This window comes from Drosophila rhopaloa, unplaced genomic scaffold (assembly GCF_018152115.1).
Source record: "Drosophila rhopaloa isolate 14029-0021.01 unplaced genomic scaffold, ASM1815211v1 contig_1, whole genome shotgun sequence".
Classification (NCBI taxonomy): Eukaryota; Metazoa; Arthropoda; class Insecta; order Diptera; family Drosophilidae; genus Drosophila; species Drosophila rhopaloa.
The window spans coordinates 2,449-74,537 of record NW_025334972.1 but is presented as its reverse complement, the minus strand read 5'-3'; the positions used below and the strand labels follow the sequence as shown (position 1 = coordinate 74,537).

At 38.3% G+C, this 72,089-nt stretch overlaps 1 protein-coding gene and 3 pseudogenes across 1 annotated transcript; 1 reads left to right on the top strand and 3 right to left on the bottom strand.

Moving 5' to 3' along the window:
* Window positions 1-1,237: 1,237 nt before the first annotated feature.
* On the bottom strand, window positions 1,238-1,932 carry LOC108039111 (annotated as a pseudogene).
* Window positions 1,933-3,212: 1,280 nt separating this feature from the next.
* Window positions 3,213-3,810, bottom strand: LOC123037153 (annotated as a pseudogene).
* A 98-nt stretch (window positions 3,811-3,908) lies between these two features.
* Window positions 3,909-4,266, top strand: LOC108049697 (annotated as a pseudogene).
* Window positions 4,267-45,627: 41,361 nt separating this feature from the next.
* On the bottom strand, window positions 45,628-61,858 carry LOC123036942 (trichohyalin-like). Its single transcript, XM_044457555.1, has 6 exons — window positions 61,646-61,858; window positions 58,837-59,349; window positions 53,933-54,577; window positions 51,123-51,635; window positions 46,220-46,864; window positions 45,628-45,687 (listed from the first exon to the last, which is right to left on the bottom strand). Exons 1-6 carry the CDS (start codon window positions 61,856-61,858, stop codon window positions 45,628-45,630), a joined length of 2,589 nt encoding a protein of 862 aa, XP_044313490.1.
* Window positions 61,859-72,089: the final 10,231 nt, after the last annotated feature.

Here is a 72,089-nt window from a genome sequence, read left to right as displayed (position 1 = left end):
CATATTAATTAACATTATTAAACCTAGAAAGTTTCAGTGGAATAGGTCTAATTGGAGATACCACATTAAAAAAAAACGCGCCAATTTCTCTACCTCAGGGGAGGTGTGGAAATAGGAAAGTCTTGACAACCGTACTCAAAACTAATTTTAAGCGAACAAAGTCGCGCCGGGTACAGCTAGTACAATATAAAATAATCAAAATAGTCCAGTTTGATCTTTGTATCTTTCAAAACTAAAGTGTTCTAAATGATAAATTTATTCGATTCTGAATGCTACATTATTTGCCGATTAAGCGCGGTTGCGTGCGTCAACAGAATTAAATAAAGTCGTTTCAAAGATATAATTCCGCTGCTACAGTTCTTTCAAAAAAACACAAACACTATATTCTTGCTTTATAAAATAATTTGAATGCTATTATATCGAAAAAAATCTTTCTCTTGTTAAGGGGGTCCTCTACTCTCCAAATTTTTAAAAATCGATTTTTTTTTTCTTTATTTTGATCTATATGTATCTAAGAATACTCCACAGAAAGGGTTTGGTACAAATCATATTTCTTGTCATGTTTCTGGGAACCGGAAGGTACCCATGTGCGGCCGTTTCCGATCATGTTTTACACTGTACTTTATCTTTAAACGCGATTTCCCGAAAGTTGTGTTTTTTTAACTTTCAGGTAAGCCTTTTCATAGAAGTTATAGTTCGATTTTAATAATGTACGATTTTCGAAATTTTGTTTAGTTCAATTTTCATAGCTTCTAATAGGTAAAAAAACAGTAAAAATCTACATTTTTCACAAATTGTTGCATAACTTTTATAAATTTTAAAATAAAAAAAATCGTACACTGGAAAACATAGTCAACGTAACTCCGATTACAAAAAATTTTTCTGATTTCAGATCATCCATGTGGAAAAATCGTTACCTAAAAGTCACAACTGCGTTCTTTAGATGGCGACATTTGATGGCACTCCAAGGTCGCGATATTCGTTTTTTTCGTACAACAGAAGAATTTTTTTAATGTTCAAAAATGTACCTTGCAAATAAAAAAAAAAAAATTCAAAATCGGTTCAGTAGTTTTTTTACAATCCATCCACGAAAACACCCTTCATTTTAGGGCCTCGAGAGTAGAGGACCCCCTTAACAAACATGGTAGCCCTGAAAAGGGCTTGTATAAATCAATTTCAGATTTCGAAATCTTAAATTGTGACAGTGAGCGTCCAGGTACAGGTACTTTTTCACGGTTTACTTCTTGGCAGCAGTAGTCTTTGCTTTCGGCTTCTTAGCTGTAGCAGGGGCAGCTGCTTTCTTTACCGCCTTAGCAAACGCCGCTGGCTTGGTTTTGGGTGCTTTAGCTGCCTTCGGCTTCGCTGCGGTCGATTTGGCCTTTGGTGCTGCTGGCTTTGCCTTCACGGTTGCAGTTTTCTTAGCATCCTTGGCCCTTGCCTTCTCGGTTTTGTTCTTCTCGGCGGTCTTTTTGGTGGCCACAGCCTTCTTGATCTTGGGCTTTTTGTCGGCAACTCCGGCAGCCTTCTTGGCGGTGGCTCCGGTCTTCTTAACGGCTACCTTCCTGCTTTTGACTTTTTTCTCAGCAGACGCAACCTTTGGCTTGGGATCCTTCGCGGCAGACGCCGACAGTTTAAATAAACCAGACGCGCCCTTTTCCTTTGTTTGGATCAGTTTCCCATTGACGACGGCAGATTTCAAATACTTGTTAATGAATGGAGCCAATTTCTGGGCATCGCATTTGTAGGTGGCTGTGATATTTTTCTTGATTGCCAGAAGCGATGAGCCGCCATGTTCCTTCAAATTCTTAATGGAAGCGTTCACCATTTGCTGAGTTGGCGGGTGCGATGGCGGTGCAGTGGGCTTCTTTGCCTTTGAGTCGCTGATGGGGCAGCCACTGGGGACGCGGCCGTTGCAACTGCAGATTCAGACATTTTTGATCACTTAAATACACTTTGTTGTTTAGAAAGTGGCGCGCGCGCTTGCTGCCGACCTCCTTCATACGGATGAGAATCGAGGAGGAGAGCACTTCTACTATGGGTCTGACATCAGTCATTTGCTGTGCTGATGTCTGCTTGAAGTGCAAACTTATTTTCTTGTTTTTAGTATTTAAGAAATTTAATCGAAACAATGTGGTTGATTCTATACGAACTTAAATGTTTCATGAACCACTTTGCATTTATGAAAATGTAACATCTTGTTTGGCCTTTTATCGCTGAATAAACTTGAACATTGTCATTTGTAACTTGAGCAATTTATTTAAAAACCTATTTTAAAATTAGAAATCTAACAAATATTTTTACGATTCTTAATACAAAATGAAATTTAAACTTTTTACTTTAGGAAATATTGAAAATTTAATCCGTTTTCATTAATTAAGATATTTTATTACTTGTTCCAAGTTGAGCCCAGTCGACATAAAAAGTTTGCTTTAAGGGCACATTCGGTCATAGTTTTCGAGATGAAAAAAATATAAAAGTTTCAAAATGTTATAGTTATTTAAGATTTTCTTAAACAAATCATTTGCATGCTTTGGCCGACTTAATTCTTTAGTAATGTTTATGATAGTTTGTCCAAAATAGGCAAATTTAGCTTGGCTATTCCCATAAGAAAAATATAAATTGTATTGTTTTTGACATATTTTTTATTTTGTTTAATAGTTATGGGATTCCCCAACACTGCTGACTTATTTTCAGAGTGCGTTTTATAGTTTTTCGATTTTTTAAAGAGATTTGAAGTCGCCATGTGGGTTGTGCTTGACCCATACAACCTTGTGCCTGATAAAAGTCCCACCAAATACCAATCGAAAAAAAATACGAATTCGAACTTTTTCGAGAAAGGTTTTAATAAGTAAGGGATTCGTTATCGTTGCTAAACTATTTTCAAGTTGAGTTTAATAGTTTTTCGATTTTTTAATGAGATTTTAATGGCTTGGCTATTTCCTTACAATCTTGCTCCTATTTAAAATCGTATCAAGTCCCAAGTTGAATGGTTAGTGCTATTCCCTTAAAACCTTGCACATTGTTCACATCCCAGTGCCACACCCCTAAAGCGAATTATTTATTAAAATAAAATACATATTTAAATATTTATTATAAGTAGAAGACGGCAAAAGAAAACTTAATATGTCATCAAAAGTATTTTGTGGTCCTGAAAAGGACCGATTTGTACAAAGTATGCTAGCGCATTGGTCGCGAGTTGAGACCGTCTCAGCTTAAGCACGCTCATTGCGAATGCGACGGGCCAACTGGATGTCCTTGGGCATGATTGTTACACGCTTGACATGAATGGTACACAAGTTGGTATCTTCAAAAAGGCCAACAAGATATGCTTCGCTAGCTTCCTGAAGAGCCATCACTGCCGAGCTCTGGAACCGCAAATCAGTCTTAAAGTCCTGAGCGATCTCACGCACCAGACGCTGGAAAGGCAGTTTGCGAATCATCAGCTCGGTACTCTTCTAATAGCGACGGATCTCACGCAGGGCCACAGTTCCGGGGCGATAGCGATCGGGCTGCTTCACGCCTCCGGTGGCTGGGGCGCTCTTACGAGCGGCCTTGGTGGCCAGTTGTTTGCGTGGCTCCTTGCCACCAGTCGACTTGCGAGCGGTTTGCTTGGTACGAGCCATTTTCGATTTCTATGTTGATATTTATATTCACTGATGTTCACTTCGCGTCTGAAAACACAATAAACGGTTGCCGCGTTCGCTGCCTGCTTATATAGCAAAATGTGGAGGGTTGGAAAGAGAAAGAGGCAGAGGCCATCTCGTTTGACGAGCGAAGAGCGAGACGAATATATCGCTCGGACTCGCTCGGGTATCTATGGGTTTAGGTATAAATAGGGGCACGCCGAAAAATCGGAATTGGTTCTTCAGTGACTTTCGTGCAGTGTGTTAATAGTAGAAAAGTGAAAAATGACTGGTCTCGGTAAAGGAGGCAAAGGCTTGGCAAAAGGTGGCGCCAAGCGTCATGGCAAAGTGCTGCGTGATAACATCCAGAGTATTACGAAGCCAGCCATACGCCGTTGGCTCGCCGTGGCGGTGTGAAGCGCATCTCCGGACTAATTTACGAGGAAACACGTGGTGTTCTGAAGGTGTTCCTGGAGAACGTTATCCGTGATGCCGTCACCTACACCGAACACGCCAAGAGGACGACTGTCACAGCCATGGATGACGTGTACGCCCTGAAGAGGTAAGGCCGCACCCTGTACGGTTTCGGCGGTAAAAAACAAGTACAGCTTGTACTTCATTCAGCAATCGGTCCTTTTCAGGACCACCATTACATCTTCAAAGCAGACAAATTTTCAAAACATTTTACGCTTTTTTGTTTTATTGGCTGGGAACTCCAAATTAGGAGTGAACCAAATCGAAACATTTAGTTTTCACCGCGAGCTGTAAAACAATCACTTGCAGACATGTATAAAAATGTTTTTGTTCAGACTGTACTGTTTCAGATGCAAAAGCAGTCCATCTGATAAAGTTATACAATAAAATTATTATTTAATTTCCCGAACATTTTTAAAACCCAAGATGCTGTGTTCACTAGATAAATATTTATACCCTTGCAGGGGTATTATAATTTTGGTCAAAAGTGTGCAACGCAGTGAAGGAGACATCTCCGATCCTATAAAGTATATATATTCTTGATCAGGATCATCTCCTGAGTTGATATAGCCATGTCCGTCTGTCCGTCTGTCTGTTTCGACGCAAACTAGTCTCTCATTTTTAAAGCTACCGAATTGAAACTTTGCACACACCCTTCTTTCTATCCGCCCGAAGTTAGCTTTCCTTTCTTGTTCGTCATATATTACTCCTAGGTATTTTAATTGTTTTTGATTTTGAAGAGGAATATTGTAATAAATGAACAATTTGGGACAACATTTTTTTGCACTCTTATAGAGGTTGCAAGTTGTTGGTCCTTTGAAAATGCTGCTTACACATTTGCTACTATTTAATTTAAGGTGCCATTTTGTAAAGTATTCACATAGTGTGTCTAAAAATTTGTTCATTTCTGATTCGGTTCGGTGAGCGGACGCACGAGACCCTAAGATAAGGATGTCATCAGCATAAATAAGTTTAATTATTCGGGTGGTCGAGTTTGGTTCGGGTGGTCCGTAAGACGGCATATCTGCTAAATATATATTATACAAAATGGGGGCCAGTATAGAGCCTTGAAGCACTCCTGCTGTTATAGATCTGGTCATAGAGTTTTCTGTGTTATCTAGGTTGGAAACGGCAAAGGTTCTGTCTGCTAGGTAGTTTTGTATTAATCTTGCGGTGTTGGGGTTGGGGTTTTCAAAAAAAAAGTTGTTTACCGATAGGAAAGCGTGGTTAAGGGTTACTCCCTCACGAAAGCCATATTGTTTGTTTCTCAATATGTCGTATTGCTTTATTTGCCTTATTTATTGTTTCATGATACAATAATTTTTTCGAACAACATACTAATTGCCGAGAGGATAGGTCTATAACTGCGGAGGTGGCTAGGGTTAGAGTTTGGTTTAAGGATCGGGATAATTTTGCAGTGTTTCCAGTAGGAGGGAAAGTAACTGCGATTGATGCAGTGGTTAAAAATAATACTTAGGTGTTTTAGCACAGGTGTGTTAAAACATTTTATGATGAAATTGCTGGTGTTATCGTCTCCAAGTCCTTTTTTATTATTTTTACATTTAAGAATGTTGAATAACTCGTCGGCATTGGTGAAGCCGAGTTCGTCAGATTCTTCCCATTCACCATCGGCTGTATTTTGGTTATTGAAAGTTATGATGCTATTGTGGGGTTCGGTGATCAGTTCATGTATTGTAGATTCCACCTGGGATCGGTGTTCTCTGTGTGATAAGTTATTAAGAGACATATCTTGGTTCTGTTTGTGTATTTGGTTGAAAGACCAGGTCAGAGCGTTTACGTTGGCAAAATCGGTGTTAAGTCTGGGGAAGGTCTTTTTGTCTATTTCTATATCAATTAAGTTCTTTTCATTGTCATTAAGTATTAGGTTATGATAAAAAATTCTCCTTTTTGGGGATCTGAGGGTTTAGGTTTTGGATTGTTTTGTAGCTGATTTTACTCGGGCTTATAGCTCTAAGCCTGCTGTCAATAATTTTAAGTTCGGTTAATTCTATGTGTTTTTTTATTTGTATATCAATTTCCTTGATTGCTCGTTTGATGATCATATTATGTTCTATTGTTAAAGAGAATGATTTTTGAAACATGGTGCGTCTTAAGTTGCGTTTCTGGCATATTAGCTTTAAGCATTGTTTGATTAAGTTGATGGTCGCGTACTTAGGTCTATTTGGTTTGATTTCCAGTTTTGTGATGGCTGCAGGATTTTGTATTGCTTACGTAATGGCGTTGGATAGGTACTGAATATGGTTATCTATTTCATGTTGACTTATGTTGGTTTCGTTTTGAATATTTGTCGTATTTTGTAGAATTATTCTATTAAAGAGAGTCGGATTAATTTTGTTGAAATTATGTATTGATTTGTTTTCATAAATTATTAGTCGGGATTTTCTTATGTTAATATTAATTTGGATGGAGAAATGGCCTGATGGAAAGTCCTTAATAACTTGGCACCCAAAATGTTGTGAATGAAAATCTAAGGAGGTTGTGGTTGACGTTATAAATAGGTCTATGGATGAATCTAGTCGTTGTCTTGCATTAACATAATTTAATGTTGTTCCTGACTGGTTTAAGTGTCGAGGGTTATAGTAGGGTTTGTTCAATGACGGATGTTTAGCATTAAGATCGCATCCAATGACAAATTCGGTGCAATTTGGAATTTGGTTGAAAGAGTTTATGATTTTATTAAGATCTTGAGTGTTGAGTTTATCTTGACGGCGATTGTAGAGGGATGCAAAAACAATATATTTATATCTATTTTGGCTATCCTTGTAAGATAGTTGAATTGCAACTGCTTCAATGGAGATCATGGGTTCTAAAGTTATTTGTTTGTATTTAATACCATTTTTTATGCATATTCCTACTGAGATTCCAGGTTATTGAGATGCAATATTGGGTCGTTTTGTGCCTGAGTTTTGTCTTAAAAACTTGTAGTTTTTTAACAAGGCTGCATTGTTTTGGTTAAGGTGATGCTCGGCAGTTAACCAGACATCTGGACGATGAGTATTTAGAAAATTATTAAATTCATTTCTTTTTCGCCTTTGCCTTATACCATTAACATTTAGAAATAAGACTTTTAGAGGCTTTATTGGGACATTTGAAGTATAAATTCAAGTAAGATGGTTTTCTTTGTGTTTTCCTCCTTGTTATTTGGGTATTTTAATATTGTTTTCTGCATTATGTCAATGCATTGTATTATATTTTTTCCAAATAGATTATGAGAGTCGATGTCGATTTCTTGCTTTTTTGTATTGTTCATGTGTTGCTTTATGACTGGATTTGTGGTTTTTATGTTGCTGGTAGGAGCTGCCTGGGAACTTTGTTTAAATAGGTACAATTTTGTGATTGATTTTGGTCGATTTGTTTATAGCTTCAGTTCGTTTACGGTTTATTTTTTCTAGTAATTCGATTCTTTTTGGGCATGTTTTAGCATTAGCTGTGTGCTGCCCCTTGCAGTTAATGCATCGGGCTTTGGATGTCTCATTCTCTACTTCGTTGTCACCTTTTTTGATTTTACATTGCCCTGGGGCGTGTGTATCTGTACATTTTACGCATCTATAGGGCATATTGCAATTGGAGGCGACATGTAGGAGTCTTTGGCATTTGTGGCATTGCTTAATCTCATTTGGATGTGGTTTGTAAGCTTCTTCTGTCTTCTTTGCTGACTTCTTGGCTGTCTTCATTGCTGTATTCTTCGATTGTAGCTTGCTGAACTTCTCGAGTTTAGGATAGTCCTTGTTGTTGTCGCCCGAGTTTTGCTTTGTGTCAGCCTCTTCTTCCCTTAGGTGCTGATTTTCTTCACGAAGGAGGGTTAATTCCTCTATTAAGCTATTCAGTTGATCTTTGGTGATGGGGGCATCATCTTCTTCTTCTTCTTCCCCTTCTGATTCAGAGGAGTCTTCTGTGTAATCATCACTATATTCAGTGGAGGAGTCGGTATTTCGTTGGCGCTTCCTTGAAGTTTCTTCGAAGTCCATCGTTTTTTTGACTCGGATGTTGATCCAATCGTGACATCCGTATTTGGATTTATGGACATGGTAATCGGTGTGTTGAAGGCACAATCGGTCTTGATGATATTGATATTTCGAGGATGAAGTTGCAGCAAGCTGCTTTTATTTTGTGATCTGTGACAGATCCACATTTTTTTTTCTTTTTTCAGTCACTATCTGAGTATGAAATTAGGATTCAGTCACTATCTGTGCATATATTTGGCTTTAATTCACTAACTGGGGTATTGCAATTGTGCTTTCGTAGAATTGTGTTTTTTTCTTGAAATTAACATTTCTGAGAATCACGATTTCTGCGAAGCTTTCTTAGCCCCTTTTCCACGACCAGACATTTTGCTTTATTTCACTTAGTTCACTTAACACACAAGAACGAATGCTCGAGAAAAATTGGTAGCCACATTTTTATACTTTTTGCCTGCCTACGCGTTCAGTTAGGGGTGGGTGCCTTATACCTGAAAAGGTTGCTCAAAAAAAGTATAAGGGTGAACGCGTTCCTGCTCCGTCATGATCATGAAATAATGCCGCCGAAAACTAGTGGAAAGGCAGCTTCTGTGAAAAGCTTGATTTCTTGGAATTCCGAAATTCTCAGTAATACAGATAGTGACTGAAAAATATAAAAGAAAAAAAAGAAGAGTGAATCAAACGGACAAAAACAATATAACACCGACGGTTGCATATGCAGCACAGGCGTCGGTCACCCAAAAATGAAAAACCAATAAAAAGCCCTCGTAAACTGAGAATCATGCCATATGACAAAAAAACAATTATCAGTGCCCTAATGGCAGAGAGTCCCGGTACATCAACCACTCAGTTAGTTCCTGAACCAACAGCGAACATATCAACAAATATTACCAAAACAATAACCGATCCAACGGTAAAGCAAATACCTAATACACCTGTAAGTAGCCTTAATTGCGATAGCAATGAAATGGATTTCGAAAGCACAAATACTAAGCGTAAATACACAAAATCATATACAGAAAAATCTGAATCCAGCTTCGACGAATCCAATGATGAAGAAGACGATGAAGATGAATCACCTTCGAAAACCACCAACGCAGAGCTCCATGGACTACTCCAGGAGCTACAGAAATTAAGAGAGCAGAACAAACTTCTCATGATACAACAAAACATCAAAACCGCCAAAACATCAATTGTCGACAACTTTCCGCGTCCAACGAATGGAAATAACAACAAAGACGTCATGTTTCCGCCCCTGGAAGAATCTACAACGATTAAGAAAAACAAAGCTGCAATTGCCAAGACGACTCCTACCCAAAAGACCGCAGGCTCAAAGGATTCGACTTCTGAACCAGACCTTAATATAAAGAACATACCGGTCATAGTACTCTACAACGAAAATTCTTTAAAACTAAAAAGCATATTTAACTATAAGTTCAATTTAATCATCTTAAATAATAATGTTACCCATATTAAAACTTTCTCCCTCGAAACTCTCGATAAAACCAAAACAATACTGTCAAAAAATAATATGAATTTCTTTACATACAAACCTAAACAACTAAAGCCACATAACGTAATAATAAAATAAATAAACTGATGAATTTAATATTAAAAATTAAAAACTACGATCAGATAATTATCGGATGCGACCTAAACGCCTAGCATCCTTCTTGGAACAAACCAAATCATAACAATCGCAATGTAAATCAGTCAGGAAAGGTTCTCGATCAATGGTTATCTGGTCAGCCTTCACTTACTATCATTCCCAGCCAAGAACCAACCCGCCCAAATTTAATACAAGACTCATCAATAGATTTTTTCATTACCTCAAACTCAATTAAAATAGACAATCACACTTTTATGTACGGGTGCAAAGTAATAAAAGATTTTTCCTCAGACCATCATGGAATCGAACTTATAATACACCAGAGGAGTAATCTCATCTACAACCAACCGAAAACAATATACAACTTCAATAAAATAAACAGCATTTACAGGAACACATTAATTCTACAAAATTTGAGAAATATACCAAACAAAGAAAACATAAACTCTAACGAAATAGACACCCATGTTCAAATCCTAACAAATGCCATATCAACAGCATTAAATTCTGAAAACGCCATTCCCAAAATAACAATAGACCCAACCAAACCTCACCAAAAAATTAATCTGCAATCAATGTATCAAATTAAATCAAATCAAAAGGAAACTAAGACGATCCCATTTCCGCCACCGCCATAGCTTAACACAAACTCAACTAATACAAATCCAAAATACCATTAAAGAACTAAACATCCAAATTTGATCCAGCATTTGCTGCAAAGAATTGGGGAAATCCAGTAAAACCCAATCAGATCAATCAAAACATTAATTAACAAGATTCGCTTATATAAATAGTAATGGTTATACTGGAAATTATTTTGGTTTGATTATTGTTAAATATATAAATAAGTGACGTATACGCAAACACCCTAGCTACCAAACCCAACATACAACCTGTATATCCAGAGATACCCATTATTCCAATTGTCAATAACATAAGTCCAGAGCCTACTATTGCAGTTATTCAAATCAATCCGACATAAACATTTAACAATTGTCAATAACATAAGTCCAGAGCCAACTATTGCAGTTTATTCAAATCAATCCGACATTTGTCCAATCAAAATTATCTAAATAAAGTCCACTTTCGATGCTCGCGCGCTGTCATCGGTAGAAGCCATAGTTATAAGAATAATGCATTTTGTTAAATCAGTTTAAGATTGGGATCTTACTTGAAAGAACTTTACCAATAAAAACTCCGTTATATATTGAAATAAAAATTTTAATATATCCCGAACCTAAAAACATAATTGGCGCAGCCGGTAGGATACAAGTAATATCCGCGCGAGTGATTACCTAAAGAGGACTTAAAAAATTACTTCGCGAAAATAAAACATTATTTGTATCCGCAAAACAAACTAAGTTGAAAAAAAAAATTTTAAATCAACATTAGTTAAATCACGAATGAGGATTTCTGGTGTCTAAACCAGTGAGAATAATCAAAATTATTTCGCCTAAATACAACAACTCAACTTAAACCATTTAAACTTACTTGGTCCACTGAGGATGGATCGAACGTCTTACTACCTATAGCACAGCATGATTTTATTGACGGCCTGCTTGACAAATCTCTATCTCAAGTAAGCCATGCAGGGCTGCCAATTTAGCTATTTAGTTGCTAGATCTAGCAACTTTTAAAAAAATTTGCAACTTTTTTTTTCGATTTGCTATTAGCAACAAATCTTGCAACTTCTCATTTTTTTTTTTGCAATTTTAGCAACTTTATTACAAAACTAAAAATTTTGTTATTTTTCTTCATTATTTTGAACTTTTTTATACCTATTCCAATTTACTGAACCAATTACGATCGAAAATGATCACAAAGATATCGGAATTATTTTTTAACTCAGTATGAACACATTTGGTCACTTTTGTGCTGTGTTGTGTCGGTAGAGATGCCAAAAATGTATTTAATTTTTAGCAATTTCTAGCAACTTTTTTTTTAATCTAGCAATTTCTGCTTGGGAGTTTCTGGCAGCACTGAAGCCATGTTCGAAATTCATTAGGTCGCCTACTTGATTTGTGTTTTGTATCAAATCCTGAAGGTGTGTTTCTGTCCAGAGTAGCACCACTCACACAACCTGAAGATCCATATCACCCTACAATCGAACTTTCATTTGATACGGGTTGAGTTATAGAAGAAAAATCAGAAAAATCCAATACATTGTTTTCGCAAGGCAGACTTTCTGAGGCTAAATAATTTTATTTCTGGCTTTAATTGGCCTGATCTTTACTTATGCAATAATGTGTCCGATGCAGTTAATGTTTTTTAGACTGCAATAAACTTATTTTTCAATTCCTTTGTTACGTGGTACTATCCGTCAATTTCCAATAAATCACCTTGGTTTAGCAAAGAGAAATACACACTTAAGAAATGTAAAGTCCAGACTTGTTAGGAAATATAAAAATACCGGTTCTCAATCTGTTTTTACTAGATATTTAAGTGCTCGGTCAAGATTTACCGTGCTTACATATTATTTCATATATTATTATGTACCTTCAAGAGCTTCTCAGATTACTATCACTAACCATACAACATATAGACTGGTTATTTCATACAACGAATTTGGTCACAAAATTTTTCAATCGGGAGGCCCCAGTGCTGGAATCAGCAGGCCCCAGTGCTGGAATCAGCAGGCCCCGGACACTTCGTGTGCCTTCGGGTTTTTTTCGCTTTCGTTCTAATTCTTATTTTGACGCTCGCGCTCGAGTTCGGTCGTTCAGTCGCAGAGACGCGCATTTTGAAGAAGGTTGGCCTGCGCTTGAATTGGGCTTTGTATGTATGCGTGTTCATGCATTCTCATACAGGGGTGCATGTGTGCGATCATTTCATTTCGATGCAGCAAGAATATTTTTTCTTTTCCCTGCAGTACCGTTCATCACCTTTTAATCGCTTTTTCATCACCAAAAATTCATCACTGCTGATTAATCGGCGATGAAACTTCATAGAAATTAGTGATGAATTTAACATTGGCATGTCCTAGGAGTTAATCAGTGAAAAATTCATCACTCTTTAATCAGTAATTCATCACTCTTTTTTCAGTTTTTCATCACTCTTTAATTAGTAATTCATCACTTTTTGAACAGCGTTTACTGATGAACATGCGATGAACGAGTGATTAAAATGCGATGAAATAGTGATTAACGAGTGATGAATTACTGATTAAAGAGTGATGAATTCATCACATTTCATCAGTAATTCATCATCTTTAATCAGTAATTCATCGCTTTTTCATCTCATTTTCATCGCTTTTTCATCGCATTTTCATCGCTTTTTTTTCATCAGTAAAATTCATTCAGTAAATTATTATTTCATTATTATTTCATTACATTATTTCATTATTATTTTATTTATTTAATTACATATAACTAATTAATTTAACTTAATTCAATCTACATACATGTATGTATGTACGTTTTCAGTTGACTCGAAGGTGTTGAGGATGTTTCGGTTTCGGTGCTCTTTTTTGACTTCGTGCTTTATGTACTGGCTCTTCCTGACCAAGTATATCTAAAAAAGAAAAATTATTATAAAATATATAAAAACTTACTGCGTTTCTTGTTTTGCCGCCGGCCAAGTCCAGCTTAGTTTATGCTGGCCCAACAGTTTTATTATAAGCTTCGCCTTAAATAATGTATAAATATATTAACAGTATATGTAGGTACAGTTCAAAATAATTAATAAAATAACACTTACCTAAATTTCTGATAAATTTAGTTATACAATTTTACAAAAAATCTAATTTTCGATCTGTTCTCTCCGTTCTCTCAAATGCAAGTGCACGTAAAAACCGCGAAAACAACTTCAGTTGAAAACAAGGGCGCCGTTAATCCTATTGTTCTTTCCTTTGCCTAATTTGTCTTTACATGTTTCGCTTCGCGTCAAAGCAGGGTATATAAAAGCATGTCCGACTATGCAAAATAATCACATAACTTAAATTCACTTAAAAAAGGAACCTTTCAAAACTATCATAATAATTTTATTTTTAAAAAGTATTTCCATAAAAAAATATAATTAATAAGAATCAACGACTAGAATAAAAAACTTATGCTAATTTATTTTCAAGGGTGTATAAAGGTCGATCTGATTTTAATACATTGTCCTCCACCTCTCAGCTCATTTTATGGGGAGAGAGACAGAGTAAGAGAGGGAGATGGAAATTTTTCTGCGTTGCCTACGATCGGGGACTGAGAGTTTCGGGTCTGCCTGCGTCGCACTCGGCTCTGCCAACTTTGCCTTTGGGTCTGCCGGCGTCGCAGTCCGCTGCTGATTAAACAGTGAAGAATTTTTGTAGTGATGAATTTCGGAACTGCAGGGTTGCTACTTTTCAGACTTGGTACCCTAACAATATGGGCGTATTCACTATTGGGTTAATGATAAAAATAAGAATATTATATGTTACAGTATATTTTTTAATATTTAAGCATATATTTCATCTTGGTTTACAAATTCATATCAGTGGTAGCAGAAGAATGTTTTGCATATATGTATGTATTCCAAATAATATAAATCAATCTAATGAGATAGGAACAGTGCACATCGCAGTCTGCGCTTAGTGGTTCAAAAATCTTCAAACCAAATCAGCTTTGGTTGTTGTTCTGCGAGCGGATGGTAAGTCCAAGGTTCCTGTTTTAAATATTATATAACCGTTTTTTGCTTGAACGGGATTGATTTCCAAATTTTGGCCATTGGTAAGTTTTGTAAAATGTATTAAAATTAATAAGATGTTGATAGTGTTGATCAACAAGTTAGGTTTGGTTTTCATTTGGCGTGCATCTGGAATTATCGTATTTATTTTCGTTAATTATACCCTTGCAGAGGGTATTATAATTTTGGTCAAAAGTGTGCAACGCAGTGAAGGAGACATCTCCGACCCTATAAAGTATATATATTCTTGATCAGGATCATCTCCTGAGTTGATATAGCCATGTCCGTCTGTCCGTCTGTCTGTTTCTACGCAAACTAGTCTCTCAGTTTTACAGCTATCGAGTTCAAACTTTACACACACCCTTCTTTTCTTTGCACGCAGTATATACATATGTCAGAACGTCCGGGATCGGCCGACTATATCCTATAGCTGCCATATAATTGATTGATCGGAAATGCCATAATTTTGGTGTTTGTAAAGTTAGGAAGCTGGGATTTCCTATGGCTTTTATATTTGGCCAATCAGTCCGACCTACCAAATTTCATAAGGATCGGCCGACTATATCCTATAGCTGCCATATAACTGATTGATCGGATTTGCCATAACTTTGGTGTTTGTAAAGTTAGGAAGCTGGAAATTCCTATGGGTTTTATATTTGGCCAATCAATCCGACCTACCAAATTTTATAAGGATCGGCCGACTATATCCTATAGCTGCCATATAACTGATTGATCGGAAATGCCATAACTTTGGTGTTTGTTAAGTTAGGAAGTTGGGATTTTTTATGAGTATTAAGAATGCATCATATCAATAATTTTGGAGAATATAATTTACAGAGTATTCTGCAAGGGTATATAAACTTCGGCTCCGCCCGAAGTTAGCTTTCCTTTCTTGTTTTAGATGTTATCGTGTGTCTTCGGATTTTCCTCTCAAGAAGATCCCAAAAATGCTCATTTGGGCTTAGATCAGGACTTTGGGGAGGTGTTCGCAGCTGATTTATGACGTTATACAGCAGCCAAAGCTTGGTATTCTGCGCCGTATGCTTCGGGTCGTTGCCTTGTTGGAACCAACATTCACTTTCGAGCCCTAATTTTTCAGCACTTTCTTTTAAATTGTTTTTTAATATGTCAATATAGATTTTCTGATCCATTATTAACTCGATAAATGCCAATTTTTCAACGCCACTTGCTGCCATACACCCCCACACCATTATTCCGCTTCCTCCTTGCTTTACTGTGCCAACCAAATTTTCTTAATTTGAGGCTTCTCCGCTTTTCCACCATACCAAAACCTTTCCCTTGATTCCAAATATGCAGAATTTAGTTTCGTCGGGAAATATAATCTTATTCCAGAAGTCTTGGTGTTTGGAAATATACTCATTAGTAAAGGTTAGGCGCTTTTGTCTATTGACTTCCGATATGAGAGGTTTTTTTGCGGGCGACTCTGCTATGGTAGTCAGCCTTTTTTATGGTCCGGCGTACAGTATCTTCGGAAACTCTTTTGGAAAATCTATCCTCGACCTTCAGCTTTGCCTGGTGAGCTGTCGTCCTTGGGTTGAGCTGAATAGATTTGATAATATTCCTCTGCTCGCGGTTTATAAGCAAAGGCGGACGGCCAGAACGAGCCTTTGGCAAGATACTTCCAGCCGAGTTGTAGTTATTTATCACTCTTTGGATGGATGAGTGGGTTCTAGCAACTAAAGCACCAATTTCTCTATAAGATTTTCCATCCAAAAAACCTTTTAATATAATTTTCCACTCCTCAACAGAAATTTCCTTGCCTTTTTGTTCCATGTTGCAATATGCTCGTTATTGTAATGAAAGAGTTTCATTTTAACTGCGTAATGTCTATTTCTATACCCTTGCAGAGGGTATTATAATTTTGGTCAAAAGTGTGCGACGCAGTGAAGGAGACATCTCCGACCCTATAAAGTATATATATTCTTGATCAGGATCACCTCCTGAGTTGATATAGCCATGTCCGTCTGTCCGTCTGTCCGTCTGTCTGTTTCTACGCAAACTAGTCTCTCAGTTTTAAAGCTATCGAGTTCAAACTTTGCACACACCCTTCTTTCCTTTGCACGCAGTATATATGTCGGAACGGCCGGGATCGGCCGACTATATCTTATAGCTGCCATATAACTGATTGATCGGAAATGCCATAACTTTGGTGTTCGTAAAGATAGGAAGTTGAAATTTTCTATGGGTTTTATTTTTAGCCAATCAATCCGACCTACCAAATTTCATAAGGATCGGCCGACTATATCCCATAGCTGCCATATAACTGATTGATCGGAAATGCTATAACTTTGGTGTTTGTAAAGTTAGGAAGTTGGGATTTTCTATGGGTTTTATTTTTGGGCAATCAGTCCGACCTATCAAATTTCATAAGGATCGGCCGACTATATCCTACAGCCGCCATATAACTGAACGATTGGAAATGCCATAACTTTGGTGTTTGTTAAGTTAGGAAGTTCGGATTTTCTATGGGTTTTATTTTTGGCCAATCAATCCGACCTACCAAACTTCATAAGGATCGGTCGACTATATCCTATAGCTGCCATATAACTGAACGATTGGAAATGCCATAACTTTGGTGTTTTTAAAGATAGAAAGTTGGGATTTTTTATGAGTGTTAAGAATGCATCATATGAATAATTTTGAAGAATATAATTTACAGAGTATTCTGCAAGGGTATATCAACTTCGGCTCCGCCCGAAGTTAGCTTTCCTTTCTTGTTAGACATTCTAAAGTAGATCGGCGACAACAAAATTAACGGAAATCGCACAATCCTGCATTCCTCGAAGTTGAAAACTGCTGTACGCAGACTTTTGCGCGTACACTTTTTTGTAGTGTTAGGTTTAAAATTAAAAATAAAATATAACCCCCTGTTAAATATTTCTAATATTTCTACGTCAATGAAGACAATAAACCATAGTTTTGTTTAAAAAAAGAATGATAAAATACATGCATAAATGGCCGAACAGTTAATGTTCAAAGTTAGATTTTGAAATTTTTTTGGGGTGTACGCAGAGATATGCGAGTGAGTGTATATCAACTTCGGCTCCGCCCGAAGTTAGCTTTCCTTTCTTGTTTTCTTTGTTTTCTTATATTTAGACTTATAATGTATTATTTTTCTTCCTGTGTTAACTTCTTCGTAATGATTATCATCTAATTTTGTGATTTTTCCTGTCTTTTTAAACGGATTAGTGGTTTTTGATTTTACTTGTGGAGCTTGTCGATATCTAGTATCAAATTCAAATTTATCTCGTGATTCATTTAGTTTTTCTATTTTATTGATTTTATTTGACTGTGTATTATATTTTGGAGTTCCAGCGAAAATAAAAATATCTGCAGGAGTTCTGCCTGTCGTGTTATGTTTTGTTTTATGATTATAGACATAAAGAATAGTTTCAAATTTTGTTAGCTTATTTTCTATGTCTGCTTCACTGTTTATGATTCTTAACTTTTCATTTACCGTTTTATGAAATCTCTCAACGTCAGAAATTCCATTTTTGCTTGTTGTTATATCAATAAAAACATCTTCAGATTTTAACCAAAGTTGCAATGCTGCACACATGAAAGCTGAATCTTTGTCTGCTTTGATTTGGTTTGGTTTACCCATTTCATTGAAAACTTTAGTTAATGCTTTTTTTGCTTCTAACCAATCTCGACTGTTGACTTCTATTAAGGTGGCAAATTTTGAATAAATGTCTATAGAAGATAAAAATTGTTTATTATCTATCATATAAAAATCAATGACATATTTTTCTCTTGGATTAAAAATTTCTGGGGTTATTTCGAATTCTAATTTAGTATTTCTGTGTTCTGTTTTTGCGATGTTGCATAACTCGCATTCATTAATAAAATTTTGAATTAATTTTTGGTGATCGGGAAAATAATATTTTTCTTTAAAAAGTGCTGTTTGTTTTTCTATTCCTGGATGTAAAAGTTCTCTGTGTGTTTTAATAATAATTTCTTTGAATTCTGCGTAAGTGTTAATATCTATAAATTTACTATTAGTTTTCATTGTTTTAGTTAAGTTATCTGTTTTGAAAAATTAAAAAGTCTGTTTCAATTGGAAAATATATTACGCTTTTCTTATTAGAAAAGTATTCAATTATTAATTGTTTTGCGTTTTCTATTGTCATCTCTTTATATGTTATTATGATTTTTGTTTTATAAAAATAATTAATTACTTCGACTTCATTTAAGTCTCCTCTTATAAATTCTAGTTGTCTGTTATAATAATTCAGTGGTCTTTCTGTTATTGAAATGTGGTTTTGGTTATCTTCTGGTGCACTATGCACTGTAGCTACTGTTGTTATTGTATTTGAATTACTGGAAGTCTCTTCTAAATAGGCTTCCTCTATTCTTATTCTAGATAAGGCGTCTGCCACATGGTTTTCTTTACCGGGCAAATATTTTATTTCATAATTAAACTCATTTAGTTTGATTTTCCAGCGTTGTAATTTCATATTAGGTTCTTTAATATTATTGAGCCATACTAGAGGCCTGTGATCACTTAGGATCAGAAATTTTCTGCCAAAAAGATAGGACCTGAAATATTTGGTGGCCCAGACAATAGCTAAAAGTTCTTTTTCTATTGCCGAATAATTTTTTGCGTGTTCATTAAGAGTTCTGCTGGCATAACAGATTGGTTTATGATTTTGCGATAATACTGCTCTTATAGCAATATTACTTGCATCTGTTGTTAATGAAAATGGTTTTTCGAAATTTGGGTATATAAGTATTGGATCGGACATTATTAAAAGTTTAAGTTTTTCAAACGCTTGTACATAATCATTATCTTTTATATTTAAAGTTACGCCTTTTTTAAGCTTTGCTGTCATTGGTTTTGCTATTTTAGGAAAGTTTGGGATAAATTTCCTATAAAATCCACAAAGACCTAAAAGGATTTTATTTGTTTTGGGGATTTGGGTATAGGGAAATTTTGTATTGCCTCTATTTTGAGAGGATTTGGTTTTATACCAGTTGTTGTTATAATATGTCCAAGGAATTCTGTTTCCTTTTTCATAAACTCGCATTTGTCGAGTTGAAGCTTGAGATTAGCTTCTCGTAATTTTTCAAATACCTTTCGCAAAGATAATACATGTTCCTCCAATGAAGTGGAGTACACGATAATATCGTCCATGTAGACCAAACAATCCTTGTAGATCAAATCTTCTAAGAGATTGTTCATGCACCTTTGAAAGGTAGCAGGGGCATTTTTCAATCCAAAGGGCATACGAGTATATTCATAATGGCCATTTTTGGTGGAAAAAGCTGTCTTTGGAATAGAATTTGTATCCATTTGTATTTGGTGAAAAACTTTTGCAAGGTCAATAGTGGTAAAATATTGGCATCTACCAAGTTTGTCCAATATTTCATCCATGACCGGGATAGGGTATTTGTCATCTACCGTAATTTCATTTAAATTACGATAGTCAATTACGATGCGGAACTTTTTTGTTCCAGATGCATCACCTTTCTTAGGTACTATCCAAATGGGTGAGCAATAAGGCGAATTTGACTTTCGAATTATTCCCTGTTTTATCATATCTCTCATTTGCGAATCGACTTCTTGGTCGTAAGCTTGAGGATATTTGAATGGTTTTTTGTAAACCGGTTGCTCATTTTTTGTATGAATGACATGCTTGATAGTACTAGTGAAAGTCAAATTGTCACTTTCTTTGTACTGTATGTCGCTAAATTCATATAAAATTTTCTTAAGATTATCTTTTTCCTCGTCATTAAGGTGTTCTAATCTAAACTTATTGGTTTCTTGCAAGTCGTTATTTATTGCAAAATTAAAAGGTGTATCTGTTGAAAATGGGGGATCGCAGCAATCAATTTCTGCTTCTCCTTGTTTATATTCGAAATCGTTATAATTAAATCTCATTCCGAATTAATAACCGTTTAAATTAACTGTTTTTGATTTATAATTAATAATTGCGTTACAAGCTTCGAGATATTCTCTTCCTATGAGCATATCATATCTATCGGAAAAATTATGGACCCAAAATGTTTGTTTGGTCGGACAAAGCTTACTTGCATGGTAGGACAGGAACTTTAAGAGGTTTATTTTTGGTTGGAAAATGAAAGTAATTTTCTTTAATTAAATTTATAGAAGAGCCTGTGTCTACAACACATCGGAACTCTTGGTTATTCATGATGATTCGTATGTAAGGGTTTCTATTTCCTGTTCGGTGTCCGAGGCTTGATGATTAAAATTTTCGGTATCCATTTTCATATGGCCACTCGTACTTTCGCGATTTCTTTTTATTGGTCGATTAGGAGCATTAGCCCCATTTTGTTGTGATTGATAATTTATAGGATTCCTAACCTGATTATCATTTAATTTTTGTTGGAATTCTTGTTTTGTTGCTTGATATAATGGGTGGTTTTCATAAAAAGTTTCGCTGTTATTTTTTTTATTATAATTAGGCTTATGTTGGCCTTGAGATGTACTGGCTTGTTGCTTATATTGATTTGGGGAAATATTATTCTGCTGCCTGTATTGGTTTTGGGAATTATAGTTTTGTTGTTTATTATTATTTTGTTGGGGTTGATAATTTCTCTTATCTTGGTTTTGACTTTGTGAATTCTTTGTTCGATCTGAATAAAATGTTTCATAACAATCTTCTTGTTGTGCTACACATTTTAGTTTATTAGCATTAGTAATATCATACCTAGCCAATGTCATAAAAAGTCTGTCTGGCAATTTTTTCATAATATCATCTTTAACTGTATTATTAAGAGCATTTGTGTATAAAATTGTATTTGAAGCGTTATTTTCTAAGGCTAATTTATTTAATATTACAAAAGATTTGAACTCAATGTCCTCAACAAACTTACGTATACACCCAGGAAAGGGGTGTTATACAGACGTATTAGTAGTTCTTCGCAGGGCGTCTGAGTTTTATATTCGTTGATGAGGGCGTTCCTTAAATCCCTCCAGCATCTGGCTGTTGATAATTGAGATATCCTCTGGGCATCTCCGTGAAGCTGCATTTCAATAGCACTAAAGAATACGCTCGACTGGCGTATACATGTTGTAAGGTACAACTCCAGGATAAAATCTATCCTCCTGATGAACGGACTGAGTTCGAGCGTGTTGCCTCCAAATTGCGGCACTTGCCTGATTTGGTTCAGGGCTTGATTTAGATGGTTTTCTGACAATAATAGCACTGGTTCTGCCATTTTTGGTTATTATACCCTTGCAGAGGGTATTATAATTTTTGTCAAAAGTGTGCAACGGAGTGAAGGAGACATCTCCGACCCTATAAAGTATATATATTCTTGATCAGGATCACCTCCTGAGTTGATATAAGCATGTCCGTCTGTCCGTCTGTCCGTCTGTCCGTCTGTCCGTCTGTCTGTCCGTCTGTCCGTCTGTCCGTCTGTCTGTTTCTACGCAAACTAGTCTCTCAGTTTTAAAGATATGGAATTGAAACTTTGTACACACCCTTCTTTCCTTTGCACGCAGTATATAAGTCGGAACGGCCTGGATCGGCCAACTATATCCTATAGCTGCCATATAACTGATTGATCGGAAATGCCATAACTTTGGTGTTTGTTAAGTTAGGAAGTTGGGATTTTCTATGGGTTTTATTTTTGGCCAATCAATCTGACCTACCAAATTTCATAAGGATCGGCCAACTATATCCTATAGCTGCCATATAACTGATTGATCGGAAATGCCATAACTTTGGTGTTTGTTAAGTTAGGAAGTTGGGATTTTCTATGGGTTTTATTTTTGGCCAATCAATCTGACCTACCAAATTTCATAAGGATCGGCCGACTATATCCTATAGCTGCCATATAACTGAATGATCGCAAATTCCATTACTTTGGTGTTAGTAAAGTTAGGAAGTTGGGATTTTCTATGGGTTTTATTTTTGGCCAATCAATCTGACCTACCAAATTTCATAAGGATCGGCCGACTATATCCTATAGCTGCCATATAACTGAATGATCGCAAATTCCATAACTTTGGTGTTAGTAAAGTTAGGAAGTTGGGATTTTCTATGGGTTTTTTTTTTGGCCAATTAATCCGACCTACCAAATTTCATAAGGATCGGCCGACTATATCCTATAGCTGCCATATAACTGAATGATCGCAAATTCCCTAACTTTGGTGTTAGTAAAGTTAGGAAATTGGGATTTTCTATGGGTTTTATTTTCGGCCAACCGATGCGACTATATCCGATAGCTGGCATATAACTGATTGATCGGATATGCCATAGCTTTAGTGTTTCTTAAGATAGAAAGATGGGACTGGCTATATCGTATAGCTGCTATATACCTGAACGTTTAGAAATGAGATAACGTTGGTGTGTTCTTCAATCTTAACTTTTAGAATTGTTATTGAGCACTGGTACATATAATAAAATTTTTACTTACTCATAGAATGTGGCTATCATAGCTATCATCATCAATAAATCAATAAAATCAATCAATAAAATTCCCTCGAATTTTTCTTTTTGAGAAATAGATTTATTAAATATTATTTTCCATTTTGAATCTGTAGTCGATTTATTTTTATACCCTTGCAGAGGGTATTATAATTTTGGTCAAAAGTGTGCAACGGAGTGAAGGAGACATCTCCGACCCTATAAAGTATATATATTCTTGATCAGGATCACCTCCTGAGTTGATATAAGCATGTCCGTCTGTCCGTCTGTCCGTCTGTCTGTCCGTCTGTCCGTCTGTCCGTCTGTCCGTCTGTCTGTTTCTACGCAAACTAGTCTCTCAGTTTTAAAGATATGGAATTGAAACTTTGTACACACCCTTCTTTCCTTTGCACGCAGTATATAAGTCGGAACGGCCTGGATCGGCCAACTATATCCTATAGCTGCCATATAACTGATTGATCGGAAATGCCATAACTTTGGTGTTTGTTAAGTTAGGAAGTTGGGATTTTCTATGGGTTTTATTTTTGGCCAATCAATCTGACCTACCAAATTTCATAAGGATCGGCCGACTATATCCTATAGCTGCCATATAACTGAATGATCGCAAATTCCATTACTTTGGTGTTAGTAAAGTTAGGAAGTTGGGATTTTCTATGGGTTTTATTTTTGGCCAATCAATCTGACCTACCAAATTTCATAAGGATCGGCCGACTATATCCTATAGCTGCCATATAACTGAATGATCGCAAATTCCATAACTTTGGTGTTAGTAAAGTTAGGAAGTTGGGATTTTCTATGGGTTTTTTTTTTGGCCAATTAATCCGACCTACCAAATTTCATAAGGATCGGCCGACTATATCCTATAGCTGCCATATAACTGAATGATCGCAAATTCCCTAACTTTGGTGTTAGTAAAGTTAGGAAATTGGGATTTTCTATGGGTTTTATTTTCGGCCAACCGATGCGACTATATCCGATAGCTGGCATATAACTGATTGATCGGATATGCCATAGCTTTAGTGTTTCTTAAGTTAGAAAGATGGGACTGGCTATATCGTATAGCTGCTATATACCTGAACGTTTAGAAATGAGATAACGTTGGTGTGTTCTTCAATCTTAACTTTTAGAATTGTTATTGAGCACTGGTACATATAATAAAATTTTTACTTACTCATAGAATGTGGCTATCATAGCTATCATCATCAATAAATCAATAAAATCAATCAATAAAATTCCCTCGAATTTTTCTTTTGAGAAATAGATTTATTAAATATTATTTTCCATTTTGAATCTGTAGTCGATTTATTTTTATACCCTTGCAGAGGGTATTATAATTTTGGTCAAAAGTGTGCAACGGAGTGAAGGAGACATCTCCGACCCTATAAAGTATATATATTCTTGATCAGGATCACCTCCTGAGTTGATATAAGCATGTCCGTCTGTCCGTCTGTCCGTCTGTCCGTCTGTCCGTCTGTCTGTCCGTCTGTCCGTCTGTCCGTCTGTCCGTCTGTCTGTTTCTACGCAAACTAGTCTCTCAGTTTTAAAGATATGGAATTGAAACTTTGTACACACCCTTCTTTCCTTTGCACGCAGTATATAAGTCGGAACGGCCTGGATCGGCCAACTATATCCTATAGCTGCCATATAACTGATTGATCGGAAATGCCATAACTTTGGTGTTTGTTAAGTTAGGAAGTTGGGATTTTCTATGGGTTTTATTTTTGGCCAATCAATCTGACCTACCAAATTTCATAAGGATCGGCCGACTATATCCTATAGCTGCCATATAACTGAATGATCGCAAATTCCATTACTTTGGTGTTAGTAAAGTTAGGAAGTTGGGATTTTCTATGGGTTTTATTTTTGGCCAATCAATCTGACCTACCAAATTTCATAAGGATCGGCCGACTATATCCTATAGCTGCCATATAACTGAATGATCGCAAATTCCATAACTTTGGTGTTAGTAAAGTTAGGAAGTTGGGATTTTCTATGGGTTTTTTTTTGGCCAATTAATCCGACCTACCAAATTTCATAAGGATCGGCCGACTATATCCTATAGCTGCCATATAACTGAATGATCGCAAATTCCCTAACTTTGGTGTTAGTAAAGTTAGGAAATTGGGATTTTCTATGGGTTTTATTTTCGGCCAACCGATGCGACTATATCCGATAGCTGGCATATAACTGATTGATCGGATATGCCATAGCTTTAGTGTTTCTTAAGTTAGAAAGATGGGACTGGCTATATCGTATAGCTGCTATATACCTGAACGTTTAGAAATGAGATAACGTTGGTGTGTTCTTCAATCTTAACTTTTAGAATTGTTATTGAGCACTGGTACATATAATAAAATTTTTACTTACTCATAGAATGTGGCTATCATAGCTATCATCATCAATAAATCAATAAAATCAATCAATAAAATTCCCTCGAATTTTTCTTTTGAGAAATAGATTTATTAAATATTATTTTCCATTTTGAATCTGTAGTCGATTTATTTTTATACCCTTGCAGAGGGTATTATAATTTTGGTCAAAAGTGTGCAACGGAGTGAAGGAGACATCTCCGACCCTATAAAGTATATATATTCTTGATCAGGATCACCTCCTGAGTTGATATAAGCATGTCCGTCTGTCCGTCTGTCTGTCCGTCTGTCCGTCTGTCTGTTTCTACGCAAACTAGTCTCTCAGTTTTAAAGATATGGAATTGAAACTTTGTACACACCCTTCTTTCCTTTGCACGCAGTATATAAGTCGGAACGGCCTGGATCGGCCAACTATATCCTATAGCTGCCATATAACTGATTGATCGGAAATGCCATAACTTTGGTGTTTGTTAAGTTAGGAAGTTGGGATTTTCTATGGGTTTTATTTTTGGCCAATCAATCTGACCTACCAAATTTCATAAGGATCGGCCGACTATATCCTATAGCTGCCATATAACTGAATGATCGCAAATTCCATTACTTTGGTGTTAGTAAAGTTAGGAAGTTGGGATTTTCTATGGGTTTTATTTTTGGCCAATCAATCTGACCTACCAAATTTCATAAGGATCGGCCGACTATATCCTATAGCTGCCATATAACTGAATGATCGCAAATTCCATAACTTTGGTGTTAGTAAAGTTAGGAAGTTGGGATTTTCTATGGGTTTTTTTTTTGGCCAATTAATCCGACCTACCAAATTTCATAAGGATCGGCCGACTATATCCTATAGCTGCCATATAACTGAATGATCGCAAATTCCCTAACTTTGGTGTTAGTAAAGTTAGGAAATTGGGATTTTCTATGGGTTTTATTTTCGGCCAACCGATGCGACTATATCCGATAGCTGGCATATAACTGATTGATCGGATATGCCATAGCTTTAGTGTTTCTTAAGTTAGAAAGATGGGACTGGCTATATCGTATAGCTGCTATATACCTGAACGTTTAGAAATGAGATAACGTTGGTGTGTTCTTCAATCTTAACTTTTAGAATTGTTATTGAGCACTGGTACATATAATAAAATTTTTACTTACTCATAGAATGTGGCTATCATAGCTATCATCATCAATAAATCAATAAAATCAATCAATAAAATTCCCTCGAATTTTTCTTTTGAGAAATAGATTTATTAAATATTATTTTCCATTTTGAATCTGTAGTCGATTTATTTTTATACCCTTGCAGAGGGTATTATAATTTTGGTCAAAAGTGTGCAACGGAGTGAAGGAGACATCTCCGACCCTATAAAGTATATATATTCTTGATCAGGATCACCTCCTGAGTTGATATAAGCATGTCCGTCTGTCCGTCTGTCCGTCTGTCCGTCTGTCTGTCCGTCTGTCTGTCCGTCTGTCCGTCTGTCCGTCTGTCTGTTTCTACGCAAACTAGTCTCTCAGTTTTAAAGATATGGAATTGAAACTTTGTACACACCCTTCTTTCCTTTGCACGCAGTATATAAGTCGGAACGGCCTGGATCGGCCAACTATATCCTATAGCTGCCATATAACTGATTGATCGGAAATGCCATAACTTTGGTGTTTGTTAAGTTAGGAAGTTGGGATTTTCTATGGGTTTTATTTTTGGCCAATCAATCTGACCTACCAAATTTCATAAGGATCGGCCGACTATATCCTATAGCTGCCATATAACTGAATGATCGCAAATTCCATTACTTTGGTGTTAGTAAAGTTAGGAAGCTGGGATTTTCTATGGGTTTTATTTTTGGCCAATCAATCTGACCTACCAAATTTCATAAGGATCGGCCGACTATATCCTATAGCTGCCATATAACTGAATGATCGCAAATTCCATAACTTTGGTGTTAGTAAAGTTAGGAAGTTGGGATTTTCTATGGGTTTTTTTTTTGGCCAATTAATCCGACCTACCAAATTTCATAAGGATCGGCCGACTATATCCTATAGCTGCCATATAACTGAATGATCGCAAATTCCCTAACTTTGGTGTTAGTAAAGTTAGGAAATTGGGATTTTCTATGGGTTTTATTTTCGGCCAACCGATGCGACTATATCCGATAGCTGGCATATAACTGATTGATCGGATATGCCATAGCTTTAGTGTTTCTTAAGTTAGAAAGATGGGACTGGCTATATCGTATAGCTGCTATATACCTGAACGTTTAGAAATGAGATAACGTTGGTGTGTTCTTCAATCTTAACTTTTAGAATTGCTATTGAGCACTGGTACATATAATAAAATTTTTACTTACTCATAGAATGTGGCTATCATAGCTATCATCATCAATAAATCAATAAAATCAATCAATAAAATTCCCTCGAATTTTTCTTTTGAGAAATAGATTTATTAAATATTATTTTCCATTTTGAATCTGTAGTCGATTTATTTTTATACCCTTGCAGAGGGAATTATAATTTTGGTCAAAAGTGTGCAACGGAGTGAAGGAGACATCTCCGACCCTATAAAGTATATATATTCTTGATCAGGATCACCTCCAGAGTTGATATAAGCATGTCCGTCTGTCCGTCTGTCCGTCTGTCTGTCCGTCTGTCCGTCTGTCCGTCTGTCTGTTTCTACGCAAACTAGTCTCTCAGTTTTAAAGATATGGAATTGAAACTTTGTACACACCCTTCTTTCCTTTGCACGCAGTATATAAGTCGGAACGGCCTGGATCGGCCAACTATATCCTATAGCTGCCATATAACTGATTGATCGGAAATGCCATAACTTTGGTGTTTGTTAAGTTAGGAAGTTGGGATTTTCTATGGGTTTTATTTTTGGCCAATCAATCTGACCTACCAAATTTCATAAGGATCGGCCGACTATATCCTATAGCTGCCATATAACTGAATGATCGCAAATTCCATTACTTTGGTGTTAGTAAAGTTAGGAAGTTGGGATTTTCTATGGGTTTTATTTTTGGCCAATCAATCTGACCTACCAAATTTCATAAGGATCGGCCGACTATATCCTATAGCTGCCATATAACTGAATGATCGCAAATTCCATAACTTTGGTGTTAGTAAAGTTAGGAAGTTGGGATTTTCTATGGGTTTTTTTTTGGCCAATTAATCCGACCTACCAAATTTCATAAGGATCGGCCGACTATATCCTATAGCTGCCATATAACTGAATGATCGCAAATTCCCTAACTTTGGTGTTAGTAAAGTTAGGAAATTGGGATTTTCTATGGGTTTTATTTTCGGCCAACCGATGCGACTATATCCGATAGCTGGCATATAACTGATTGATCGGATATGCCATAGCTTTAGTGTTTCTTAAGTTAGAAAGATGGGACTGGCTATATCGTATAGCTGCTATATACCTGAACGTTTAGAAATGAGATAACGTTGGTGTGTTCTTCAATCTTAACTTTTAGAATTGTTATTGAGCACTGGTACATATAATAAAATTTTTACTTACTCATAGAATGTGGCTATCATAGCTATCATCATCAATAAATCAATAAAATCAATCAATAAAATTCCCTCGAATTTTTCTTTTGAGAAATAGATTTATTAAATATTATTTTCCATTTTGAATCTGTAGTCGATTTATTTTTATACCCTTGCAGAGGGTATTATAATTTTGGTCAAAAGTGTGCAACGGAGTGAAGGAGACATCTCCGACCCTATAAAGTATATATATTCTTGATCAGGATCACCTCCTGAGTTGATATAAGCATGTCCGTCTGTCCGTCTGTCCGTCTGTCCGTCTGTCTGTCCGTCTGTCCGTCTGTCTGTTTCTACGCAAACTAGTCTCTCAGTTTTAAAGATATGGAATTGAAACTTTGTACACACCCTTCTTTCCTTTGCACGCAGTATATAAGTCGGAACGGCCTGGATCGGCCAACTATATCCTATAGCTGCCATATAACTGATTGATCGGAAATGCCATAACTTTGGTGTTTGTTAAGTTAGGAAGTTGGGATTTTCTATGGGTTTTATTTTTGGCCAATCAATCTGACCTACCAAATTTCATAAGGATCGGCCGACTATATCCTATAGCTGCCATATAACTGAATGATCGCAAATTCCATTACTTTGGTGTTAGTAAAGTTAGGAAGTTGGGATTTTCTATGGGTTTTATTTTTGGCCAATCAATCTGACCTACCAAATTTCATAAGGATCGGCCGACTATATCCTATAGCTGCCATATAACTGAATGATCGCAAATTCCATAACTTTGGTGTTAGTAAAGTTAGGAAGTTGGGATTTTCTATGGGTTTTTTTTTGGCCAATTAATCCGACCTACCAAATTTCATAAGGATCGGCCGACTATATCCTATAGCTGCCATATAACTGAATGATCGCAAATTCCATAACTTTGGTGTTAGTAAAGTTAGGAAGTTGGGATTTTCTATGGGTTTTTTTTTTGGCCAATTAATCCGACCTACCAAATTTCATAAGGATCGGCCGACTATATCCTATAGCTGCCATATAACTGAATGATCGCAAATTCCCTAACTTTGGTGTTAGTAAAGTTAGGAAATTGGGATTTTCTATGGGTTTTATTTTCGGCCAACCGATGCGACTATATCCGATAGCTGGCATATAACTGATTGATCGGATATGCCATAGCTTTAGTGTTTCTTAAGTTAGAAAGATGGGACTGGCTATATCGTATAGCTGCTATATACCTGAACGTTTAGAAATGAGATAACGTTGGTGTGTTCTTCAATCTTAACTTTTAGAATTGTTATTGAGCACTGGTACATATAATAAAATTTTTACTTACTCATAGAATGTGGCTATCATAGCTATCATCATCAATAAATCAATAAAATCAATCAATAAAATTCCCTCGAATTTTTCTTTTGAGAAATAGATTTATTAAATATTATTTTCCATTTTGAATCTGTAGTCGATTTATTTTTATACCCTTGCAGAGGGTATTATAATTTTGGTCAAAAGTGTGCAACGGAGTGAAGGAGACATCTCCGACCCTATAAAGTATATATATTCTTGATCAGGATCACCTCCTGAGTTGATATAAGCATGTCCGTCTGTCCGTCTGTCCGTCTGTCCGTCTGTCTGTCCGTCTGTCCGTCTGTCCGTCTGTCCGTCTGTCTGTTTCTACGCAAACTAGTCTCTCAGTTTTAAAGATATGGAATTGAAACTTTGTACACACCCTTCTTTCCTTTGCACGCAGTATATAAGTCGGAACGGCCTGGATCGGCCAACTATATCCTATAGCTGCCATATAACTGATTGATCGGAAATGCCATAACTTTGGTGTTTGTTAAGTTAGGAAGTTGGGATTTTCTATGGGTTTTATTTTTGGCCAATCAATCTGACCTACCAAATTTCATAAGGATCGGCCGACTATATCCTATAGCTGCCATATAACTGAATGATCGCAAATTCCATTACTTTGGTGTTAGTAAAGTTAGGAAGTTGGGATTTTCTATGGGTTTTATTTTTGGCCAATCAATCTGACCTACCAAATTTCATAAGGATCGGCCGACTATATCCTATAGCTGCCATATAACTGAATGATCGCAAATTCCATAACTTTGGTGTTAGTAAAGTTAGGAAGTTGGGATTTTCTATGGGTTTTTTTTTTGGCCAATTAATCCGACCTACCAAATTTCATAAGGATCGGCCGACTATATCCTATAGCTGCCATATAACTGAATGATCGCAAATTCCCTAACTTTGGTGTTAGTAAAGTTAGGAAATTGGGATTTTCTATGGGTTTTATTTTCGGCCAACCGATGCGACTATATCCGATAGCTGGCATATAACTGATTGATCGGATATGCCATAGCTTTAGTGTTTCTTAAGTTAGAAAGATGGGACTGGCTATATCGTATAGCTGCTATATACCTGAACGTTTAGAAATGAGATAACGTTGGTGTGTTCTTCAATCTTAACTTTTAGAATTGTTATTGAGCACTGGTACATATAATAAAATTTTTACTTACTCATAGAATGTGGCTATCATAGCTATCATCATCAATAAATCAATAAAATCAATCAATAAAATTCCCTCGAATTTTTCTTTTGAGAAATAGATTTATTAAATATTATTTTCCATTTTGAATCTGTAGTCGATTTATTTTTATACCCTTGCAGAGGGTATTATAATTTTGGTCAAAAGTGTGCAACGGAGTGAAGGAGACATCTCCGACCCTATAAAGTATATATATTCTTGATCAGGATCACCTCCTGAGTTGATATAAGCATGTCCGTCTGTCCGTCTGTCCGTCTGTCCGTCTGTCTGTCCGTCTGTCTGTCCGTCTGTCTGTCCGTCTGTCCGTCTGTCCGTCTGTCTGTTTCTACGCAAACTAGTCTCTCAGTTTTAAAGATATGGAATTGAAACTTTGTACACACCCTTCTTTCCTTTGCACGCAGTATATAAGTCGGAACGGCCTGGATCGGCCAACTATATCCTATAGCTGCCATATAACTGATTGATCGGAAATGCCATAACTTTGGTGTTTGTTAAGTTAGGAAGTTGGGATTTTCTATGGGTTTTATTTTTGGCCAATCAATCTGACCTACCAAATTTCATAAGGATCGGCCGACTATATCCTATAGCTGCCATATAACTGAATGATCGCAAATTCCATTACTTTGGTGTTAGTAAAGTTAGGAAGTTGGGATTTTCTATGGGTTTTATTTTTGGCCAATCAATCTGACCTACCAAATTTCATAAGGATCGGCCGACTATATCCTATAGCTGCCATATAACTGAATGATCGCAAATTCCATAACTTTGGTGTTAGTAAAGTTAGGAAGTTGGGATTTTCTATGGGTTTTTTTTTGGCCAATTAATCCGACCTACCAAATTTCATAAGGATCGGCCGACTATATCCTATAGCTGCCATATAACTGAATGATCGCAAATTCCCTAACTTTGGTGTTAGTAAAGTTAGGAAATTGGGATTTTCTATGGGTTTTATTTTCGGCCAACCGATGCGACTATATCCGATAGCTGGCATATAACTGATTGATCGGATATGCCATAGCTTTAGTGTTTCTTAAGTTAGAAAGATGGGACTGGCTATATCGTATAGCTGCTATATACCTGAACGTTTAGAAATGAGATAACGTTGGTGTGTTCTTCAATCTTAACTTTTAGAATTGTTATTGAGCACTGGTACATATAATAAAATTTTTACTTACTCATAGAATGTGGCTATCATAGCTATCATCATCAATAAATCAATAAAATCAATCAATAAAATTCCCTCGAATTTTTCTTTTGAGAAATAGATTTATTAAATATTATTTTCCATTTTGAATCTGTAGTCGATTTATTTTTATACCCTTGCAGAGGGTATTATAATTTTGGTCAAAAGTGTGCAACGGAGTGAAGGAGACATCTCCGACCCTATAAAGTATATATATTCTTGATCAGGATCACCTCCTGAGTTGATATAAGCATGTCCGTCTGTCCGTCTGTCCGTCTGTCCGTCTGTCTGTCCGTCTGTCCGTCTGTCTGTTTCTACGCAAACTAGTCTCTCAGTTTTAAAGATATGGAATTGAAACTTTGTACACACCCTTCTTTCCTTTGCACGCAGTATATAAGTCGGAACGGCCTGGATCGGCCAACTATATCCTATAGCTGCCATATAACTGATTGATCGGAAATGCCATAACTTTGGTGTTTGTTAAGTTAGGAAGTTGGGATTTTCTATGGGTTTTATTTTTGGCCAATCAATCTGACCTACCAAATTTCATAAGGATCGGCCGACTATATCCTATAGCTGCCATATAACTGAATGATCGCAAATTCCATAACTTTGGTGTTAGTAAAGTTAGGAAGTTGGGATTTTCTATGGGTTTTTTTTTGGCCAATTAATCCGACCTACCAAATTTCATAAGGATCGGCCGACTATATCCTATAGCTGCCATATAACTGAATGATCGCAAATTCCATAACTTTGGTGTTAGTAAAGTTAGGAAGTTGGGATTTTCTATGGGTTTTTTTTGGCCAATTAATCCGACCTACCAAATTTCATAAGGATCGGCCGACTATATCCTATAGCTGCCATATAACTGAATGATCGCAAATTCCCTAACTTTGGTGTTAGTAAAGTTAGGAAATTGGGATTTTCTATGGGTTTTATTTTCGGCCAACCGATGCGACTATATCCGATAGCTGGCATATAACTGATTGATCGGATATGCCATAGCTTTAGTGTTTCTTAAGTTAGAAAGATGGGACTGGCTATATCGTATAGCTGCTATATACCTGAACGTTTAGAAATGAGATAACGTTGGTGTGTTCTTCAATCTTAACTTTTAGAATTGTTATTGAGCACTGGTACATATAATAAAATTTTTACTTACTCATAGAATGTGGCTATCATAGCTATCATCATCAATAAATCAATAAAATCAATCAATAAAATTCCCTCGAATTTTTCTTTTTGAGAAATAGATTTATTAAATATTATTTTCCATTTTGAATCTGTAGTCGATTTATTTTCATACCCTTGCAGAGGGTATTATAATTTGGGTCAAAAGTGTGCAACGCAGTGAAGGAGACATCTCCGACCCTATAAAGTATATATATTCTTGATCAGGATCACCTCCTGAGTTGATATAAGCATGTCCGTCTGTCCGTCTGTCTGTCCGTCTGTCCGTCTGTCCGTCTGTCTGTTTCTACGCAAACTAGTCTCTCAGTTTTAAAGATATGGAATTGAAACTTTGTACACACCCTTCTTTCCTTTGCACGCAGTATATAAGTCGGAACGGCCTGGATCGGCCAACTATATCCTATAGCTGCCATATAACTGATTGATCGGAAATGCCATAACTTTGGTGTTTGTTAAGTTAGGAAGTTGGGATTTTCTATGGGTTTTATTTTTGGCCAATCAATCTGACCTACCAAATTTCATAAGGATCGGCCGACTATATCCTATAGCTGCCATATAACTGAATGATCGCAAATTCCATTACTTTGGTGTTAGTAAAGTTAGGAAGTTGGGATTTTCTATGGGTTTTATTTTTGGCCAATCAATCTGACCTACCAAATTTCATAAGGATCGGCCGACTATATCCTATAGCTGCCATATAACTGAATGATCGCAAATTCCATAACTTTGGTGTTAGTAAAGTTAGGAAGTTGGGATTTTCTATGGGTTTTTTTTTGGCCAATTAATCCGACCTACCAAATTTCATAAGGATCGGCCGACTATATCCTATAGCTGCCATATAACTGAATGATCGCAAATTCCATAACTTTGGTGTTAGTAAAGTTAGGAAGTTGGGATTTTCTATGGGTTTTTTTTGGCCAATTAATCCGACCTACCAAATTTCATAAGGATCGGCCGACTATATCCTATAGCTGCCATATAACTGAATGATCGCAAATTCCCTAACTTTGGTGTTAGTAAAGTTAGGAAATTGGGATTTTCTATGGGTTTTATTTTCGGCCAACCGATGCGACTATATCCGATAGCTGGTGTTTCTTAGTGTTTCTTAAGTTAGAAAGATGGGACTGGCTATATCGTATAGCTGCTATATACCTGAACGTTTAGAAATGAGATAACGTTGGTGTGTTCTTCAATCTTAACTTTTAGAATTGTTATTGAGCACTGGTACATATAATAAAATTTTTACTTACTCATAGAATGTGGCTATCATAGCTATCATCATCAATAAATCAATAAAATCAATCAATAAAATTCCCTCGAATTTTTCTTTTGAGAAATAGATTTATTAAATATTATTTTCCATTTTGAATCTGTAGTCGATTTATTTTTATACCCTTGCAGAGGGTATTATAATTTTGGTCAAAAGTGTGCAACGGAGTGAAGGAGACATCTCCGACCCTATAAAGTATATATATTCTTGATCAGGATCACCTCCTGAGTTGATATAAGCATGTCCGTCTGTCCGTCTGTCCGTCTGTCTGTCCGTCTGTCCGTCTGTCTGTTTCTACGCAAACTAGTCTCTCAGTTTTAAAGATATGGAATTGAAACTTTGTACACACCCTTCTTTCCTTTGCACGCAGTATATAAGTCGGAACGGCCTGGATCGGCCAACTATATCCTATAGCTGCCATATAACTGATTGATCGGAAATGCCATAACTTTGGTGTTTGTTAAGTTAGGAAGTTGGGATTTTCTATGGGTTTTATTTTTGGCCAATCAATCTGACCTACCAAATTTCATAAGGATCGGCCGACTATATCCTATAGCTGCCATATAACTGAATGATCGCAAATTCCATTACTTTGGTGTTAGTAAAGTTGGGAAGTTGGGATTTTCTATGGGTTTTATTTTTGGCCAATCAATCTGACCTACCAAATTTCATAAGGATCGGCCGACTATATCCTATAGCTGCCATATAACTGAATGATCGCAAATTCCATAACTTTGGTGTTAGTAAAGTTAGGAAGTTGGGATTTTCTATGGGTTTTTTTTTGGCCAATTAATCCGACCTACCAAATTTCATAAGGATCGGCCGACTATATCCTATAGCTGCCATATAACTGAATGATCGCAAATTCCCTAACTTTGGTGTTAGTAAAGTTAGGAAATTGGGATTTTCTATGGGTTTTATTTTCGGCCAACCGATGCGACTATATCCGATAGCTGGCATATAACTGATTGATCGGATATGCCATAGCTTTAGTGTTTCTTAAGTTAGAAAGATGGGACTGGCTATATCGTATAGCTGCTATATACCTGAACGTTTAGAAATGAGATAACGTTGGTGTGTTCTTCAATCTTAACTTTTAGAATTGTTATTGAGCACTGGTACATATAATAAAATTTTTACTTACTCATAGAATGTGGCTATCATAGCTATCATCATCAATAAATCAATAAAATCAATCAATAAAATTCCCTCGAATTTTTCTTTTGAGAAATAGATTTATTAAATATTATTTTCCATTTTGAATCTGTAGTCGATTTATTTTTATACCCTTGCAGAGGGTATTATAATTTTGGTCAAAAGTGTGCAACGGAGTGAAGGAGACATCTCCGACCCTATAAAGTATATATATTCTTGATCAGGATCACCTCCTGAGTTGATATAAGCATGTCCGTCTGTCCGTCTGTCCGTCTGTCCGTCTCGTCTGTCCGTCTGTCTGTCCGTCTGTCCGTCTGTCCGTCTGTCTGTTTCTACGCAAACTAGTCTCTCAGTTTTAAAGATATGGAATTGAAACTTTGTACACACCCTTCTTTCCTTTGCACGCAGTATATAAGTCGGAACGGCCTGGATCGGCCAACTATATCCTATAGCTGCCATATAACTGATTGATCGGAAATGCCATAACTTTGGTGTTTGTTAAGTTAGGAAGTTGGGATTTTCTATGGGTTTTATTTTTGGCCAATCAATCTGACCTACCAAATTTCATAAGGATCGGCCGACTATATCCTATAGCTGCCATATAACTGAATGATCGCAAATTCCATTACTTTGGTGTTAGTAAAGTTAGGAAGTTGGGATTTTCTATGGGTTTTATTTTTGGCCAATCAATCTGACCTACCAAATTTCATAAGGATCGGCCGACTATATCCTATAGCTGCCATATAACTGAATGATCGCAAATTCCATAACTTTGGTGTTAGTAAAGTTAGGAAGTTGGGATTTTCTATGGGTTTTTTTTTTGGCCAATTAATCCGACCTACCAAATTTCATAAGGATCGGCCGACTATATCCTATAGCTGCCATATAACTGAATGATCGCAAATTCCCTAACTTTGGTGTTAGTAAAGTTAGGAAATTGGGATTTTCTATGGGTTTTATTTTCGGCCAACCGATGCGACTATATCCGATAGCTGGCATATAACTGATTGATCGGATATGCCATAGCTTTAGTGTTTCTTAAGTTAGAAAGATGGGACTGGCTATATCGTATAGCTGCTATATACCTGAACGTTTAGAAATGAGATAACGTTGGTGTGTTCTTCAATCTTAACTTTTAGAATTGTTATTGAGCACTGGTACATATAATAAAATTTTTACTTACTCATAGAATGTGGCTATCATAGCTATCATCATCAATAAATCAATAAAATCAATCAATAAAATTCCCTCGAATTTTTCTTTTGAGAAATAGATTTATTAAATATTATTTTCCATTTTGAATCTGTAGTCGATTTATTTTTATACCCTTGCAGAGGGTATTATAATTTTGGTCAAAAGTGTGCAACGGAGTGAAGGAGACATCTCCGACCCTATAAAGTATATATATTCTTGATCAGGATCACCTCCTGAGTTGATATAAGCATGTCCGTCTGTCCGTCTGTCCGTCTGTCTGTCCGTCTGTCCGTCTGTCTGTTTCTGTTCGACGAAACTAGTCTCTCAGTTTTAAAGATATGGAATTGAAACTTTGTACACACCCTTCTTTCCTTTGCACGCAGTATATAAGTCGGAACGGCCTGGATCGGCCAACTATATCCTATAGCTGCCATATAACTGATTGATCGGAAATGCCATAACTTTGGTGTTTGTTAAGTTAGGAAGTTGGGATTTTCTATGGGTTTTATTTTTGGCCAATCAATCTGACCTACCAAATTTCATAAGGATCGGCCGACTATATCCTATAGCTGCCATATAACTGAATGATCGCAAATTCCATAACTTTGGTGTTAGTAAAGTTAGGAAGTTGGGATTTTCTATGGGTTTTTTTTTTGGCCAATTAATCCGACCTACCAAATTTCATAAGGATCGGCCGACTATATCCTATAGCTGCCATATAACTGAATGATCGCAAATTCCATAACTTTGGTGTTAGTAAAGTTAGGAAGTTGGGATTTTCTATGGGTTTTTTTTTTGGCCAATTAATCCGACCTACCAAATTTCATAAGGATCGGCCGACTATATCCTATAGCTGCCATATAACTGAATGATCGCAAATTCCCTAACTTTGGTGTTAGTAAAGTTAGGAAATTGGGATTTTCTATGGGTTTTATTTTCGGCCAACCGATGCGACTATATCCGATAGCTGGCATATAACTGATTGATCGGATATGCCATAGCTTTAGTGTTTCTTAAGTTAGAAAGATGGGACTGGCTATATCGTATAGCTGCTATATACCTGAACGTTTAGAAATGAGATAACGTTGGTGTGTTCTTCAATCTTAACTTTTAGAATTGTTATTGAGCACTGGTACATATAATAAAATTTTTACTTACTCATAGAATGTGGCTATCATAGCTATCATCATCAATAAATCAATAAAATCAATCAATAAAATTCCCTCGAATTTTTCTTTTGAGAAATAGATTTATTAAATATTATTTTCCATTTTGAATCTGTAGTCGATTTATTTTCATACCCTTGCAGAGGGTATTATAATTTTGGTCAAAAGTGTGCAACGGAGTGAAGGAGACATCTCCGACCCTATAAAGTATATATATTCTTGATCAGGATCACCTCCTGAGTTGATATAAGCATGTCCGTCTGTCCGTCTGTCTGTCCGTCTGTCCGTCTGTCCGTCTGTCTGTTTCTACGCAAACTAGTCTCTCAGTTTTAAAGATATGGAATTGAAACTTTGTACACACCCTTCTTTCCTTTGCACGCAGTATATAAGTCGGAACGGCCTGGATCGGCCAACTATATCCTATAGCTGCCATATAACTGATTGATCGGAAATGCCATAACTTTGGTGTTTGTTAAGTTAGGAAGTTGGGATTTTCTATGGGTTTTATTTTTGGCCAATCAATCTGACCTACCAAATTTCATAAGGATCGGCCGACTATATCCTATAGCTGCCATATAACTGAATGATCGCAAATTCCATTACTTTGGTGTTAGTAAAGTTAGGAAGTTGGGATTTTCTATGGGTTTTATTTTTGGCCAATCAATCTGACCTACCAAATTTCATAAGGATCGGCCGACTATATCCTATAGCTGCCATATAACTGAATGATCGCAAATTCCATAACTTTGGTGTTAGTAAAGTTAGGAAGTTGGGATTTTCTATGGGTTTTTTTTTGGCCAATTAATCCGACCTACCAAATTTCATAAGGATCGGCCGACTATATCCTATAGCTGCCATATAACTGAATGATCGCAAATTCCATAACTTTGGTGTTTGTAAAGTTAGGAAGTTGGGATTTTCTATGGGTTTTTTTTGGCCAATTAATCCGACCTACCAAATTTCATAAGGATCGGCCGACTATATCCTATAGCTGCCATATAACTGAATGATCGCAAATTCCCTAACTTTGGTGTTAGTAAAGTTAGGAAATTGGGATTTTCTATGGGTTTTATTTTCGGCCAACCGATGCGACTATATCCGATAGCTGGAATGTTTCTTAGTGTTTCTTAAGTTAGAAAGATGGGACTGGCTATATCGTATAGCTGCTATATACCTGAACGTTTAGAAATGAGATAACGTTGGTGTGTTCTTCAATCTTAACTTTTAGAATTGTTATTGAGCACTGGTACATATAATAAAATTTTTACTTACTCATAGAATGTGGCTATCATAGCTATCATCATCAATAAATCAATAAAATCAATCAATAAAATTCCCTCGAATTTTTCTTTTGAGAAATAGATTTATTAAATATTATTTTCCATTTTGAATCTGTAGTCGATTTATTTTTATACCCTTGCAGAGGGTATTATAATTTTGGTCAAAAGTGTGCAACGGAGTGAAGGAGACATCTCCGACCCTATAAAGTATATATATTCTTGATCAGGATCACCTCCTGAGTTGATATAAGCATGTCCGTCTGTCCGTCTGTCCGTCTGTCTGTCCGTCTGTCCGTCTGTCTGTTTCTACGCAAACTAGTCTCTCAGTTTTAAAGATATGGAATTGAAACTTTGTACACACCCTTCTTTCCTTTGCACGCAGTATATAAGTCGGAACGGCCTGGATCGGCCAACTATATCCTATAGCTGCCATATAACTGATTGATCGGAAATGCCATAACTTTGGTGTTTGTTAAGTTAGGAAGTTGGGATTTTCTATGGGTTTTATTTTTGGCCAATCAATCTGACCTACCAAATTTCATAAGGATCGGCCGACTATATCCTATAGCTGCCATATAACTGAATGATCGCAAATTCCATTACTTTGGTGTTAGTAAAGTTGGGAAGTTGGGATTTTCTATGGGTTTTATTTTTGGCCAATCAATCTGACCTACCAAATTTCATAAGGATCGGCCGACTATATCCTATAGCTGCCATATAACTGAATGATCGCAAATTCCATAACTTTGGTGTTAGTAAAGTTAGGAAGTTGGGATTTTCTATGGGTTTTTTTTTTGGCCAATTAATCCGACCTACCAAATTTCATAAGGATCGGCCGACTATATCCTATAGCTGCCATATAACTGAATGATCGCAAATTCCCTAACTTTGGTGTTAGTAAAGTTAGGAAATTGGGATTTTCTATGGGTTTTATTTTCGGCCAACCGATGCGACTATATCCGATAGCTGGCATATAACTGATTGATCGGATATGCCATAGCTTTAGTGTTTCTTAAGTTAGAAAGATGGGACTGGCTATATCGTATAGCTGCTATATACCTGAACGTTTAGAAATGAGATAACGTTGGTGTGTTCTTCAATCTTAACTTTTAGAATTGTTATTGAGCACTGGTACATATAATAAAATTTTTACTTACTCATAGAATGTGGCTATCATAGCTATCATCATCAATAAATCAATAAAATCAATCAATAAAATTCCCTCGAATTTTTCTTTTGAGAAATAGATTTATTAAATATTATTTTCCATTTTGAATCTGTAGTCGATTTATTTTTTTTTATGAATTAGTTAAAACAAAGGATTGATGCTGGTTTCCGTGATATTTATTATGAATCCTCACATACTCAGCCCCCTCACCACGACAAGGTCTCAATCCACGAGAGGGAAATATTATAAAGCTTAATCTATATTGCACTTTATAAATAAAAAAATTATCACAATCTTTAAACAATAAATAATCTATTTCTATTTCACTTAAATATATACAATTCAAATAAATAAATAAGTTATTAAATTGATAAATAAATTAATAAAGAAATCTTAATATCTATACTTAAAAAAAATTCCATCATGATGACTATAGCTCGTTTTGTATGTAAGAGCAACAGCATTCCCCAGCTCACTTTCAGCAAAAATCCAATCAATTTGCGTCAAATGTTTCGTGGTTGCATAATTATTGATTGGAATTAGATTAAATTGATTTAAAGCTTCCTCAAGTCGATCAGTGGTTGTGGATCTGCAAATATTAAAATCTCCTAAAATAACCAATTTGCTATTATTTTCTAAGCTGCGTATCCTTTCTACGTCCGACATAACTTCATTACGAAATTGTGCTATAGGAAACGTTGGATTCCTATAAACAACAATGAAGGATGTATTAAGATATTTGAAGGCAATTGATTGGTATATAGTTCTTGAGCTCAAAGACTTATTTGTCTCAAACAAGAAAACTACATTTTCGGCAATATTTTGTTTGGCATAAATCATAATTCCATTTTTGCCAATACCATTCAATCGATTGCTATCAATTCTTCTTATTATGTCGAAACCTTGTGAAGAAAAGTCTTCGCTGGGAAGAGTCCAAGTTTCGACAAAACAAAGAAAATTTGAACAACAAATAATAGGGTCGTTAAAAATATCTTCGCGATGGCTTCGAAGAGACTCAACGTTATGGTAATAAAGGGAGATGTCTTCGTTTCTGTTAACCACAAACTCATAATGCGTAGTCAAAAACTTTTCCTCTCTTAACTTTTTAAGTTCGTCTTGGACATTTTGAGCTCCAAATCTTGTTGGAGGAACAAAGTCGCCTAGAAGAAAAAGTCCTGATGCGCTAGTGGCTCTGCTGCATCCAACATACAACGAAGCTCGCTTGATGCCTCTTTTAAGATGCACGGCGACTTTGCTATATGTTGCTCCTTGGCTTTTGTGGATGGTAATAGCCTCAGCAGGAACAATTGGAAATTGTTTTCGGTCAACAGAAGCATGCTCCGATCTTCCACATTGAAAAACTCGAGAGGCTTTTACTATTGGAGTCCATTCGGGATCGGGACTATTCCGAACCTTTGATCTGGCGATAGTGCCAACCGTGGGTTCAAAAAATTTAATCCAAAGTCGCGTTACTAAATTTAAGCCATTCACTAAGCAATGGTCAATTAGCATCAGCTGACCAGTTGCTCCATTTACAAGTCCGTCACTTGTGTCTATATTGACGGTCACCATATATTTAGCAGTTGTTTTGAGATGAAGAACATATGGCAAACCCTGTGTTTCAGAGGTTTTCATATTTTGAGCATATCTTAACGTGTTTTCCCTGTTTCGTGTAGATATGTTCGCAGTTTTCACTGTATCAACAGCAGTGGAAACCAATTCTTCCGTCCCAATTTGCGCTAGTTTTAGGGAATTGTAATTATTAACTTCTTCGTTAGAAGAAAATAAATGAATGGCATCATCAGGAACTTCGCTGGGTGAAACCACTCTTTGTTTAAGGAGCTCTATATCTGCTATTGTCATGCAAGCCTCAGATAAATGATTTAGGGCTTGAGCAAATGCATGGTCGCCTCTTTGGCGCATTATTTCTGTGAGCTCAAAATACTTAAAGTTGTTCCATAAGCTATTTCCTGCTAAAACGCTATAAGGATTAATTGTCCTCTCCGAAAATATCCAACTGTCTCCAACTGGGGAAAGCTGCTTTAGATCTCCAAAAACTATAATTGATTTTCCACCAAAACTTAAGTCAGGGCTTCGGAATATTTGACGAAGCCGTTGATCCAAAAATGAAAGCATTTTAGAACCAACCATAGAAATTTCATCAATTATAATCAGTTGGAGATCAATCAACTTGCAATGAATTGTATTTAAACTATCATTGCTTAAAGGTCTTAAGGGACCTGAAGCCTGATTAATTGGAAGAGAAAACACTGAATGTAGAGTCAGTCCTCCAATTCCAAAAGCAGCTTTTCCAGTCGGAGCACATAATAAAACCTTTGCTGAATCCGTAGCACCAGGAAGCTTATTTGCTCGCCAAGTCACAGACTGATAGATGGTAGAAATCAGTCTGCTTTTTCCTACACCGGCCCCTCCACCAACATATTCGTAAAACATATTTTTACTAACAACATTATGCATCACATGTGCATAATATAGTCTTTGTTTGTAATTAAGGGACCGAGTTAGCGAGCAAAGGTCATCATTGGAAACTAACGGGGGGAGTCTAATTAATTGAAGTTCGCCGTCTTCTTCAGGGTTGTTTATCGCATTGTCCTCCTGAAGAATATTTACGTTCCGCTCTATATTTGGTACAGCCAAAGCTCTAAACTCTTCGTCTAAAAATTGTGAGGCAGGTTCTTCCGCATCAGGAGCATTATCTCCCCTATCCTCTTGCAAATCTTCCAGAACTCTTTCTAACTCCATATCATCAAACACATCATAGTTCCTTTTCATTATCTTAATGGCTTCATGGTTTACTCGGAATGTGTTTTCAATGTCGTTGGAAAGAAGTTCAGCTTCTTCATTTCGCCAAGGATAGAAGAGCATTAAATGCTCTCGGAAATAATCGCAAGGTGAAGAGTTTATGCTAAAGCGAACCCACCTTAGAATCAGGGGATGCCTACGTTTCTTAACGCAACCAGACCCATCCATCAGTGGATAACTTTGCTCAGCAACTTCATCTTCGTCATCTACCTCCACATCATTTGCTTCATCATAGTCTTCCCTATGATTAGCGGCAGATCGTGCAATCCGCTTGACAAATCTGTACCAAGCTGCGAAATCTGCTAAACAAATTCCTTCCAACTGCTCATGCCTTTGCACATATCGGTCAAGAATATTACGCTCAAAAATATCCACCGAGTTGTTTGGAAGTCGCTCTAATTCTTCATTTGAGCGAGCCAATCGAACTCGTTTGTCTGGATGGCAAGTGTTTACAAAAATAGTACCTTCACTTGCCTCCGACATATGCAGACCCAAAATATTGTAAGCTGCTTCTTGGGCCGATATTTCTGTTGCGTTAATAAACTTATTCCCTAGGTGCTGTAATTTCCTTTTAATAGAAATATTCCCATGGCTTATTTCTGCCATGGCTTCACGGAGCAACTGCGATACGCCTCTGTTTGATTTGTTTATGTAGTTAATGATATAACTACAACAGGCGTACGCATCTAGGATAAATTGAATATCCATATTTGCTCTGTGCAAGCCTAGAATATCTCTATTATAAGCATTGAGCAGTCGGTCGGAGAATTGTCTGCGAAGAAAAATTTGTGGCTTTTTTAAGCTGGAACGTAAGGCTAGCTTGTAGGCTTCAAAATTAGTTTCAAGGTGGGACAGAAAATGATCAAAATTGTTAAATAAAGCTGCGTCTTCATTTGAAATGGTCCTTAAAGCTTCCTTAATTTTTTTAAACAAAGTTTTATGATCTTCAATATTGACTTCGTTTTCTTCTATTGGATGCAAAATAAGCGTTTCGGGCATAGGAGGATATGGCATATTGAATCGGCAGAACTCCTGTCCGCGTAACTCTCTTAGGCAAGAAGCACTATGCTTGTGGCGTTGATACTGAATTACTTCTTGTAGTTCAGTATCGTCTCCATTTGTAGTAATAAACCTATCAATAAAGTTTATTACTTGCTCGGTATTTTCGTTGTCTTCGAGCTTAGGAGCACCAGCAAGCCAGTACATGCCATGAGAATGTGGAGATCCTCTGTGCTGGAACTCGATTCTCCAATAAAAATGAGAAAGATTGAATTCCCCAAAAATATCGGTTTTGAACAATTTCATTAATTGTCGCAACCTGTAATCGAAGTATCGAGAGCACGTCACTGGATCGGATCGGATTAACCGAGCCTTTTCGGAGCTGGAAAGAGCTGCCGCTTCTTCCTCGCTTATAGCCCTATTATCCAATAGGAGAGACAGGATAACTAAAAGTTCATTCCACTTAGTTTCAGCAGCGGAAAGGGTTATAAAAAACGTTGGCAGCCCAAATTGTCGAATCATGGCTATAACTTTTTTTTTCCAGCCTCCCAATGAGCTGGTGCAGACCGTAAGCCTTTCAGGATGTGGTAGCCATCATCATGTTGCACAAGACGGTCAACAAATGATACATCCCGCAGATTACCAGCGGTAACCGCTCCTGACTTTTTGCGTAAAGCAATTGAAATTGAATTTTGTATGCGCTGCATTTCGTAAAATTTATACATGTATAAAACTTTTGGAACTACAGCGCAACGACGGTCGTAAAAACGGATTTGGGATCTGGCTTTTTTCGCATAGGTTGTATTTCCTTTAAATATTTCTCCGCAAGAAATAGTTGGAAAGGAAAGTTCCTCTGCGTCTTCGTCAAGCGTTAAGCTTGTTGGCCGACGGCCTTCACCCGGTGCCAATGCAATGCGCTGAATTGCAGTATCATTATTTTCCAATAATGTTTCATGGCCTCCGGGATTTAAATTTTCTTCGAGCTCTGAAGCATTTTGGGAGTGGTGCTGCTGGTGAAGAAGTTGCTCTACTGCTTCGCGATCAGATTCGTCCGCAATAAAAGGAATATCATTAATTCCTTGAAGTTCTGTTAGCCATGATTCGTTTAGTGAAATGTTGTGCTTTCTGTAGAGCTCGGTACTTACTAAGTACCGTACAGCTTCAAGGACCCGAGCGGGTCGAATAGTTTCAGTCATGAAATTGTGAGCGTACTCTAGTCTCCTTTTTAAATGGACTTGGATGACATGGGTAGAGTCGAAAGAGCGTGGAAGCGCAGTCACAATATCGGGAACTGAAATTGGAACATTCACCACTGCCCCTCTGATTCCACATTGCCTTTCATAGCCGAGGGAAATAATCCTCATAAAAGGGATTCTCGGTGAAATAAGGCGTTCTTCGAGGCAGGTGAGTCCATTTAAGCACTCAGGTATTTCTGGGAAATCGAACCCATTAGAAAGGCAGAGTGATGGGAGCTTACCAAGAGAAATGGCACGACGACAAGTGTGGCAAAAGTTATATTTGCCGGACGGACTGGGAAATTTTCTTGACAAATAAAAGGCGTTGCCAACGTTTAGGAGAGGAAATTTAGAGGAGATAGCCAGGATTGATAATCCACTTACCTGCGAACGGAACCATGTTCCTCCACAGCAAATACAAATAGCCGTTGGGCCTTCCTTAATGTTCCTGTGGTACAGATCCCTCGCTGATGATCGAATCCTATTTCGCTGTTGTCCTCGTTCCCGTGCCAGTTCATCCTCCGAAAGTTGAGCTCTTGCGTCCATGTTTCTTTGCGACTGCCTTTGGGAGGCATCCAGTCGATTTTGTGAGTCCATCCTAAAGTTTAATAATCGATCCTCTGCCATTTGCCGAATTTGTTCTTCCCGAATCCTCCGCTGTTGTCGTGTTTCCCGGCGTTGTGATGTGTTTATCCGTTGCTCCTGTGATCTAGCGATGGGATTTCTCCTGGTTGCTCTCCTGTTATCGGCGTCCCTTTCCCGTTCTCGCTGCCTGTCTTCCATATCCCTTCGTCGCTGTCGGTGCTCTCCAGTGTTCCTTTCCTGTTCCCTTGCACGTTCCTCTGGGTCCTCGCGATGAGCAGCTCGTGCTGCGGCGTCCCGAATCCGCTCTGAAATTCGAAATTCGGGATTGTTCCTCCGAGTGGCATGGTCAGCAGTATTTTGCACCTGCTCTTGTCGCCGCTCCTCGGTGTCTTCTCGCCGAATAGTACGCGCTGCGGCGTCCCGAACCCGTTCAGGATTTCGGTACTCCGGAATAGTCCTCCGATTAGAGTGCTCAGCAGTGTTTCGCAACTGCTCTCGTCGTCGCTCCTCGGGGTCCTCTCGACGGATCGCGTGTGCATCCATGTCCCGGATCCGTTCAGGAATTCGAAACTCCGGAAAAGTCCTCCGAGTAGAGTGCTCAGCAGTGTTTCGCAACTGCTCTCGTCTTCGCTCCTCGGGGTCCTCTCGACGGATCGAATGTGCATCCATGTCCCGAATCCGCGGAACGCATTTCTGGGTTAGTCCTCCGAGACGCATGCTCAGCAGTGTTTCGCAACTGCTCTTGTCTTCGCTCCTCAGAGTTCTGTCGACGATTCGAATGTCTTGCAGCATCCTCAATACGCTCCGCAGAACGCATTTCTGGGTTAGTCCTCCGAGACGCATGCTCAGCAGTGTTTCGCAACTGCTCTTGTCTTCGCTCCTCAGAGTTCTGTCGACGATTCGAATGTCTTGCAGCATCCTCAATACGCTCCGCAGAACGCATTTCTGGGTTAGTCCTCCGAGACGCATGCTCAGCAGTGTTTCGCAACTGCTCTTGTCTTCGCTCCTCAGAGTCCTCCCGGCGATTTGAATGCGCTTGTGCGTCCCGAATTCGTTCAAGGTTGCGAACCCTTTCACTTCTTCTCCGCTGCGCGCGGGCAGTGGAATCCTGAGCACGACTTTCCTCCCGAAAGTTAGGGTTATTGTCGCGAACATTGGCGATATGTTGAGAGTTTCGAGCTCTTATTTGGGACGCATTCCGTTCATAGCGGGCTCTACTGCGACTTAAAGCAGCTTGGCGACGTTGCTCCTGTGACAAATGTGATACACGTGGCATTTTTTATAGTGCTGTATGAAAAAATAAAAATTATGAAATGATATATATATAAAATCACCTGCATGGAATGCCATTTTATGAGAATTTGAAAGTTATTAGTAAAATGTACTTACCAAAGTTTGTGTTTCGAATAGCACGCTATTACATTTAATTTTTATCACTTGTAAAAAATAATTTGTATCACTTGTAAAAAATAATTTTTATCACTTGTAAAAAATAATTTGTATCACTTGTAAAAAATAATTTGTATCACTTGTAAAAAATATTTTTGCACTTGTAACAGACAGAGTAACGTCGTCACTCGATAATTTTTTTCATTGACTGATCTACGGAATATAGGATTTCTAAATATATAGCCAAGTTAGGTAATATCCCAAATTAAAAAGAATTATCCCTAGATCCTTTAAAGGTTCCCTAGTTTGACCCTTTTAAAAAAGGCAATAAAAAATCATGTTTTTGTATGTACCTGTGCTACCTGTTGTGCAATTTAAATGTTATGAATAATTTTGGTCCTAGAAAAGGTATTACCTGATATTGTACAGTTACAAAGCCACTCATACCTGCGTTACCGGTTGCGAAGTTCAGGATCTTTGTACAATTCCTGCCCCTTGCACGTGTTCATTGAACCAATTGAACGTTTGCCAAATTTGACCTGTTTACCAAGTTATAATGGGATAATCCCGTGGATTTCTTTAAATAAAATGTCTCTGTTATCTAAAAAGTAATGGGTTGTAAACTAAAGCATGTAAACCCAGTCATAATTTGTATGACCGTTACTGCCCGTTACTGTCACTCCCTTGCATTATAAAAGTGGCTGAAAAAGGTAGATACGTTCAATTCAAATTTTGAAGAATATAATTTACAGAATATTCTGCAAGGGTATATCAACTTCGGCTCCGCCCGAAGTTAACTTTCCTTTCTTGTTTTTTATGAATTAGTTAAAACAAAGGATTGATGCTGGTTTCCGTGATATTTATTATGAATCCTCACATACTCAGCCCCCTCACCACGACAAGGTCTCAATCCACGAGAGGGAAATATTATAAAGCTTAATCTATATTGCACTTTATAAATAAAAAATTTATCACAATCTTTAAACAATAAATAATCTATTTCTATTTCACTTAAATATATACAATTCAAATAAATAAATAAGTTATTAAATTGATAAATAAATTAATAAAGAAATCTTAATATCTATACTTAAAAAAAATTCCATCATGATGACTATAGCTCGTTTTGTATGTAAGAGCAACAGCATTCCCCAGCTCACTTTCAGCAAAAATCCAATCAATTTGCGTCAAATGTTTCGTGGTTGCATAATTATTGATTGGAATTAGATTAAATTGATTTAAAGCTTCCTCAAGTCGATCAGTGGTTGTGGATCTGCAAATATTAAAATCTCCTAAAATAACCAATTTGCTATTATTTTCTAAGCTGCGTATCCTTTCTACGTCCGACATAACTTCATTACGAAATTGTGCTATAGGAAACGTTGGATTCCTATAAACAACAATGAAGGATGTATTAAGATATTTGAAGGCAATTGATTGGTATATAGTTCTTGAGCTCAAAGACTTATTTGTCTCAAACAAGAAAACTACATTTTCGCAATATTTTGTTTGGCATAAATCATAATTCCATTTTTGCCAATACCATTCAATCGATTGCTATCAATTCTTCTTATTATGTCGAAACCTTGTGAAGAAAAGTCTTCGCTGGGAAGAGTCCAAGTTTCGACAAAACAAAGAAAATTTGAACAACAAATAATAGGGTCGTTAAAAATATCTTCGCGATGGCTTCGAAGAGACTCAACGTTATGGTAATAAAGGGAGATGTCTTCGTTTCTGTTAACCACAAACTCATAATGCGTAGTCAAAAACTTTTCCTCTCTTAACTTTTTAAGTTCGTCTTGGACATTTTGAGCTCCAAATCTTGTTGGAGGAACAAAGTCGCCTAGAAGAAAAAGTCCTGATGCGCTAGTGGCTCTGCTGCATCCAACATACAACGAAGCTCGCTTGATGCCTCTTTTAAGATGCACGGCGACTTTGCTATATGTTGCTCCTTGGCTTTTGTGGATGGTAATAGCCTCAGCAGGAACAATTGGAAATTGTTTTCGGTCAACAGAAGCATGCTCCGATCTTCCACATTGAAAAACTCGAGAGGCTTTTACTATTGGAGTCCATTCGGGATCGGGACTATTCCGAACCTTTGATCTGGCGATAGTGCCAACCGTGGGTTCAAAAAATTTAATCCAAAGTCGCGTTACTAAATTTAAGCCATTCACTAAGCAATGGTCAATTAGCATCAGCTGACCAGTTGCTCCATTTACAAGTCCGTCACTTGTGTCTATATTGACGGTCACCATATATTTAGCAGTTGTTTTGAGATGAAGAACATATGGCAAACCCTGTGTTTCAGAGGTTTTCATATTTTGAGCATATCTTAACGTGTTTTCCCTGTTTCGTGTAGATATGTTCGCAGTTTTCACTGTATCAACAGCAGTGGAAACCAATTCTTCCGTCCCAATTTGCGCTAGTTTTAGGGAATTGTAATTATTAACTTCTTCGTTAGAAGAAAATAAATGAATGGCATCATCAGGAACTTCGCTGGGTGAAACCACTCTTTGTTTAAGGAGCTCTATATCTGCTATTGTCATGCAAGCCTCAGATAAATGATTTAGGGCTTGAGCAAATGCATGGTCGCCTCTTTGGCGCATTATTTCTGTGAGCTCAAAATACTTAAAGTTGTTCCATAAGCTATTTCCTGCTAAAACGCTATAAGGATTAATTGTCCTCTCCGAAAATATCCAACTGTCTCCAACTGGGGAAAGCTGCTTTAGATCTCCAAAAACTATAATTGATTTTCCACCAAAACTTAAGTCAGGGCTTCGGAATATTTGACGAAGCCGTTGATCCAAAAATGAAAGCATTTTAGAACCAACCATAGAAATTTCATCAATTATAATCAGTTGGAGATCAATCAACTTGCAATGAATTGTATTTAAACTATCATTGCTTAAAGGTCTTAAGGGACCTGAAGCCTGATTAATTGGAAGAGAAAACACTGAATGTAGAGTCAGTCCTCCAATTCCAAAAGCAGCTTTTCCAGTCGGAGCACATAATAAAACCTTTGCTGAATCCGTAGCACCAGGAAGCTTATTTGCTCGCCAAGTCACAGACTGATAGATGGTAGAAATCAGTCTGCTTTTTCCTACACCGGCCCCTCCACCAACATATTCGTAAAACATATTTTTACTAACAACATTATGCATCACATGTGCATAATATAGTCTTTGTTTGTAATTAAGGGACCGAGTTAGCGAGCAAAGGTCATCATTGGAAACTAACGGGGGAGTCTAATTAATTGAAGTTCGCCGTCTTCTTCAGGGTTGTTTATCGCATTGTCCTCCTGAAGAATATTTACGTTCCGCTCTATATTTGGTACAGCCAAAGCTCTAAACTCTTCGTCTAAAAATTGTGAGGCAGGTTCTTCCGCATCAGGAGCATTATCTCCCCTATCCTCTTGCAAATCTTCCAGAACTCTTTCTAACTCCATATCATCAAACACATCATAGTTCCTTTTCATTATCTTAATGGCTTCATGGTTTACTCGGAATGTGTTTTCAATGTCGTTGGAAAGAAGTTCAGCTTCTTCATTTCGCCAAGGATAGAAGAGCATTAAATGCTCTCGGAAATAATCGCAAGGTGAAGAGTTTATGCTAAAGCGAACCCACCTTAGAATCAGGGGATGCCTACGTTTCTTAACGCAACCAGACCCATCCATCAGTGGATAACTTTGCTCAGCAACTTCATCTTCGTCATCTACCTCCACATCATTTGCTTCATCATAGTCTTCCCTATGATTAGCGGCAGATCGTGCAATCCGCTTGACAAATCTGTACCAAGCTGCGAAATCTGCTAAACAAATTCCTTCCAACTGCTCATGCCTTTGCACATATCGGTCAAGAATATTACGCTCAAAAATATCCACCGAGTTGTTTGGAAGTCGCTCTAATTCTTCATTTGAGCGAGCCAATCGAACTCGTTTGTCTGGATGGCAAGTGTTTACAAAAATAGTACCTTCACTTGCCTCCGACATATGCAGACCCAAAATATTGTAAGCTGCTTCTTGGGCCGATATTTCTGTTGCGTTAATAAACTTATTCCCTAGGTGCTGTAATTTCCTTTTAATAGAAATATTCCCATGGCTTATTTCTGCCATGGCTTCACGGAGCAACTGCGATACGCCTCTGTTTGATTTGTTTATGTAGTTAATGATATAACTACAACAGGCGTACGCATCTAGGATAAATTGAATATCCATATTAGCTCTGTGCAAGCCTAGAATATCTCTATTATAAGCATTGAGCAGTCGGTCGGAGAATTGTCTGCGAAGAAAAATTTGTGGCTTTTTTAAGCTGGAACGTAAGGCTAGCTTGTAGGCTTCAAAATTAGTTTCAAGGTGGGACAGAAAATGATCAAAATTGTTAAATAAAGCTGCGTCTTCATTTGAAATGGTCCTTAAAGCTTCCTTAATTTTTTTAAACAAAGTTTTATGATCTTCAATATTGACTTCGTTTTCTTCTATTGGATGCAAAATAAGCGTTTCGGGCATAGGAGGATATGGCATATTGAATCGGCAGAACTCCTGTCCGCGTAACTCTCTTAGGCAAGAAGCACTATGCTTGTGGCGTTGATACTGAATTACTTCTTGTAGTTCAGTATCGTCTCCATTTGTAGTAATAAACCTATCAATAAAGTTTATTACTTGCTCGGTATTTTCGTTGTCTTCGAGCTTAGGAGCACCAGCAAGCCAGTACATGCCATGAGAATGTGGAGATCCTCTGTGCTGGAACTCGATTCTCCAATAAAAATGAGAAAGATTGAATTCCCCAAAAATATCGGTTTTGAACAATTTCATTAATTGTCGCAACCTGTAATCGAAGTATCGAGAGCACGTCACTGGATCGGATCGGATTAACCGAGCATTTTCGGAGCTGGAAAGAGCTGCCGCTTCTTCCTCGCTTATAGCCCTATTATCCAATAGGAGAGACAGGATAACTAAAAGTTCATTCCACTTAGTTTCAGCAGCGGAAAGGGTTATAAAAAACGTTGGCAGCCCAAATTGTCGAATCATGGCTATAACTTTTTTTTTCTCAGCCTCCCAATGAGCTGGTGCAGACCGTAAGCCTTTCAGGATGTGGTAGCCATCATCATGTTGCACAAGACGGTCAACAAATGATACATCCCGCAGATTACCAGCGGTAACCGCTCCTGACTTTTTGCGTAAAGCAATTGAAATTGAATTTTGTATGCGCTGCATTTCGTAAAATTTATACATGTATAAAACTTTTGGAACTACAGCGCAACGACGGTCGTAAAAACGGATTTGGGATCTGGCTTTTTCGCATAGGTTGTATTTCCTTTAAATATTTCTCCGCAAGAAATAGTTGGAAAGGAAAGTTCCTCTGCGTCTTCGTCAAGCGTTAAGCTTGTTGGCCGACGGCCTTCACCCGGTGCCAATGCAATGCGCTGAATTGCAGTATCATTATTTTCCAATAATGTTTCATGGCCTCCGGGATTTAAATTTTCTTCGAGCTCTGAAGCATTTTGGGAGTGGTGCTGCTGGTGAAGAAGTTGCTCTACTGCTTCGCGATCAGATTCGTCCGCAATAAAAGGAATATCATTAATTCCTTGAAGTTCTGTTAGCCATGATTCGTTTAGTGAAATGTTGTGCTTTCTGTAGAGCTCGGTACTTACTAAGTACCGTACAGCTTCAAGGACCCGAGCGGGTCGAATAGTTTCAGTCATGAAATTGTGAGCGTACTCTAGTCTCCTTTTTAAATGGACTTGGATGACATGGGTAGAGTCGAAAGAGCGTGGAAGCGCAGTCACAATATCGGGAACTGAAATTGGAACATTCACCACTGCCCCTCTGATTCCACATTGCCTTTCATAGCCGAGGGAAATAATCCTCATAAAAGGGATTCTCGGTGAAATAAGGCGTTCTTCGAGGCAGGTGAGTCCATTTAAGCACTCAGGTATTTCTGGGAAATCGAACCCATTAGAAAGGCAGAGTGATGGGAGCTTACCAAGAGAAATGGCACGACGACAAGTGTGGCAAAAGTTATATTTGCCGGACGGACTGGGAAATTTTCTTGACAAATAAAAGGCGTTGCCAACGTTTAGGAGAGGAAATTTAGAGGAGATAGCCAGGATTGATAATCCACTTACCTGCGAACGGAACCATGTTCCTCCACAGCAAATACAAATAGCCGTTGGGCCTTCCTTAATGTTCCTGTGGTACAGATCCCTCGCTGATGATCGAATCCTATTTCGCTGTTGTCCTCGTTCCCGTGCCAGTTCATCCTCCGAAAGTTGAGCTCTTGCGTCCATGTTTCTTTGCGACTGCCTTTGGGAGGCATCCAGTCGATTTTGTGAGTCCATCCTAAAGTTTAATAATCGATCCTCTGCCATTTGCCGAATTTGTTCTTCCCGAATCCTCCGCTGTTGTCGTGTTTCCCGGCGTTGTGATGTGTTTATCCGTTGCTCCTGTGATCTAGCGATGGGATTTCTCCTGGTTGCTCTCCTGTTATCGGCGTCCCTTTCCCGTTCTCGCTGCCTGTCTTCCATATCCCTTCGTCGCTGTCGGTGCTCTCCAGTGTTCCTTTCCTGTTCCCTTGCACGTTCCTCTGGGTCCTCGCGATGAGCAGCTCGTGCTGCGGCGTCCCGAATCCGCTCTGAAATTCGAAATTCGGGATTGTTCCTCCGAGTGGCATGGTCAGCAGTATTTTGCACCTGCTCTTGTCGCCGCTCCTCGGTGTCTTCTCGCCGAATAGTACGCGCTGCGGCGTCCCGAACCCGTTCAGGATTTCGGTACTCCGGAATAGTCCTCCGATTAGAGTGCTCAGCAGTGTTTCGCAACTGCTCTCGTCGTCGCTCCTCGGGGTCCTCTCGACGGATCGCGTGTGCATCCATGTCCCGGATCCGTTCAGGAATTCGAAACTCCGGAAAAGTCCTCCGAGTAGAGTGCTCAGCAGTGTTTCGCAACTGCTCTCGTCTTCGCTCCTCGGGGTCCTCTCGACGGATCGAATGTGCATCCATGTCCCGAATCCGCGGAACGCATTTCTGGGTTAGTCCTCCGAGACGCATGCTCAGCAGTGTTTCGCAACTGCTCTTGTCTTCGCTCCTCAGAGTTCTGTCGACGATTCGAATGTCTTGCAGCATCCTCAATACGCTCCGCAGAACGCATTTCTGGGTTAGTCCTCCGAGACGCATGCTCAGCAGTGTTTCGCAACTGCTCTTGTCTTCGCTCCTCAGAGTTCTGTCGACGATTCGAATGTCTTGCAGCATCCTCAATACGCTCCGCAGAACGCATTTCTGGGTTAGTCCTCCGAGACGCATGCTCAGCAGTGTTTCGCAACTGCTCTTGTCTTCGCTCCTCAGAGTCCTCCCGGCGATTTGAATGCGCTTGTGCGTCCCGAATTCGTTCAAGGTTGCGAACCCTTTCACTTCTTCTCCGCTGCGCGCGGGCAGTGGAATCCTGAGCACGACTTTCCTCCCGAAAGTTAGGGTTATTGTCGCGAACATTGGCGATATGTTGAGAGTTTCGAGCTCTTATTTGGGACGCATTCCGTTCATAGCGGGCTCTACTGCGACTTAAAGCAGCTTGGCGACGTTGCTCCTGTGACAAATGTGATACACGTGGCATTTTTTATAGTGCTGTATGAAAAAATAAAAATTATGAAATGATATATATATAAAATCACCTGCATGGAATGCCATTTTATGAGAATTTGAAAGTTATTAGTAAAATGTACTTACCAAAGTTTGTGTTTCGAATAGCACGCTATTACATTTAATTTTTATCACTTGTAAAAAATAATTTGTATCACTTGTAAAAAATAATTTTTATCACTTGTAAAAAATAATTTGTATCACTTGTAAAAAATAATTTGTATCACTTGTAAAAAATATTTTTGCACTTGTAACAGACAGAGTAACGTCGTCACTCGATAATTTTTTTTATTGACTGATCTACGGAATATAGGATTTCTAAATATATAGCCAAGTTAGGTAATATCCCAAATTAAAAAGAATTATCCCTAGATCCTTTAAAGGTTCCCTAGTTTGACCCTTTTAAAAAAGGCAATAAAAAATCATGTTTTTGTATGTACCTGTGCTACCTGTTGTGCAATTTAAATGTTATGAATAATTTTGGTCCTAGAAAAGGTATTACCTGATATTGTACAGTTACAAAGCCACTCATACCTGCGTTACCGGTTGCGAAGTTCAGGATCTTTGTACAATTCCTGCCCCTTGCACGTGTTCATTGAACCAATTGAACGTTTGCCAAATTTGACCTGTTTACCAAGTTATAATGGGATAATCCCGTGGATTTCTTTAAATAAAATGTCTCTGTTATCTAAAAAGTAATGGGTTGTAAACTAAAGCATGTAAACCCAGTCATAATTTGTATGACCGTTACTGCCCGTTACTGTCACTCCCTTGCATTATAAAAGTGGCTGAAAAAGGTAGATACGTTCAATTCAAATTTTGAAGAATATAATTTACAGAATATTCTGCAAGGGTATATCAACTTCGGCTCCGCCCGAAGTTAACTTTCCTTTCTTGTTTTTTATGAATTAGTTAAAACAAAGGATTGATGCTGGTTTCCGTGATATTTATTATGAATCCTCACATACTCAGCCCCCTCACCACGACAAGGTCTCAATCCACGAGAGGGAAATATTATAAAGCTTAATCTATATTGCACTTTATAAATAAAAAATTTATCACAATCTTTAAACAATAAATAATCTATTTCTATTTCACTTAAATATATACAATTCAAATAAATAAATAAGTTATTAAATTGATAAATAAATTAATAAAGAAATCTTAATATCTATACTTAAAAAAAATTCCATCATGATGACTATAGCTCGTTTTGTATGTAAGAGCAACAGCATTCCCCAGCTCACTTTCAGCAAAAATCCAATCAATTTGCGTCAAATGTTTCGTGGTTGCATAATTATTGATTGGAATTAGATTAAATTGATTTAAAGCTTCCTCAAGTCGATCAGTGGTTGTGGATCTGCAAATATTAAAATCTCCTAAAATAACCAATTTGCTATTATTTTCTAAGCTGCGTATCCTTTCTACGTCCGACATAACTTCATTACGAAATTGTGCTATAGGAAACGTTGGATTCCTATAAACAACAATGAAGGATGTATTAAGATATTTGAAGGCAATTGATTGGTATATAGTTCTTGAGCTCAAAGACTTATTTGTCTCAAACAAGAAAACTACATTTTCGGCAATATTTTGTTTGGCATAAATCATAATTCCATTTTTGCCAATACCATTCAATCGATTGCTATCAATTCTTCTTATTATGTCGAAACCTTGTGAAGAAAAGTCTTCGCTGGGAAGAGTCCAAGTTTCGACAAAACAAAGAAAATTTGAACAACAAATAATAGGGTCGTTAAAAATATCTTCGCGATGGCTTCGAAGAGACTCAACGTTATGGTAATAAAGGGAGATGTCTTCGTTTCTGTTAACCACAAACTCATAATGCGTAGTCAAAAACTTTTCCTCTCTTAACTTTTTAAGTTCGTCTTGGACATTTTGAGCTCCAAATCTTGTTGGAGGAACAAAGTCGCCTAGAAGAAAAAGTCCTGATGCGCTAGTGGCTCTGCTGCATCCAACATACAACGAAGCTCGCTTGATGCCTCTTTTAAGATGCACGGCGACTTTGCTATATGTTGCTCCTTGGCTTTTGTGGATGGTAATAGCCTCAGCAGGAACAATTGGAAATTGTTTTCGGTCAACAGAAGCATGCTCCGATCTTCCACATTGAAAAACTCGAGAGGCTTTTACTATTGGAGTCCATTCGGGATCGGGACTATTCCGAACCTTTGATCTGGCGATAGTGCCAACCGTGGGTTCAAAAAATTTAATCCAAAGTCGCGTTACTAAATTTAAGCCATTCACTAAGCAATGGTCAATTAGCATCAGCTGACCAGTTGCTCCATTTACAAGTCCGTCACTTGTGTCTATATTGACGGTCACCATATATTTAGCAGTTGTTTTGAGATGAAGAACATATGGCAAACCCTGTGTTTCAGAGGTTTTCATATTTTGAGCATATCTTAACGTGTTTTCCCTGTTTCGTGTAGATATGTTCGCAGTTTTCACTGTATCAACAGCAGTGGAAACCAATTCTTCCGTCCCAATTTGCGCTAGTTTTAGGGAATTGTAATTATTAACTTCTTCGTTAGAAGAAAATAAATGAATGGCATCATCAGGAACTTCGCTGGGTGAAACCACTCTTTGTTTAAGGAGCTCTATATCTGCTATTGTCATGCAAGCCTCAGATAAATGATTTAGGGCTTGAGCAAATGCATGGTCGCCTCTTTGGCGCATTATTTCTGTGAGCTCAAAATACTTAAAGTTGTTCCATAAGCTATTTCCTGCTAAAACGCTATAAGGATTAATTGTCCTCTCCGAAAATATCCAACTGTCTCCAACTGGGGAAAGCTGCTTTAGATCTCCAAAAACTATAATTGATTTTCCACCAAAACTTAAGTCAGGGCTTCGGAATATTTGACGAAGCCGTTGATCCAAAAATGAAAGCATTTTAGAACCAACCATAGAAATTTCATCAATTATAATCAGTTGGAGATCAATCAACTTGCAATGAATTGTATTTAAACTATCATTGCTTAAAGGTCTTAAGGGACCTGAAGCCTGATTAATTGGAAGAGAAAACACTGAATGTAGAGTCAGTCCTCCAATTCCAAAAGCAGCTTTTCCAGTCGGAGCACATAATAAAACCTTTGCTGAATCCGTAGCACCAGGAAGCTTATTTGCTCGCCAAGTCACAGACTGATAGATGGTAGAAATCAGTCTGCTTTTTCCTACACCGGCCCCTCCACCAACATATTCGTAAAACATATTTTTACTAACAACATTATGCATCACATGTGCATAATATAGTCTTTGTTTGTAATTAAGGGACCGAGTTAGCGAGCAAAGGTCATCATTGGAAACTAACGGGGGAGTCTAATTAATTGAAGTTCGCCGTCTTCTTCAGGGTTGTTTATCGCATTGTCCTCCTGAAGAATATTTACGTTCCGCTCTATATTTGGTACAGCCAAAGCTCTAAACTCTTCGTCTAAAAATTGTGAGGCAGGTTCTTCCGCATCAGGAGCATTATCTCCCCTATCCTCTTGCAAATCTTCCAGAACTCTTTCTAACTCCATATCATCAAACACATCATAGTTCCTTTTCATTATCTTAATGGCTTCATGGTTTACTCGGAATGTGTTTTCAATGTCGTTGGAAAGAAGTTCAGCTTCTTCATTTCGCCAAGGATAGAAGAGCATTAAATGCTCTCGGAAATAATCGCAAGGTGAAGAGTTTATGCTAAAGCGAACCCACCTTAGAATCAGGGGATGCCTACGTTTCTTAACGCAACCAGACCCATCCATCAGTGGATAACTTTGCTCAGCAACTTCATCTTCGTCATCTACCTCCACATCATTTGCTTCATCATAGTCTTCCCTATGATTAGCGGCAGATCGTGCAATCCGCTTGACAAATCTGTACCAAGCTGCGAAATCTGCTAAACAAATTCCTTCCAACTGCTCATGCCTTTGCACATATCGGTCAAGAATATTACGCTCAAAAATATCCACCGAGTTGTTTGGAAGTCGCTCTAATTCTTCATTTGAGCGAGCCAATCGAACTCGTTTGTCTGGATGGCAAGTGTTTACAAAAATAGTACCTTCACTTGCCTCCGACATATGCAGACCCAAAATATTGTAAGCTGCTTCTTGGGCCGATATTTCTGTTGCGTTAATAAACTTATTCCCTAGGTGCTGTAATTTCCTTTTAATAGAAATATTCCCATGGCTTATTTCTGCCATGGCTTCACGGAGCAACTGCGATACGCCTCTGTTTGATTTGTTTATGTAGTTAATGATATAACTACAACAGGCGTACGCATCTAGGATAAATTGAATATCCATATTAGCTCTGTGCAAGCCTAGAATATCTCTATTATAAGCATTGAGCAGTCGGTCGGAGAATTGTCTGCGAAGAAAAATTTGTGGCTTTTTTAAGCTGGAACGTAAGGCTAGCTTGTAGGCTTCAAAATTAGTTTCAAGGTGGGACAGAAAATGATCAAAATTGTTAAATAAAGCTGCGTCTTCATTTGAAATGGTCCTTAAAGCTTCCTTAATTTTTTTAAATAAAGTTTTATGATCTTCAATATTGACTTCGTTTTCTTCTATTGGATGCAAAATAAGCGTTTCGGGCATAGGAGGATATGGCATATTGAATCGGCAGAACTCCTGTCCGCGTAACTCTCTTAGGCAAGAAGCACTATGCTTGTGGCGTTGATACTGAATTACTTCTTGTAGTTCAGTATCGTCTCCATTTGTAGTAATAAACCTATCAATAAAGTTTATTACTTGCTCGGTATTTTCGTTGTCTTCGAGCTTAGGAGCACCAGCAAGCCAGTACATGCCATGAGAATGTGGAGATCCTCTGTGCTGGAACTCGATTCTCCAATAAAAATGAGAAAGATTGAATTCCCCAAAAATATCGGTTTTGAACAATTTCATTAATTGTCGCAACCTGTAATCGAAGTATCGAGAGCACGTCACTGGATCGGATCGGATTAACCGAGCCTTTTCGGAGCTGGAAAGAGCTGCCGCTTCTTCCTCGCTTATAGCCCTATTATCCAATAGGAGAGACAGGATAACTAAAAGTTCATTCCACTTAGTTTCAGCAGCGGAAAGGGTTATAAAAAACGTTGGCAGCCCAAATTGTCGAATCATGGCTATAACTTTTTTTTCTCAGCCTCCCAATGAGCTGGTGCAGACCGTAAGACTTTCAGGATGTGGTAGCCATCATCATGTTGCACAAGACGGTCAACAAATGATACATCCCGCAGATTACCAGCGGTAACCGCTCCTGACTTTTTGCGTAAAGCAATTGAAATTGAATTTTGTATGCGCTGCATTTCGTAAAATTTATACATGTATAAAACTTTTGGAACTACAGCGCAACGACGGTCGTAAAAACGGATTTGGGATCTGGCTTTTTCGCATAGGTTGTATTTCCTTTAAATATTTCTCCGCAAGAAATAGTTGGAAAGGAAAGTTCCTCTGCGTCTTCGTCAAGCGTTAAGCTTGTTGGCCGACGGCCTTCACCCGGTGCCAATGCAATGCGCTGAATTGCAGTATCATTATTTTCCAATAATGTTTCATGGCCTCCGGGATTTAAATTTTCTTCGAGCTCTGAAGCATTTTGGGAGTGGTGCTGCTGGTGAAGAAGTTGCTCTACTGCTTCGCGATCAGATTCGTCCGCAATAAAAGGAATATCATTAATTCCTTGAAGTTCTGTTAGCCATGATTCGTTTAGTGAAATGTTGTGCTTTCTGTAGAGCTCGGTACTTACTAAGTACCGTACAGCTTCAAGGACCCGAGCGGGTCGAATAGTTTCAGTCATGAAATTGTGAGCGTACTCTAGTCTCCTTTTTAAATGGACTTGGATGACATGGGTAGAGTCGAAAGAGCGTGGAAGCGCAGTCACAATATCGGGAACTGAAATTGGAACATTCACCACTGCCCCTCTGATTCCACATTGCCTTTCATAGCCGAGGGAAATAATCCTCATAAAAGGGATTCTCGGTGAAATAAGGCGTTCTTCGAGGCAGGTGAGTCCATTTAAGCACTCAGGTATTTCTGGGAAATCGAACCCATTAGAAAGGCAGAGTGATGGGAGCTTACCAAGAGAAATGGCACGACGACAAGTGTGGCAAAAGTTATATTTGCCGGACGGACTGGGAAATTTTCTTGACAAATAAAAGGCGTTGCCAACGTTTAGGAGAGGAAATTTAGAGGAGATAGCCAGGATTGATAATCCACTTACCTGCGAACGGAACCATGTTCCTCCACAGCAAATACAAATAGCCGTTGGGCCTTCCTTAATGTTCCTGTGGTACAGATCCCTCGCTGATGATCGAATCCTATTTCGCTGTTGTCCTCGTTCCCGTGCCAGTTCATCCTCCGAAAGTTGAGCTCTTGCGTCCATGTTTCTTTGCGACTGCCTTTGGGAGGCATCCAGTCGATTTTGTGAGTCCATCCTAAAGTTTAATAATCGATCCTCTGCCATTTGCCGAATTTGTTCTTCCCGAACTGCGCTGTTGTCGTGTTTCCCGGCGTTGTGATGTGTTTATCCGTTGCTCCTGTGATCTAGCGATGGGATTTCTCCTGGTTGCTCTCCTGTTATCGGCGTCCCTTTCCCGTTCTCGCTGCCTGTCTTCCACATCCCTTCGTCGCTGTCGGTGCTCTCCAGTGTTCCTTTCCTGTTCCCTTGCACGTTCCTCTGGGTCCTCGCGATGAGCAGCTCGTGCTGCGGCGTCCCGAATTCGCTCTGAAATTCGATATTCGGGATTGTTCCTCCGAGTGGCATGGTCAGCAGTATTTTGCACCTGCTCTTGTCGCCGCTCCTCGGTGTCTTCTCGCCGAATAGTACGCGCTGCGGCGTCCCGAACCCGTTCAGGATTTCGGTACTCCGGAATAGTCCTCCGATTAGAGTGCTCAGCAGTGTTTCGCAACTGCTCTCGTCGTCGCTCCTCGGGGTCCTCTCGACGGATCGCGTGTGCATCCATGTCCCGGATCCGTTCAGGAATTCGAAACTCCGGAAAAGTCCTCCGAGTAGAGTGCTCAGCAGTGTTTCGCAACTGCTCTCGTCTTCGCTCCTCGGGGTCCTCTCGACGGATCGAATGTGCATCCATGTCCCGAATCCGCGGAACGCATTTCTGGGTTAGTCCTCCGAGACGCATGCTCAGCAGTGTTTCGCAACTGCTCTTGTCTTCGCTCCTCAGAGTTCTGTCGACGATTCGAATGTCTTGCAGCATCCTCAATACGCTCCGCAGAACGCATTTCTGGGTTAGTCCTCCGAGACGCATGCTCAGCAGTGTTTCGCAACTGCTCTTGTCTTCGCTCCTCAGAGTTCTGTCGACGATTCGAATGTCTTGCAGCATCCTCAATACGCTCCGCAGAACGCATTTCTGGGTTAGTCCTCCGAGACGCATGCTCAGCAGTGTTTCGCAACTGCTCTTGTCTTCGCTCCTCAGAGTCCTCCCGGCGATTTGAATGCGCTTGTGCGTCCCGAATTCGTTCAAGGTTGCGAACCCTTTCACTTCTTCTCCGCTGCGCGCGGGCAGTGGAATCCTGAGCACGACTTTCCTCCCGAAAGTTAGGGTTATTGTCGCGAACATTGGCGATATGTTGAGAGTTTCGAGCTCTTATTTGGGACGCATTCCGTTCATAGCGGGCTCTACTGCGACTTAAAGCAGCTTGGCGACGTTGCTCCTGTGACAAATGTGATACACGTGGCATTTTTTATAGTGCTGTATGAAAAAATAAAAATTATGAAATGATATATATATAAAATCACCTGCATGGAATGCCATTTTATGAGAATTTGAAAGTTATTAGTAAAATGTACTTACCAAAGTTTGTGTTTCGAATAGCACGCTATTACATTTAATTTTTATCACTTGTAAAAAATAATTTGTATCACTTGTAAAAAATAATTTTTATCACTTGTAAAAAATAATTTGTATCACTTGTAAAAAATAATTTGTATCACTTGTAAAAAATATTTTTGCACTTGTAACAGACAGAGTAACGTCGTCACTCGATAATTTTTTTCATTGACTGATCTACGGAATATAGGATTTCTAAATATATAGCCAAGTTAGGTAATATCCCAAATTAAAAAGAATTATCCCTAGATCCTTTAAAGGTTCCCTAGTTTGACCCTTTTAAAAAAGGCAATAAAAAATCATGTTTTTGTATGTACCTGTGCTACCTGTTGTGCAATTTAAATGTTATGAATAATTTTGGTCCTAGAAAAGGTATTACCTGATATTGTACAGTTACAAAGCCACTCATACCTGCGTTACCGGTTGCGAAGTTCAGGATCTTTGTACAATTCCTGCCCCTTGCACGTGTTCATTGAACCAATTGAACGTTTGCCAAATTTGACCTGTTTACCAAGTTATAATGGGATAATCCCGTGGATTTCTTTAAATAAAATGTCTCTGTTATCTAAAAAGTAATGGGTTGTAAACTAAAGCATGTAAACCCAGTCATAATTTGTATGACCGTTACTGCCCGTTACTGTCACTCCCTTGCATTATAAAAGTGGCTGAAAAAGGTAGATACGTTCAATTCAAATTTTGAAGAATATAATTTACAGAATATTCTGCAAGGGTATATCAACTTCGGCTCCGCCCGAAGTTAACTTTCCTTTCTTGTTTTTTATGAATTAGTTAAAACAAAGGATTGATGCTGGTTTCCGTGATATTTATTATGAATCCTCACATACTCAGCCCCCTCACCACGACAAGGTCTCAATCCACGAGAGGGAAATATTATAAAGCTTAATCTATATTGCACTTTATAAATAAAAAATTTATCACAATCTTTAAACAATAAATAATCTATTTCTATTTCACTTAAATATATACAATTCAAATAAATAAATAAGTTATTAAATTGATAAATAAATTAATAAAGAAATCTTAATATCTATACTTAAAAAAATTCCATCATGATGACTATAGCTCGTTTTGTATGTAAGAGCAACAGCATTCCCCAGCTCACTTTCAGCAAAAATCCAATCAATTTGCGTCAAATGTTTCGTGGTTGCATAATTATTGATTGGAATTAGATTAAATTGATTTAAAGCTTCCTCAAGTCGATCAGTGGTTGTGGATCTGCAAATATTAAAATCTCCTAAAATAACCAATTTGCTATTATTTTCTAAGCTGCGTATCCTTTCTACGTCCGACATAACTTCATTACGAAATTGTGCTATAGGAAACGTTGGATTCCTATAAACAACAATGAAGGATGTATTAAGATATTTGAAGGCAATTGATTGGTATATAGTTCTTGAGCTCAAAGACTTATTTGTCTCAAACAAGAAAACTACATTTTCGGCAATATTTTGTTTGGCATAAATCATAATTCCATTTTTGCCAATACCATTCAATCGATTGCTATCAATTCTTCTTATTATGTCGAAACCTTGTGAAGAAAAGTCTTCGCTGGGAAGAGTCCAAGTTTCGACAAAACAAAGAAAATTTGAACAACAAATAATAGGGTCGTTAAAAATATCTTCGCGATGGCTTCGAAGAGACTCAACGTTATGGTAATAAAGGGAGATGTCTTCGTTTCTGTTAACCACAAACTCATAATGCGTAGTCAAAAACTTTTCCTCTCTTAACTTTTTAAGTTCGTCTTGGACATTTTGAGCTCCAAATCTTGTTGGAGGAACAAAGTCGCCTAGAAGAAAAAGTCCTGATGCGCTAGTGGCTCTGCTGCATCCAACATACAACGAAGCTCGCTTGATGCCTCTTTTAAGATGCACGGCGACTTTGCTATATGTTGCTCCTTGGCTTTTGTGGATGGTAATAGCCTCAGCAGGAACAATTGGAAATTGTTTTCGGTCAACAGAAGCATGCTCCGATCTTCCACATTGAAAAACTCGAGAGGCTTTTACTATTGGAGTCCATTCGGGATCGGGACTATTCCGAACCTTTGATCTGGCGATAGTGCCAACCGTGGGTTCAAATCCAAAGTCGCGTTACTAAATTTAAGCCATTCACTAAGCAATGGTCAATTAGCATCAGCTGACCAGTTGCTCCATTTACAAGTCCGTCACTTGTGTCTATATTGACGGTCACCATATATTTAGCAGTTGTTTTGAGATGAAGAACATATGGCAAACCCTGTGTTTCAGAGGTTTTCATATTTTGAGCATATCTTAACGTGTTTTCCCTGTTTCGTGTAGATATGTTCGCAGTTTTCACTGTATCAACAGCAGTGGAAACCAATTCTTCCGTCCCAATTTGCGCTAGTTTTAGGGAATTGTAATTATTAACTTCTTCGTTAGAAGAAAATAAATGAATGGCATCATCAGGAACTTCGCTGGGTGAAACCACTCTTTGTTTAAGGAGCTCTATATCTGCTATTGTCATGCAAGCCTCAGATAAATGATTTAGGGCTTGAGCAAATGCATGGTCGCCTCTTTGGCGCATTATTTCTGTGAGCTCAAAATACTTAAAGTTGTTCCATAAGCTATTTCCTGCTAAAACGCTATAAGGATTAATTGTCCTCTCCGAAAATATCCAACTGTCTCCAACTGGGGAAAGCTGCTTTAGATCTCCAAAAACTATAATTGATTTTCCACCAAAACTTAAGTCAGGGCTTCGGAATATTTGACGAAGCCGTTGATCCAAAAATGAAAGCATTTTAGAACCAACCATAGAAATTTCATCAAGTATAATCAGTTGGAGATCAATCAACTTGCAATGAATTGTATTTAAACTATCATTGCTTAAAGGTCTTAAGGGACCTGAAGCCTGATTAATTGGAAGAGAAAACACTGAATGTAGAGTCAGTCCTCCAATTCCAAAAGCAGCTTTTCCAGTCGGAGCACATAATAAAACCTTTGCTGAATCCGTAGCACCAGGAAGCTTATTTGCTCGCCAAGTCACAGACTGATAGATGGTAGAAATCAGTCTGCTTTTTCCCTACACCGGCCCCTCCACCAACATATTCGTAAAACATATTTTTACTAACAACATTATGCATCACATGTGCATAATATAGTCTTTGTTTGTAATTAAGGGACCGAGTTAGCGAGCAAAGGTCATCATTGGAAACTAACGGGGGAGTCTAATTAATTGAAGTTCGCCGTCTTCTTCAGGGTTGTTTATCGCATTGTCCTCCTGAAGAATATTTACGTTCCGCTCTATATTTGGTACAGCCAAAGCTCTAAACTCTTCGTCTAAAAATTGTGAGGCAGGTTCTTCCGCATCAGGAGCATTATCTCCCCTATCCTCTTGCAAATCTTCCAGAACTCTTTCTAACTCCATATCATCAAACACATCATAGTTCCTTTTCATTATCTTAATGGCTTCATGGTTTACTCGGAATGTGTTTTCAATGTCGTTGGAAAGAAGTTCAGCTTCTTCATTTCGCCAAGGATAGAAGAGCATTAAATGCTCTCGGAAATAATCGCAAGGTGAAGAGTTTATGCTAAAGCGAACCCACCTTAGAATCAGGGGATGCCTACGTTTCTTAACGCAACCAGACCCATCCATCAGTGGATAACTTTGCTCAGCAACTTCATCTTCGTCATCTACCTCCACATCATTTGCTTCATCATAGTCTTCCCTATGATTAGCGGCAGATCGTGCAATCCGCTTGACAAATCTGTACCAAGCTGCGAAATCTGCTAAACAAATTCCTTCCAACTGCTCATGCCTTTGCACATATCGGTCAAGAATATTACGCTCAAAAATATCCACCGAGTTGTTTGGAAGTCGCTCTAATTCTTCATTTGAGCGAGCCAATCGAACTCGTTTGTCTGGATGGCAAGTGTTTACAAAAATAGTACCTTCACTTGCCTCCGACATATGCAGACCCAAAATATTGTAAGCTGCTTCTTGGGCCGATATTTCTGTTGCGTTAATAAACTTATTCCCTAGGTGCTGTAATTGCCTTTTAATAGAAATATTCCCATGGCTTATTTCTGCCATGGCTTCACGGAGCAACTGCGATACGCCTCTGTTTGATTTGTTTATGTAGTTAATGATATAACTACAACAGGCGTACGCATCTAGGATAAATTGAATATCCATATTAGCTCTGTGCAAGCCTAGAATATCTCTATTATAAGCATTGAGCAGTCGGTCGGAGAATTGTCTGCGAAGAAAAATTTGTGGCTTTTTTAAGCTGGAACGTAAGGCTAGCTTGTAGGCTTCAAAATTAGTTTCAAGGTGGGACAGAAAATGATCAAAATTGTTAAATAAAGCTGCGTCTTCATTTGAAATGGTCCTTAAAGCTTCCTTAATTTTTTTAAACAAAGTTTTATGATCTTCAATATTGACTTCGTTTTCTTCTATTGGATGCAAAATAAGCGTTTCGGGCATAGGAGGATATGGCATATTGAATCTGCAGAACTCCTGTCCGCGTAACTCTCTTAGGCAAGAAGCACTATGCTTGTGGCGTTGATACTGAATTACTTCTTGTAGTTCAGTATCGTCTCCATTTGTAGTAATAAACCTATCAATAAAGTTTATTACTTGCTCGGTATTTTCGTTGTCTTCGAGCTTAGGAGCACCAGCAAGCCAGTACATGCCATGAGAATGTGGAGATCCTCTGTGCTGGAACTCGATTCTCCAATAAAAATGAGAAAGATTGAATTCCCCAAAAATATCGGTTTTGAACAATTTCATTAATTGTCGCAACCTGTAATCGAAGTATCGAGAGCACGTCACTGGATCGGATCGGATTAACCGAGCCTTTTCGGAGCTGGAAAGAGCTGCCGCTTCTTCCTCGCTTATAGCCCTATTATCCAATAGGAGAGACAGGATAACTAAAAGTTCATTCCACTTAGTTTCAGCAGCGGAAAGGGTTATAAAAAACGTTGGCAGCCCAAATTGTCGAATCATGGCTATAACTTTTTTTTCTCAGCCTCCCAATGAGCTGGTGCAGACCGTAAGCCTTTCAGGATGTGGTAGCCATCATCATGTTGCACAAGACGGTCAACAAATGATACATCCCGCAGATTACCAGCGGTAACCGCTCCTGACTTTTTGCGTAAAGCAATTGAAATTGAATTTTGTATGCGCTGCATTTCGTAAAATTTATACATGTATAAAACTTTTGGAACTACAGCGCAACGACGGTCGTAAAAACGGATTTGGGATCTGGCTTTTTTCGCATAGGTTGTATTTCCTTTAAATATTTCTCCGCAAGAAATAGTTGGAAAGGAAAGTTCCTCTGCGTCTTCGTCAAGCGTTAAGCTTGTTGGCCGACGGCCTTCACCCGGTGCCAATGCAATGCGCTGAATTGCAGTATCATTATTTTCCAATAATGTTTCATGGCCTCCGGGATTTAAATTTTCTTCGAGCTCTGAAGCATTTTGGGAGTGGTGCTGCTGGTGAAGAAGTTGCTCTACTGCTTCGCGATCAGATTCGTCCGCAATAAAAGGAATATCATTAATTCCTTGAAGTTCTGTTAGCCATGATTCGTTTAGTGAAATGTTGTGCTTTCTGTAGAGCTCGGTACTTACTAAGTACCGTACAGCTTCAAGGACCCGAGCGGGTCGAATAGTTTCAGTCATGAAATTGTGAGCGTACTCTAGTCTCCTTTTTAAATGGACTTGGATGACATGGGTAGAGTCGAAAGAGCGTGGAAGCGCAGTCACAATATCGGGAACTGAAATTGGAACATTCACCACTGCCCCTCTGATTCCACATTGCCTTTCATAGCCGAGGGAAATAATCCTCATAAAAGGGATTCTCGGTGAAATAAGGCGTTCTTCGAGGCAGGTGAGTCCATTTAAGCACTCAGGTATTTCTGGGAAATCGAACCCATTAGAAAGGCAGAGTGATGGGAGCTTACCAAGAGAAATGGCACGACGACAAGTGTGGCAAAAGTTATATTTGCCGGACGGACTGGGAAATTTTCTTGACAAATAAAAGGCGTTGCCAACGTTTAGGAGAGGAAATTTAGAGGAGATAGCCAGGATTGATAATCCACTTACCTGCGAACGGAACCATGTTCCTCCACAGCAAATACAAATAGCCGTTGGGCCTTCCTTAATGTTCCTGTGGTACAGATCCCTCGCTGATGATCGAATCCTATTTCGCTGTTGTCCTCGTTCCCGTGCCAGTTCATCCTCCGAAAGTTGAGCTCTTGCGTCCATGTTTCTTTGCGACTGCCTTTGGGAGGCATCCAGTCGATTTTGTGAGTCCATCCTAAAGTTTGATAATCGATCCTCTGCCATTTGCCGAATTTGTTCTTCCCGAATCCTCCGCTGTTGTCGTGTTTCCCGGCGTTGTGATGTGTTTATCCGTTGCTCCTGTGATCTAGCGATGGGATTTCTCCTGGTTGCTCTCCTGTTATCGGCGTCCCTTTCCCGTTCTCGCTGCCTGTCTTCCATATCCCTTCGTCGCTGTCGGTGCTCTCCAGTGTTCCTTTCCTGTTCCCTTGCACGTTCCTCTGGGTCCTCGCGATGAGCAGCTCGTGCTGCGGCGTCCCGAATCCGCTCTGAAATTCGAAATTCGGGATTGTTCCTCCGAGTGGCATGGTCAGCAGTATTTTGCACCTGCTCTTGTCGCCGCTCCTCGGTGTCTTCTCGCCGAATAGTACGCGCTGCGGCGTCCCGAACCCGTTCAGGATTTCGGTACTCCGGAATAGTCCTCCGATTAGAGTGCTCAGCAGTGTTTCGCAACTGCTCTCGTCGTCGCTCCTCGGGGTCCTCTCGACGGATCGCGTGTGCATCCATGTCCCGGATCCGTTCAGGAATTCGAAACTCCGGAAAAGTCCTCCGAGTAGAGTGCTCAGCAGTGTTTCGCAACTGCTCTCGTCTTCGCTCCTCGGGGTCCTCTCGACGGATCGAATGTGCATCCATGTCCCGAATCCGCGGAACGCATTTCTGGGTTAGTCCTCCGAGACGCATGCTCAGCAGTGTTTCGCAACTGCTCTTGTCTTCGCTCCTCAGAGTTCTGTCGACGATTCGAATGTCTTGCAGCATCCTCAATACGCTCCGCAGAACGCATTTCTGGGTTAGTCCTCCGAGACGCATGCTCAGCAGTGTTTCGCAACTGCTCTTGTCTTCGCTCCTCAGAGTTCTGTCGACGATTCGAATGTCTTGCAGCATCCTCAATACGCTCCGCAGAACGCATTTCTGGGTTAGTCCTCCGAGACGCATGCTCAGCAGTGTTTCGCAACTGCTCTTGTCTTCGCTCCTCAGAGTCCTCCCGGCGATTTGAATGCGCTTGTGCGTCCCGAATTCGTTCAAGGTTGCGAACCCTTTCACTTCTTCTCCGCTGCGCGCGGGCAGTGGAATCCTGAGCACGACTTTCCTCCCGAAAGTTAGGGTTATTGTCGCGAACATTGGCGATATGTTGAGAGTTTCGAGCTCTTATTTGGGACGCATTCCGTTCATAGCGGGCTCTACTGCGACTTAAAGCAGCTTGGCGACGTTGTTCCTGTGACAAATGTGATACACGTGGCATTTTTTATAGTGCTGTATGAAAAAATAAAAATTATGAAATGATATATATATAAAATCACCTGCATGGAATGCCATTTTATGAGAATTTGAAAGTTATTAGTAAAATGTACTTACCAAAGTTTGTGTTTCGAATAGCACGCTATTACATTTAATTTTTATCACTTGTAAAAAATAATTTGTATCACTTGTAAAAAATAATTTTTATCACTTGTAAAAAATAATTTGTATCACTTGTAAAAAATAATTTGTATCACTTGTAAAAAATATTTTTGCACTTGTAACAGACAGAGTAACGTCGTCACTCGATAAATTTTTTCATTGACTGATCTACGGAATATAGGATTTCTAAATATATAGCCAAGTTAGGTAATATCCCAAATTAAAAAGAATTATCCCTAGATCCTTTAAAGGTTCCCTAGTTTGACCCTTTTAAAAAAGGCAATAAAAAATCATGTTTTTGTATGTACCTGTGCTACCTGTTGTGCAATTTAAATGTTATGAATAATTTTGGTCCTAGAAAAGGTATTACCTGATATTGTACAGTTACAAAGCCACTCATACCTGCGATACCGGTTGCGAAGTTCAGGATCTTTGTACAATTCCTGCCCCTTGCACGTGTTCATTGAACCAATTGAACGTTTGCCAAATTTGACCTGTTTACCAAGTTATAATGGGATAATCCCGTGGATTTCTTTAAATAAAATGTCTCTGTTATCTAAAAAGTAATGGGTTGTAAACTAAAGCATGTAAACCCAGTCGTAATTTGTATGACCGTTACTGCCCGTTACTGTCACTCCCTTGCATTATAAAAGTGGCTGAAAAAGGTAGATACGTTCAATTCAAATTTTGAAGAATATAATTTACAGAATATTCTGCAAGGGTATATCAACTTCGGCTCCGCCCGAAGTTAACTTTCCTTTCTTGTTTTATTTAGTTTTAAAAATTTTTCACAATTTTAAAAGTTTTGTATTATGAATTTGTTTTAAAATTGTTATATCTTGTCTCTTACCACTGGTGGGGGAGAACTAACGTGTTTTATTTTTTAGTAACCCTTGTGTTACGAACAAAGGCACTAATTTTTACAATAACCGAGCGAACCGGGCTATTTTAAATAGCTAGATAGCCAAGACATCAGCAGAAGGGGGCGCCACTCCAGTAGGAGTTGCCACCCTCCTACTTTATCGATAGCCCTACCAAAAACGAATACCTCCTTCTTAATTCTTCCAGCCGATTCCAACTTGAAATGCAACACCACCCAAGGATT

Bases quoted from the DNA above. Each gene is read 5' to 3' on its own strand.
- LOC123036942 (XM_044457555.1), bottom strand. From the start codon at position 61,858: ATGGACTCACAAAATCGACTGGATGCCTCCCAAAGGCAGTCGCAAAGA. The intron at 51,636-53,932 runs GTAAGTGGATTA...AGGCATGAGCAG, and splicing joins GAACATGGTTCCGTTCGCAG to TTGGAAGGAATTTGTTTAGC. The intron at 45,688-46,219 runs GTAAGTGGATTA...CATGGCTAACAG, and splicing joins GAACATGGTTCCGTTCGCAG to AACTTCAAGGAATTAATGAT.